Source organism: Equus asinus, chromosome 2 (genome assembly GCF_041296235.1).
Source record: "Equus asinus isolate D_3611 breed Donkey chromosome 2, EquAss-T2T_v2, whole genome shotgun sequence".
In the NCBI taxonomy this organism is placed as follows: domain Eukaryota; kingdom Metazoa; phylum Chordata; class Mammalia; order Perissodactyla; family Equidae; genus Equus; species Equus asinus.
Genome location: NC_091791.1, coordinates 424,749 through 485,696, shown reverse-complemented (window position 1 = coordinate 485,696; position 60,948 = coordinate 424,749). Strand labels below are relative to the sequence as shown.

Genomic DNA, 60,948 nt, shown 5'->3' with positions numbered 1-60,948 from the left:
TTGTCCATGAACTAACGTTCCTCTCCTTGTTTGTTGGATTTGCATGTGGTTCACCATAGCACGTGCATCCCGAATTGCAATTCTTCAGTTACTAGCAAATAAACTCGTTTTGCTGGTAAAATAACTGGCTGTTTTATTTTGAAGGTTGACAAGTACCTCGTGTGTATCACGTCCTTTGGTTATGTAGACATGTGACTACACATACACACATACATACCCCCACATACACAAGTATACACACTACGGAGCACACTGTCATCCCCTGGAGGCTGCCTCACACAGCCACTTTGGACATATTAAGCTCTCCCCCGTCCCACCCCGACACCACAGCAACCACCAGACCGCTCCTCGGACTTCCATCCATGGGCTCCATGGGGTCCCAAGGTGAAGGCGCTCGCCCGCTTATCTGAGGCAGGAGGGAGGCGCCTCCTCCGCTTTCTGGTCGCCGTCCCCACGCCGCCTTTGGAAGGAAAAACGACACGCCTGGCCGGCCTGCCCGATTCTCCCTCCGTCGGGACACTTGCCCACACCGCCTGGCAGAGGGGTACACACACCGACCCCTCCCCGCTTGCCCTCGCCCTCCCGGGGGCGTCCGCTGAGCCCGCAGAACTCCGCCACCATCCTGGGCCCTGGGCTGCGCCTCCAGGGGAAGCCCCAAGCCGGACCCAGGGGGGGCGCGCGGAGCCGGGAGGGGCTGACGCGGAGGCCGGCTCCGCCCCGCATCCCTCGCTCCACCTCTCGTCCTTCTCCCCGCGCCTCCTCCCCGAGCCTCTCGCTCCGCCTCCCGCGCCCCCGCCCCGCGCCCGGCCCGCCTCCCGCCTCCTCGGTGCGCTCCTCACCTCCTAGCTGTGGGGACGCGCGGCGACCGTCCCGGCCGGCGCGATGGAGCCAAGCGGCGGCAGCGTGGAGGCCCCGGGCCGCGGCCCGCGGGTGCTGGTGGTGGGCGGCGGCATCGCGGGGCTGGGCGCGGTGCAGAGACTTTGCCGCCACCCGGCCTCCCCGCACCTTCGGGTCCTGGAGGCCACGGCCCGCGCCGGCGGCCGCATCCGCTCCGAGCGCAGCTTCGGTAACGGCCTCTCCCGGAACTCCTTCGCGGAACCCCTTCCTGGCACTACTTCCCGGAGCCCAACCGGTGCTGCCCGAGCTCTGCCGTCTCCTGGCCCGGCCTGCGCCCGGGTTAACCCTGAGTCAGTCTCTGCCCCACCGCTCTTAACCAGCAGAAGTTCACTGGTCCCCGAAGCTCAGCTGCCCGCAGTTAGCAGGGCCCGCCCCTCCGGGGAAGGGGAGCTGTGGCTGTACACAGTTGCCCCTGCTCCACCCCTGCAGGTAGCTCTCCATTCAGGTCTCCCGGGCCGGGCCGTCTCCCCACGTGTCCTCCTAAGGCAGGCGCAGGCCCCTACTCCTGCTCAGGTGTTCCCTTAGCCCGGATCTTACTAGGCCCCCCTGCCTGAGGGACTGTGGTCCTCAGGGACCAGATGGCCCTGGCGCGGGTTTTCAGAGCGTATTTGGGAAGGGCAGGGCTGAGTGTGGTCCAGAAGGCTCAGGGCTGCCATTTGTGGGGAGAGAATCTCAAGGTGGCATTTCCTGTCCCCTCCCAGGTGGCGTGGTGGAGGTGGGCGCCCACTGGATCCATGGGCCCTCCCAGGGCAACCCTGTCTTCCAGCTGGCTGCCAAGTACGGGCTACTGGGGGAGAAGGAGCTGTCCGAGGAAAACCAGCTGGTGGAGACCGGGGGTCACGTGGGCCTGCCCTCTGTGTCCTTTGCCAGCTCTGGGAGAACTGTGAGCCTTGAGCTGGTGGTGGAGTTGGCCACTCTGTTCCATGGCCTCATAGACCGGGCCCGGGAGTTCCTGCATGCAGCCGAGACTCCAGTCCCCAGTGTCGGGGAGTACCTCAAGCAGGAGGTCAGCCGGCACATGGCCCGCTGGGCAGAGGATGAGGAGACCAAGAAGCTCAAGCTGGCTTTGCTGAACAGCTTCTTCAATGTGGAATGCTGTGTGAGCGGGACCCACAGCATGGACCTGGTGGCCCTTGCGCCCTTCGGAGAGTACACTGTGCTGCCCGGGCTAGACTGCACCTTTCCTGGGTATGTGTGTGATGCTGCACCCAGTCAGCCCACCGTGTGCACGGAGTCCTTCCCTGCACACAGGGGGACCCTCCGTGTGCCCCAGACGCCCCCATCCACTGCAGGCCCCCTACATGCTCACAGGCCTCCTCCATGCACCCAGGTCCTCTCCATGCACCCTGACCACCCTCCATGCACCCCGACCTCCCTCCATGCACCCTGACCCCCCTCCATGCACCCCAGGCCCCCTCCAGGTACCCCAACCTCTCACCATGCACCCCGACCTCCCTCCATGCACCCTGACCCCCTTCCATGCACTCCGACCTCCCTCTACGCATCCAGGCCCCGCCATGCACCTCAGACCCTCTCCATGCATCCCAGGCCCCCTCCATGCACCCCGGAGGTCCATTGATCTCAGGTCAAGCTTTGGGAGGCAGGGGAGAGGTGGGAGGGACTCAGGGCCTTTTGTCTTCCCTGTTTTAGAGAGATTGGTTGGTTGTTTCTCTAGTTTGGCTAATTTTAGAAAAAGAAAAGAATTATTTTCAAGAAAAAGTGATTAAAAGAAGGGAATGCACCTCATAATGCTTTCTTCCTCTCTTGGTTCCGAGGCCTCTTATGTGCTAAGCATGTCAACCTCAGATATGGGAAGGCAGGCCCTCTCCTGTGGCTGGCAGCTGTCCCCTCACTGGCACTGTCTAATGGGCTCTACCGGGTGCCCCCCTGGTGTGGTCACTCCAGGCTCCTGCACAGGGGCAGGCACTTGTGACTCAGGAAGCGCTCGGAACTGGAGTCCGGGCGGTGAGGAGGGGGCCCTGATCACCTTGGGAGCTTCGGTCCATTAGCTCTTTTAATCCTCCTGTTAGCCCTGGAGGCAGGAGGCAGGTGTTCAAATTCCCGTGGTCGACTCAGGAAACCACAGGGGGAGCCCACTCCCTTCTTGCCCTCCTTCCCAGTGCGCCTCCTGCGGCTGAGCACAGCCGGAGGGCCTATTTCAGTGTCTTGTTCTCTGAACAGTGCCAACAACTTTGTCTCTCCCAGGGGCTACCAAGGACTCACAAACCACATAATGGCCTCCCTACCCAGGGACATGATGGTTTTTAACAAGCCCGTGAAGACTATTCACTGGAGTGGGTCCTTCCAGGAAGCCGCGTCCCCCGGGGAGAGGTTTCCAGTGTTGGTGGAGTGCGAGGACGGAGCCCGCTTCCCAGCGCATCACGTCCTGGTCACCGTGCCCTTAGGCAAGTCTATCTTTCGTGTCAGGTTTTCCTCCCGTCCTCATTCCAAGGGCCCCTGGCCTCTGGCTTCCTTCTCCCTCAGTTGGTTCTGGGGCGTTGCTTGGCCACTAAGCTTACATTCTCCTCTAAGTCTGGGAGCACATTGTTCTGTTGTGTTTTGTGGCAGTTGCGTGCTTTGGAATTAAGTTTCACACTAAGAGAAAACCTAGGTCAGTGTCCTGCTCCTTTGGAGGTAATTTATGGAAAGGTGGGGCTGCCTCCGGAGGGTCTCCAAACTGTGCTTTCTTGGAGGCGGGAGAGGGCAAGAGCCCGGTCTCAAGGTTAGGTCCTGGCGGAAATCGAGGAAGGAGTCATGTGTACAAGCCTATTTAACTCTAGATCTGAGACTTTAGACAGAGGTCTTTGAGTAGGGGATGGCACTTTGATGAAAGATGGGGAAGGCTGAAAGCCATGTTATGCCTGTGTTACCTTATTGCCCCTCAGGCAGCCTGGGAATGCATCTGTCCACATCCCCTGCCTGACAAATGAGAATAGCGATAAGTCGCTTAATGGCTCAAGTTCACAAAGCTGGACAGACAGGGACTGCTGTGGAGGGCATGGTGAGCCCTCCATGGACCCCAAGCCTCATGCCATGGAGCCTCATTTCCTGTTGGGCTGTTCATCCTTTTCTGCCTGATACTCGAGATATCTGTGTCGCAAGGAGATTGGCATGAGCTGCGCAGATTTCATCCCATTGTTTGACTTTGGACTAGGTTTATCTTTTTTCCGTACAGATTAATGTTTATGTAGCTTCTAGATAAAGTCTGTATATTTCAGTGCTACCCCAAACTGTCCTGAGCAGTGTGGCCTGCGGAGGGTGGAGGCGGAGGACTCAGGAGCCAGAAACGGTCTCTACAGAGCAGTTTGCGTGGGGTGTTCGCATTGTCCTTGACTGACCATGTGGCCCCGTGGCTTTCATGTCCCTTTACAGTGGTGCTGGTCACCTGAGGCTGAGTTCCGACAGTGGGTCCCTACTGGACAGCGTGTGTTTAGAGGCGTCTGTCTCTGACTCCTCTGACAGGGGTCTGGGCGGGTCCCTGTTGCTGTCGATTCCAGTTTAAGAGATTTATGTGGTGTCAGTTGATCCATTCATGAATTCCAGGTTTCCTTAAAGAGCACCTGGACACCTTCTTTGAGCCTCCACTGCCTGCTGAGAAGGCAGAAGCGATCAGGAAAATCGGCTTTGGGACCAACAATAAAATCTTCTTGGAGTTTGAGGAGCCCTTCTGGGAGCCGGACTGCCAGCACATCCAGGTGGTGTGGGAGGACACATCGCCCCTGGAGGACACTGCCCCTGAGCTGCCGGCCACCTGGTTCAAGAAGCTTATTGGGTTTTTTGTCCTGCCTTCCTTCGGGTATGTATGCCCTCAGGTTTCTCTGAGGAAGCCTCAGGTGTGATCTCTGAGTGGGGGCTGGTTCATGGGCCTTGGTTTGGTTGAGGACCTAGCAGTGTGTCAGTTTACCGCGAGGTGTTTCTGGAGGGTTTCATGGGTGGGGACCCCAAGGGCACCCACAGCACTGGTGACAGACACCTTGGGCCTGACCCCTGTAAGGACAGACAGAAGCTTCCTGTGTGCAACCTGTTGGCATCTGTGGGGCCAAGAATGTGCGGTGGACCAGAAGGTGTGTTCAGTTGTGAGGAGGTATTCACTGAAATTCTCACGAAGCTGGGCTGGTAGGTTGCAGAAGAAATTGGAAACAGGGATGTGTCTATAACCAGGAGACAATACTTGAACCCAATGCAATCATTGGACAGAACATCCTTATAAGTCGTGGACTCACAGACCCATAAATGGAAGGCTAATTATATGGCCCAGCTATTCAGCATGAATAAAGTGGCGTGTGGGCTTGGTGCTGACTCAGACAGCAAGACCACGTGCACCTTAGGGAGGGAGGGACTGATCTTCCCAGCAAGAGTAAGACACAGCGTGTTGTGGTCAGTTGACAGATGTGACTCCAGGTTTCTGTGCAGAGATGTGGCAGGATTGGGACCATGTTGGCTGCCTGGAGGACTCAGGATGAGAAGGGAGGTGCGATGGGCTTGCCAGAGCGCTCGTCCCCAGCACCGCGAGAGCAGGATGGCTGGGGCTGTCTCGCCTGCTCCTTCAGCCCGTGGATGGGGCCCCATGTGTCTCCTTTGCACTGAAGGTAGAGCTGGCATCCAGGGGTTTGGAGACATGCCTAGGGTGTCGGGTGGGCAGTGGAGCGGTGACCGGGTGTGCTCGGCCACCTGCTCCAGGCCCAGCTCTGCAACCTCTGCTCTGTGCACAGGATGTTGGTGGAGACGACGGTCCCGGGAACACTGGGCACCCTTGTGGGACACTGTGGCCCGGGGCAGTGGCTCTCACACTTTTTGGTCTCAGGACCCTCTTTTATAGTCTTAAAAATTATTGAGGATCCCACAAAGCTTTTGTTTATGTGCATTGTATCTGTACATTCACCACGTTAGAAATTAAAACTGAGAAATTTAAAGACATTTATTCTTTAAAATGATAGTAAACCTATTCTGTGTTGGCATAAATAACATTTGTAGTGAAAAATAACTATGTTTCTAAAACAAAATACACTGAGGAGAGTGGCAGTGTCGTGACTTTCTGCAGAGCTCTGTGACGTCTGGCTTTGGGGAAGACGGCTGCATTCTCACGGCTGCTCCTGCATTCTGGTCGAAGTACATGAAGTGTATGTGTGGTTGGGAAAAGGAGTAGTATTTAAATACTGTAGTTTTCGGATAATTGTGGGTATTGTTTGATATTTCACCAAAACTCAAGAAGTGGTAGTTTCTTAAAGGTGGAATGTGGAGTCTGAGCCACATCAGTGCGTGTCGGAACGTGGTTACACGCAGATCCCTCTGTCCATCTCACACTTTGAGTAGATCTCTTGCCCATCCGTATTTTGGTCACTTGGAAAATAATGGTTCATGCAGTCTTCCAAATGTTGATACAGTTCATTGTACAATATCAAAAAATTACATTAATAATACCACCACTGATCTCGGAAAAGTCTCTCAGTATTGGGACCCCATCGAGCTGCTGGTGGCTGATAACAGGTTTTCTGAAATTCTCACTTTTGCTGGAGAGCTTAAATTGTGTCACGAGCAATGAGTCCTCGTGGTAGTTTTCCATACGATGGACACACTTTGGTCATTTTCGAGACAGTGTCTGCCAGACCCGGAGCCGGAACCCCGCAGCCCGGCCGGCCGTTGTCTTTCCAGGGAGATGGGGTCTGAGCGGCCATTCGCAGAGGAGCTTCCTGCCCCTTCTTATCCCATCACATGGAATGTCGGTTAACAACCTAATGCTCCCTCAGGGACCTTCTCAACCGATGCTGGCATCTTTACTGCATGTCTGTGGCGGGAAGAACACCGTGTTTGCTGTATGGTTTGTGTCGTGGCCTCGATTCTGCTGACGGACAGCAGCTCACCCGTCAGTACAAATGCTGACAAGTGGACACGGCAAATGTCCTCTTGGTGTTAGGAAGAGGGTTCTGTCCTCGCAGATCCCCTGGGTCTCGGGGCCCACACTTGCAGAACTGCTGACCTGGGTGGTGTTGGGAGCTCCCTGCATGTCACTGGGTCTTTACCCAGAGACCCGGGTGACTGTGGGAGAGCTGGGCGGGAACGTGGCCGTTGCAGTGGTGTTCTCTCCACGCAGGTCTTCCCACGTCCTCTGCGGGTTCATCGCTGGGCTCGAGTCCGAGTTCATGGAGACTCTGTCGGATGAGGAGCTGCTTCGGTCTCTGACCCAAGTGCTTCGCAGGGTGACAGGTACTGAGCACGTGTGGCCACGGCACCACCTCGTGCTCCTTGCTGGCCAATCTCGAAACAGGAACCCAACCTTTCCTAGCAGAGAAGAGCTGAGTTTGGCTCTGAACCTCCGGGGACTTTCCTTCCTTATATTGGGGGTCGCTGAGAGTTCTTGTCTTTGGGGAACTGAAATGGCTTTGCTAACACTTTGAAATTCTCTTTTCTAAACTCTGCCACCAAAATAGATGTGGCTTTTCTGAGAGCTTCACAGATGAAGCAACTTCTGCTCAGGAGAGCACAGTGGCACCCTGGGTCATGCGTGGTCACTCAGCACTCAGCCCCCAGGTGGTGCTCCCTGTTGGGGAGGCTGCCTCTCAGGGTGTTCCCAGTCGAGTGGAGGGGACGAGAGCCTCTTATTCATACCCTCCATGGCTTGGTTTTCTTCCCGGTAGCTCTTTTTATTTTAAACTGCTCAGACTTTATGATGAAAGACCAGTTGCAGACATGGACAGGAGGACTGGTTAACATGTGGCCTCTCTGTGGTTCAGGAAACCCGCAGCTCCCGGCACCCAGGAGCGTGCTGAGGTCACGCTGGCACAGTGCCCCATACACCAGGGGCTCCTACAGCTATGTGGCCGTGGGCAGTACCGGGGACGACATTGACCTGCTGGCTCAGCCCCTCCCTATGGACGGCAAGGAGGCCCAGGTATGGTGATTCTTGAGAATAATTGTAAAATATTATTCTTTTCAGAATTATACATACACATAGCTTAAAGCGTCGGAGCTTTCTACAGTGCTGGCTAAGAAAATAAAACGAGTCACAGTGGCTGCTGGAGGGCACCCCCAGCGCCTGCTGCCTGCTCTTCAGCTGGGTCTGGTCTCTGCACTGACCATGACTCTGAAGGACACTGCTGTGCTACCACTTTTTACAAACAGCTACTTTTGGAAAACTCAGATGTACAGAGAAGTGGGCGGAGCCGCTGGCTGAGGTCCAGCTTCATGGCTGCCTCCCCACGTCTCTCCCGCACCTGTGGTTATGAGCACGTCCACAGGGGACTGCGCTTTATCTGCACGTGGGTCAGTGAACGTCTCTGAAAGATAAAGGACACCCTCTTAAGATGTGTAACTAGAGTCCTGTCATCACGCTTAAAATTCACAACTTGGCTAAAGAGGAACATATTCCCAACCCGTGGCGCTCAGTCTCCAGGGGCTCTTTTGGTTGGCTTGTTCGATGACATCCCTCCCTGGGCTTTCAGGTGAGGCGTCACCGATCGACTCCTCACTGTGGCAGCTGAGGTTTGAACGTTCTCCCGCCTCTCCCCACCAGCTTGCCCATCTCTCGTCCTCCCTGGGTGGCAGGGGATGACTTTGGGGAGGCCGCTGGGCAGTGTGCACAAAGTCTTTGCTCCAGGGCCATCCACACCGGAGCTGCCAGCGGCCAGGGTTTTTTCTGCCTGTTTGTAGATGTGAGTGTGGGTGTGTCTGTGAGTGTGAACCAGTGTGTCTGTGTGGGTGTGTGCGGGGCTCAGTGTTCTGTGTGCTTCTCTGTCTGGGCTCCACTGGTTGTCTCTGTCATCTCTCCTGCCCCTTCCTGTGCACAGGTGTCTGAGCTTCAGCTTCTGGGGGTGCAGCTGGAGCTTGCCCTGCACCTTTCACGCCTGCCAGGCCCTCAACCAGGACCTTCTTCCGCCACCACTGTCCTGGCACTCCCTGTGCCTTGCTCCTGCTCTGGACCCTGCTCTCTGTTTGATGTCATCTCTTGGTTTGCTGCCTTGCTTTGTGAGAGCGTTTATTCCAAAAGCTTCCTTAGAAAGGGGTGCATGGGAGATAAATTCTTAGAGAAAGTTTGCATGCGTGAAAATGGCCTTTTTTCTACCCAAAGTGCAACTTCAGGTGTTCCAATCCTGATTGCTATGTAACTAACCGCCCCAAAACCCAGTGGTGGAAACAACTCCTTTGTTATGCTGACAGATTCTGTAGGTGGGCACAGTGGGATGGCTTGTTTCTGCCCCGTGACACCTGGGGTCTCAGCGGGGAAGACTTGACCACTGGCAGTGACTCGGGGCTGGGGCCGGGTCACCTGAGGTGGCTTCTCTCACGTGGCTGGCCCTGGGCTGGGTGCCTCAAGGGCTGCGCTTGGCTGGGAAGTTGACTGGAGCACCTGCCTTGGCTTCTCTGTGTGGCTAGCTTCCTCAGACCATAGTGGCCTCAGTGCGGTTGCGCTGCTCGTTGCCGCCTGGGGCTTCGGCGCGGACGTCCCAGTGGGGTGAGAAGCCACACTGCCGCCTATCTCCGAGCTAGAGACTCAGCAAGTGCCACTTCTGCCACACTCCACTGGCCGAAGCCGTCACAAGCCTGCCAGACGCAAGGGGGACGCAGACCCCACCTTTCTGTGGGAGCAGTGTCCAAGAATGAGTGCCACGTGAAAGCCCCACATTGCGTCTAAGATCCTGGTTTGAGTCCCGTCCCTCCGGTGAAGACGTTCTTCAGGGTTGTGGTGGGGAAGTGCACAGCCATTCAGGTCCCTTTCCTCCTTGTGTCATCAATGTTCATATCCCTTGGAAGCTCAGGAGAGCGTCAGACCCCAGGCTAGCTGTTGCTCCCTGGGTCCGCTCTCACTGTGTGCCTCACGCTCCAGCACACGGTCCCTCTTCTCACATCTCCCCTGGGCCATGGCTTCCCTGGGAGCCAAGCACTTGGTCGGCGGGAAATTCTCTTGGATTATGTTATCTTCTGTTGTCTTTTTTTCTTTTCTCTTTTTCTGGGATTTCTGTTGTTTGGATGTTGGACTGCTGGATTGGTCCTCGAGTGTTCGTATATTTTCCCTCCCAATTTCCATCTCTTGATTTTCGCTCTGCATTTTGGGTGATGTTCTCCACATTGTCTCCCAAACCGTCTGCAGAGTCTTCCACTTTCGGTCGTGTTTAATCCAGGGGTGCTGCTGTCTGCCGCATCCTCGCTGTCATGCTGCTTTCTGTGGTGCCCGCAGCCAGGCCTGCTCTTGTTTCCTGACCACATCAGGGTGTGGGATTAAGGGAAGAACAAAGCCACACCCACCATCAGCTCTGTAGCCACAAGGGAAAGGTGTATGCCTTGCACTCGACCCTTGGCGCCCGTTCTAACCCTGCCCGTCTTTGCAGCTCCAGATCCTGTTTGCAGGAGAAGCCACACATCGGACGTTTTACTCCACCACGCACGGCGCTCTGCTGTCTGGCTGGAGGGAGGCTGACCGGCTCATCGCTCTGTGGGACCCACAGGTGCAACCACCTGGGACCAAGCTCTGAGCCCTCCCCCTCGAGCTCTGAGCCCAACTCTGCTCCTCCTGTGCCAGGGGGAGGCCGCACCACCCTTTTCCTGACAGACAGTGTTCAGCCTGGCTTGAGATGTGGGGATGTTCACGTAAGCAGGGATCAGCTCTCTCCTGTCTCACGTCTGTCACTGGAGTCCGGCTAGGGCCGAGCTGGAGCTGGGCGCACAGTCTTCCTGGAGAAGGGAGACCTGGGACACTGACGCTGGCAGTGTGCACATAAAGTATTTTAAATCCTCCTGTGTCCAGAGTCATGCTTATGCCTCAGCGCTACAGCACCTGTCCCTTCTGTCTTCATCTTTGCCCAAGTCATCACAGGGCCCTATGTCCCCATGTGCGTGGCCCACCTCCCCTGGGTGCTGTGGCTGCCCTGCGCCCTGGGCATCTTCCAGTGTCCCCGAGTTCTCATTGCTGATGCCTGGACTGCAGCGTAGCTGACAGACCTCCCGTTGTCATTGACAGACGCTTCGTCAGCACCTGCTGTGTGGTGGGATGGGCGAGGGCCAGTGGGTGGGGACACGTGTATGCAGAGCAGCAATTGTCCTGACCTGGGGGCCAGGGCTTTCTGGGGGAAGTGAACAGTGAGGCCTTGAGTGCAGAGGAGCTGGTGGCTGGGTGTGGTGGGGTGAGCGTATCAGGGCGTGCTGGGCGGCGCTGTTGGGGTGAGCTTGTTGGGGCACGCCGGGTGGTTTTGGGGTGAGCGTGTCAGGGTGCCATGGGTGCTATGCTCAGCTGCCCCCATCTTACCTCAGTGCATCCTCAGTGTCCCAGAGAAAGAGTTGCACTGGCCCTGTTTCCCGGCTCAGGAGAGGACAGAATGTCCAGAGGTCAGGTTAGTGATGGCCCAGTCTCACGGCTGACAGGGCAGGGCTGGGGCGTCTTTCCAGAACGGGCCCCGGGGAGGCTGGTGCCACTGCGGGGCAGTGCTCCGGAGAAAGGCGCAGGAGCCGCAGAGGCCGGAGCTCCACGCTGCAGGCAGTGGGGCTGCTGGCCTGGTGCCACCTTGAGGTCAGTGGCTCCTGTCCCTCCTGGTATCTCAGGCTGCAGTCTGCATCCTGTTCCAGGTGGGGGACCCTGGCTCCAGGGTGACTGTGTGCATGCTTGGAGGAAGGGCCTCTGGCCAGGTGGTCTGGGCTCCTCTCCTGCCCCACATGGCAGGCTGTCGCCCATGGTGCCGACACTCGCTCCGCCCCAGCACTCCAGCCCAGCAGCTTCTCATCCTTCCCAGCTCCTTTCAAATCACCCCTCCAAGGGGGCTTCCCTGTCCCTGCCCCAGAGTTCTTAAGGTGTGTCCACTGCTTTGTGTCCCTGGAGTGGTTCTGCTTGGGGCACCTGCTGGTCAGACGGCTGTGAGAGAAATTCAGAATTCAGCATGGTTTTATTTTAGTTTATGGTCCTAGGGCTACGAGAGTGCAGCTTCATCAGGTGCAAAGGGCTGTATTGTTGACATCCAAGGTGACATCTCTGTATCCAGAGACAAAGGCACTTGGGACCCAGGCTGCCCTCTGGGTGGGAGGGTGGCTCTGCCGGCAGGGGCTGGGGCCTCACTCGTGTCTGACTGGTCAGAAGGCTCAGGTGGCGTCACTCAGCTGGTCTTGCTGGTCTCGTGTCGGAGGGACTTGTCCCTCATCCCCAGGAACGTTGAGCACTGAGGATCAGGAGGTCCAAGACCAGTGAGACCACAGTAATGATAGTTTTGTGCTAAGAATCCAAACATTCTTGAATTCTAGGAGCTTGTTTCAAGAATTCCATTAGAGTAGCACTCTCATAACCTGATGTGCAGTGGCGTAGCTGCTTAAACGCCTGTTTAAAGTTAAAATTGGACGTCTATCCAGAGAATGGGGGCAGTGAGAATTTCAGACTCATTGTAACAGTAGGTTTAATTTAGCAGAACTGCAGGGTATTTGGAACTGCAGGGTATTTGGAAAGGGTTTGTTTGTTACATTGAAACCTGGAGAACTTGAAAAAAGAAGAGGATGTCATGTTTATAAGATAAATTTAAAATATTTGAAAATTTTAACCAGGTCTGTAAAAAGTGACCAAACAGTGACGGGGGGCTGCTAAGTTTTGTTATACTTAGGATATGCTTAAGGAAGAAGTAGGTTTTTTTAATCTAATGAATGTTAATGTATCTGAATTCCTTAAAAAATCCCGGTGAACTCCGGGCCCCTGAGAACTCCCTGGACTGCGCAGGTCCCTGGTCGGCTCGTAGCCCCGCCCCCGAGTTGTGCCCCCGCCCACTAGGCTCCCAGCCCCACCCTCCACGGCGCCAGGCTCCGCCCCCAACCAGGGGCACCGCCCCCTAGGCTCCGCCCACCGCCCCAGGCAGCGTCGTGCTCACGCTCAGGCCGCGACCTGGAACGCCCGAGAGTCGGAACGGCTGGGCCGGGTCGCGGGCTGGTCGGAGAGGTCCGTCACGGGAGCGTTCCCCCGCGCTGCGCTGCGCTCGGGAAGCGGCGCCATGAGGCTGATCCCGCGCGCGCTGTGCGGCGCCGCCCGGGCCGCCTGGCGGGAGAGCTTCCCCCTGGGCGGCCACGCCGTGGCGCGCTGGTTCCCCGGTCACATGGCCAAGGGTGAGTCCGCGGGGCGCGGGCCGCTGGTCTCGGTCTGGGGCCTGTCCCGTCCGGGCCGCCCGCCGCCGCCCCTTCCAGAAGCCGCCCGTCCCTGACTGTTCCTGCGGGGCTTCAGCCTCGGCCGGGGGCGCAGCTGCTGTCGCCCCCTCATCCGCGCGGTGTCCCCCTCGCCAGCCTTGGGGCCCTTCCTGCTCGCTCGCCCGCGCGGGCCCGGGAGGGCGCGGGGACGACGGGCCGGGGCGGGGTCGCCGCGGGAAGGGCCGCTCTGCGCTCTTGGCTGCAGCGTCGCCGCCACACCGCTGGGAGCCCAGTGGGTTGTCCGTCGCGTTCCCTCCCTTGTAGCCGAGACCGCGATCCAAGCGGGTGTTACAGACTCCCGCGCAGGCGTCCGGCGGTGGAGACGGGAGCTGGCTGTCCCCGTGGCCTGTGCCGCCTCGGGTGGGCCTCCCGCGTCTCTGCACTGACCCGCCGGGGGGTACCAGCTCTCGTGGCTCAGAGCCCCTCGCTCAGGTGCTTTTTCAGGTTGTGCGTGGTGCTGTGTCATTTTTGACGGTTCAACCTAAATCCTTTACTTCTCTAAGGTCATGGACCCCGTCCCTTAGTTGTCCCTCTTCTGTTTTCCAGGGCTGAAGAAGATGCAGAGCAGCCTAAAGCTGGTCGACTGTATCATCGAGGTCCATGATGCCCGGATATCCTTTGGTGGTTGTGGTGTGGGATTTATTGTAAGAAATATGTACTTGGGTTTTGCCCCTGTTCCTGCGACAGAGCTCCTGGAACCCTTGGAATTTCTCGAGATGGGAGTGAAAAAGGTGTCTTTTGTTATGTTAATGAGATGACTTTTTGGAAAGGCCCCAGGTCAGTAAGGGTAGGGGCTGCTTGCCACAGGAACGGACCCTGATATCCGGACCCTGATATCCGAGGGTTGGAACTTTCAGTTTTACCCCCTGACCTCTGGGAGGGGATGGGGCTGGAGTCTGAATTGATAGCCAGTGGCCATGATTTAATCAATCGTACCTGTGTAATGAAACCTCCGTTAAAACCCAAAAGGATGGGGTTCGAAGAGCTTCCAAAGGGGTGAACAGGTGGAGATTCTGCACATGGAGATTGGGCTGCACCTGGAGAGGGCATGGAGGCTTGGAGCCCTTTCCCACATGCCTTGCCCTATATGCTCTTCCATTTGGCTATTTCTGAGTTATATCCTTTTATAATAAACTGGTAGTCTAGTAAGTAAAATGTTTTTCTGAGTTTTGTGTGCTGCTCTAGCAAATTAATTGAATTTGAGGAGAGGGTCATGGGGACCCCCAATTTATAGCTAGTTGGTCTGAACGCACAGGTGATCACCTGGACCTGGGATTGGTGTCTGAAGTGGGATGGGAGGTAGTCTTGGGGGACTGAGCCCTTCACCTGTGGGATTCAACTCCATCTCCAGGTTGATAGTGTCAGAATTGAGTTGAATTATAGGTCACCCAGCCTACTGGGATTAGGTGCAGAGTTGTAGTGGTGCAGGGGAAGCCTTTCTTTCTGAATCAGGCAGAGCTCAAGGAGCAGGAATCATTCCTGGCTTGTCACCTTGTTTCCATCCACCTCCTCCATCTGGTCCCAGCTCTGTTCCAGTCAGCCTCCACAGTGGCCAGCAGCCTCACCTGTCGTTGTTGGCATTTAAAGCAGTGGTTCTCAACCCTCATTACACGTTAGAATTCCCTCGGGAGGCTTTTAAAAATGCTGGTGCCTGGGCGCCTTTCCGGACCAGTTAATTGAAATTTCTGTATGGGGTCCAGGCCTGGTGTGTTTTGAAGCTCTGCATTGATATGTAGGTAGCATCGTTCATCTGCCTGGCATGCCCAAGCCTTCAAACCCAGTCCAGCAGTAGGATTTTGTAGGTGGGATAGGAAACCTTGATTTAAGTGTTCCTGCCCACTGGACTTTCCTCCCGTGCTGGAAGTATGATGCGATGGCCGCGCTTGTTAGCAAGTGTGCTTTTCAGACCCTGTTTGTGTTGTATTGAGCTACGTTTAGATTCTCCGTATATGATGAAGGTGTTGGTTTGAAAGTTGTTATCATTTCTAGGATGGAGAATGAAAAGCCATTTTCATGATTTCAAAAGCTTGTTGGAACTTCTGCAATAAAGTATTGTTTCTTTTTTTCTTCTTTTTTTTTTTTGCTGAGGTAGATTAGCCCTGAGCTAACATCTGTGCCCATCTTCCTCTACTTTATATGTGGATTGCCGCCACAGCATGGCTTAAGAGTGGTATAGGTCTGTGCCTGGGATCTGAACTCATGAATCTGGGCTGCCAAAGCGGAGCACACACACTTAACCACGATGCCATTGGGCTGGCCCCTCAAGTTTCTTTACTGTAGGCTGAATATATCAATTCACACAACATCTCATGCTGGTTGAAAGTTTACTGGCAATCACACGTCTGATTATTCAAGCGTAATAAAACCTGTAGTTATTATTCAGTGTATGTGATGAGAAGACCTCTCTTCTCTTGGTCTCTAGACTTCTTATCTAGGACGTGGCAGGACAGCGGCCTGTGAGGGAGTCTGGGGGCTTTTGTGTTCTGAATCAGCACAGGATCCGTTAACCTCCGAGGGAAGGGTCTGATTTATGGACGGTGCCTTTGTTGTGTGCCTGGACACAGGGCACGCTGGAGGCCTCGGGAATTTCACAGCTGGGGTGGGACAGGAGACGAAGCACCAGGAAGGCTGAGTGCTCAGAGGATAAAGATAAAGGCCTCCACTCCTGCCTGTGCTAGTGCCACAGGAGGTGGGACCCTACATTGAGCCTCGGGGCTTCCTGGCGGAGGGAAGAAGGGCCTGACAGGGGAGTCAGGAGGCTGAACCCCCATGACGGTCTCCGTGCGGAGCCCTCGTCGCCTCTGTGGTCTCCAGTGGTGGCAGTGGTGGTTTGAGATATGTTGGTTAGGACTTCTTGAGGGATCAGGTCATTCATTTTGAACTCTGGTACCTTGGCAGCTAAACAAGGATTTAGTTATAAAACCTTCTGAGCTTTGTGGTTTTTTTTTGCCACCACCGTTCCTGTTTGAGAAGCCGTGTGAGAGCCGCAGCCCTGCCTGTCCACCTCTTGTCCACAGGAAGCAGCGCGTGGCCTGCAGGGGCACTGAGGCAGTGGGGAGAGGCGCAGGCCTTCCCCCGAGGGAGGGCAGCACTGGGGGGCGGTTTCACAGCATTGAGGCGGAGCTGGCAGCGGACACTTGCTTTGAGACTGGCTTCTTCCTCTGTGCGTCAGTTCCTTCTAGACCTTCTGGCTGAGGAGCTGCTCTGCGTGAGGAGAAAGGCAAACTAAATTACCTGCTGGGAAAGCTCTGAAGGAATTTTCCCCTTAATTCCACCACATCCCACTTTCAGGCCGCAACCCTCTGTTTCAGGAAACCCTCGGGCTTAAGCCTCACTTGCTTGTCCTCAACAAAATGGACTTGGCAGATCTGAAAGAACGGCAGGTGAGGCCCCTCTGCAGACGCCTTCAGCACCAGGGTCGCTGGTGTCTAGAGCCTCACTGGTGCAAACACATGGTGTCAGCACGCCCAGGCAGGCTTGCCTAGCAGACCACACTGTGTTTGCAGAGGGCCGCAGCATGGCTTCTCACACTGGCGCTTCCCTCTAACCTTGAACGTGTGACCCAAATGATCCATATGCATACTCCCAAGGGAAGATGGCTGGGATGTGCCGCCAGAGCCAAGGGCCCCATGTGGTAGCCTCTGGCCCCATGTGGCTGCCAGCACTTGAAATGTGGCTACTGCTGCTGCAAAACTGCCTTTTGCTTTCATTAGTTTAATCTTCAGTGGCCGCATGAGGCTGCTGGCTACACGCCTAGACAGCGCTGGCCTTGAGGTCTCCTGTGATGGCCTCATTTGTCCCCAGCTGTCCCTGCTGACCAGATCCACAGCCTCCCAGACCCCTGCCTGTCCTGCGGGCTGCCCTCTGCACACAAAGTGTGATCTGGAAGCTGGAAGACCGGGGGAGGCCCAGAGGAGCTAACGAGGTTCTCCAAAGCCAGGCAGGATTGGGGACACAAGTGACCAAGTACAGGCTGTCCCCTCGTGCTTGGAGGTGAAAGGACATGAGGATCCTGGAAGTGTTTCTCTCTGCTCTGCTTGCTCTGCTGTCACACCCTCGCAGAGAGGGCGTCAGAGTCTTGTGCTGCCGCCAGTTTTGCTCAGGTTGTCAGTGCTGAGGGCTTTTCCTTGTGTTGCCCCAGTGAGGGTGCATTTCAGGTTTCCCACTCAACTGTGGTATGTCTGAGTTACTTAAACCCCAACCACAAGCCTCCGCCACAGGTTCTAGGGAACAGACGGCACTAAGGCTGGGAGACTTTGTTCACTGGGATCGCAGCAGAACGCCCCTCCCCCGCCACCCGCGCCGCCTCATTTGAGTCCCTCCTGCTGTGGGAATGAGGCAGTTCTGTCCTCGGAGAACAAGATGTTCCTGGTTTTCACTGCATTCACAGTCATAGTATTTATTATCACAAACTTTCAATTGATTTTATTAGTTGAGACTTGAGTTATCAGCAGCTGCTCTGCCCTTCAATGCAGATTTTTGTGGCATGGTGGGCACATCGAAGTGGCCTGACACAGGGACTCAGTGGTGTCCCCTGGTTGGGAGGCAGTCAGAGCTTCTCTGAGGTGCTGCTGCGGCCCAGGTTTTCAAGACTGGAGGAGATGGGAGGCCCTCGTGATGGTCCCCCCGAGTCTGCGTCTGCACAGTGGGGACCCATCCCGTGTGAGTTTGCACACTTCAAAGTGTGGCTTCAAACATGCCTTTGTTGTGGTCTGTATCCTAATCTGCATCATCAAAGAAAATAACCAGAATAGGTAACTGAAACAACTGAATCGATGCATGACTGTTCTGTTTGTTGAAGCATCGATCATATTTAGCTGATCGAATAATACAATACTGGTTTTGAAAAGTGTGATTCACATGCTTTCACTTAATGTGAAGACCACTAAATTCATATTAACCTTAGTTTACTTTTGGGCTTTTAAATTATTACAATTACTTTGTAATTGGATTGGTTTCAACCTTAGTTTAAAGTGGAGTTGATTTTGTGAGAACTAGTCAGGATACACAGGAGTGATGAGATTACTAAATGAAGACCAAATCCGTGTAATTTCTGTGCTGGAAGTGGCTTCAGAATAGCCTAGTTCAGCCTCATTTTTCGTGACAGTCCTGGCATCCTGAGAGGGCATGCTGTGTCTCTGCTGAGCCCTCGCCCCTGGTGGCGCCGCACGAGGCCTAAGGACCAGCTTGACCACCCCTGCCCCAGGGCCCTTGCCTCCTGTCCTCGTGCAAGAGCCAGCTATCCTCTCGTGTGCCTGTGCTCAGTGCTCTGTGGCCTGTGCCTGCATCTGCCCCTCCTGCTGCCTGGCTCTTCCTGGTCCCCGGACGAGTGGCTCTGAGCCACGAGCACGCCTGGCAGAGCGGAGCCTTCAGCCTCAGATCTTTGGATTTTTGCAAATCACAACACACATGTTTTCATTTAGTATTTAAAATGAAAATGTCTTTCAGAAAATTATACGACACTTAGAAGGAGAAGGCCTGAAAAATGTTATTTTTACCAACTGTGTGAACGATGAGAATGTCAAGCAGGTGGGCCTCTCTATTTTGTACTATGATGCTTCTGTTTCAATATGTTCAAGGGGTACTATAACTTACTCCGTGCTTTCACAAGGAGCAGAGTTTTGGAGACGACCCACGGATTTTAGGGGGTTTCTGGGGATACTCGTTTCCTGGTGCCGAGAGCACAGTGGGCACGGGGTCAGGCTGTAAAACATTCTGGGCTTAGGAGCAGGAAGAGACTTGGGAGAGTCTGGTGTCTTATTTTTCCCAGTCGTGTGGGGGAATTTCACTGGCTGACGTGCATCTTTGTTGGAAGGTGTTTGCTGTCACGGCTGTCGCCCTCATTTGTGTTAGAGGGTCGAGATGGGGCGCAGATGAACCCCACCATAGGGCAGTGTCAATCCGTGATGTGGACAGAATCCCGATGCTGGAGACTGGCATGTGCCATCTCCAGAAACTGGGGAAGAAGCCAGGTTCCCCTATGAAAGTGCCTGTGTGTGGCTTGTTTGTTGCAGATCATCCCTATGGTCACGGAATTGATTGGGAGCAGCTACCGCTATCACCGAGGAGAGGTTGGTTGGTGGGCCCAGTGCTGGCCGAGGGACAGTCCCTCCTCCTGAGGAGCCCGAGGCTCACCCGCCAAGCAGCAACTGAGCCCCAGGACTACTGGGGCCTCAGCACAAACAGGGGCCTCTCACCTCTGTGCACCGTTGCAGGCACGGAGGAGGGGATGCTGCCTAGCCTGAGGAGCCACCTTGTCCTCCCATTCCCCCAGTAGAAAGGGCCGGCAGCCCTGGCGAGGTGGGCATGGCCTCTGCAGTGAGCCCTGACTCACTTCCTTCCCCTAAGCTGGCCTGGGCTTGTGGGTCCGTTGTGTGGGCCCGGTGGGGGTCTCGGGGGTCTCCTGACTCCCTGCTCTCCCGCCTCTGCAGAGCCTGGAGTACTGCATCATGGTCATCGGGGTCCCCAACGTGGGCAAGTCCTCACTCATCAACTCCCTGCGGAGACAGCACCTCAGGAAAGGTACTGCGGGCACGTGCAGAGGCGGACGCTTCGTCTTCCCTGGCCAGCAGCCCCTCTTAGTGTCGTTCTGAGATGGAACTTCACAGCCCACAGCCCCACAGCTCCTTGGGGTGCCTCTTTCCACCAGAAGGACCCAATTAATGGCCTGACGCTGAGTTGAATGGCAAGACACAGTCATCCTGTTAGACATTTTATGCTTTGTTCGTTCTCTCTCTTAAAATATTGAAAGGTTAAGATATTTAATACGTGGGCGGCTTTACTAAACTTTGGTGATGTCGTCTTTGCATTTGCTTAAGCCCCTTTTGTTCTTGTGCCCAAGCTTTGGGCGGTGGATGGGGTCTGACAGGTCAGGCAGGAGGCCGTCGTGACTCAGGAGAGGGCGTGCTTGTCTTGGCAAGCGGGGGCACCGAAAGGCTTTCCACGCCCGCGTGGGGTCGCGCTGGGAGCCCCACCACCTGCCTGCTTGGTTCATGCTGTTCTCCGACTTGGAGTCTCAGGCACCCACGCCACTTGCTCACTGTGCGTCCGTCCACTCTCTCCTCTTCAGTGTTTGAACGTTTAACACCAAGGCTGTCGGCTTCATTCTCCACGTCAGCATGAGTTCTCTAGTAACAAACCCGTTTCCAGGGCGCAGGCTGCGGGCTGTGAACCACGTGGAACCAGCACGTTGCAGGCGGTGTTTCTGGTGCTCGTTGGAGAGTTGTTACAGTCATCTATTTTTTAAGTTTATTTTTCTTTAATTGTGGCTTTAAAGAGAATCACTGATATTAAGTACATTCAGTGATGTGCAACCATCATCCATCTATTTCCAGACTTTTCCATCATCTCAAACTGAAACTCTGTAAACATAACTGCCGACTCCCCCTGCCCCTGCGAGCCTCCAATCTGCCTTCTGTGTCTGGGTCTGTCACGATGTAGAGTGGAGTCACAGCGTTTGTCCTTGTGTGTAGGCTTATTCCCCTGAGCATCGTGTTCTCCAGGTTCACCCGTGTTGTAGCCTGTGTCAGAATACCCTTCCTTTTTAAGGCTGAGTGACATTCCATTGTATGGATCGACCACATTTCTTGTCTGTTCTTCTGCCAATGGACACATGCGCCCCTTTCCTCGAGCTGATTCTGCAGGGGGGAGAGTCTGCTTGGGACGCACCCTGAGCAGGGTCCCAGAGCAGCCAGTGTTAGAGCACAGGCCAGCAGCTCCGTGGGGAGGTCAGCCCACAGACGGGCCTGTCACGGGCAGTGCTGGGGGGCAGATTCGCAGGGTGTGGGCTGGGCCTCGGGGCGCAGGGTCACGTCTGGGAGGGAGGAAGGCGACTATGCTGGAAGGAGCAGCTCTGGTCTGGCCTTCACGGCCCCCAGCAGGTCTTGGGCCCCTTTCCACACACTAGGAGGTACGTTCTGGTGCCTGGCGTGGAGAGTCCCTGCCGTGAGCTGGTTTGGGGCTGAACACTGAATGCAGGCTCACTGGGGCCTTCGTGGGTTTCCCTGTGTTTCATTGCTAATTCTGTGGCTTGTGTGCCGGCCTTGTGTGTTTAATTCACATCCGACAGCCCCCTTCTGTCCTGCAGGAAAAGCTACCAGGGTGGGCGGCGAGCCTGGGATCACCAGGGCTGTGATGTCCAGAATTCAGGTAGGAGTCCTCAGCTCCTGGGCCCAGAGCTGCACTCACGGACACTGCACTTCCTGATGGCTCGTGAGGTGCCCGCCTCTGTCCGTGCTGTCCCTTCCCTTGCTCTGCGTTCTCACTGAGCACTCACCACAGGCCAGGCACTGCACCAGCTCTGACACCAAACCTATGGGAGGGCACACTTATGCCTCTTTAACAGATGAGGAAACTGAGGCACAGAGGAGTTACATCACTCACCTGAAGTTGCACAGTGGTCAGGGCAGAGCTGAGCTGAGCCTGTTCTCTCAGCCACAGTCCAGCGTCTGCACACATTCCCTTTTCTCCCTGGGAGAAGATGGGGGCCGTGGGCGCCTGTTGCTTTTATTTATTCTCCCAATTAAATGGGGATCAAATGCTATGGGAAGCTAAGCTTGGTAAAAACAGTGACACCCCTTGAGGCAGGTTCCTGGGGCCTCCTTGGAGCCCCAGGAACCCAATATGAGGCTTGAGGGGCTACCCAGCAGAAGGCGCAGTGGGAGGGGCTGCTTTTGGCTTCCTGGGAGCCCAGCCCGACACCCTCTGTGTCCACAGGTGTGTGAGCGGCCGCTGATGTTCCTGCTGGACACCCCTGGGGTGCTGGCGCCCCGGATCGAAAGCGTGGAGACAGGCCTAAAGCTGGCCCTGTGTGGTGAGCGGGCTGCACCCTTAGGGCCCACACCGGGCAGGTGGAGACAGGCCTAGAGCTGGCCCTGTGTGGTGAGCAGGCTGCACTGGGTGGGCTGTGCCTGCCTTTGCCTGGCTGCTGCAGACACTCCCATGGCTGTTGGGAGAGGCTGTCTGAAGCAGCGTCGTACAGTCCTGTCTGACGGCTGACATGTGCCAGGCGTGCTCTGACCCCCCCAACCCTCACAGGTGTTCTTGGAGAGAGTGCCTCTCTTCTCCCAGTTTGCAGAGAGGGCAGAGAGGTCAGGTCAGACAGCCATGGCATGGCTGTCCCTTAGCAGCACCTCTGGCTAAGACCAGGAGGGGCACGCTTGAGGGCACATGCGGGCTGTCTGGGGGTGCTCACCCTGCCTGTCTGTCTGCAGGAACTGTGTTGGACCACCTGGTCGGGGAGGAGACCCTGGCTGACTACCTCCTCTACACCCTCAACCAGCATGAGCTCTTTGGGTGAGTGAGGATGTGGGGCGGGCGGCCCTTCCTCTCTCTCGTCCAGCCTGATGTCGTTAAGAGAAAGCGGCATCGTTGGTATTGAGACCAACAACAGTCTGCACCTCCTGGCTCCTTTACACAGGGAAGGATTCACCCTGAGCTAACATCTGTTGCCAATCTTCCTCTTCTTTTTTTTCTCCCCAAAGCCCCAGTGCATGGTTGTATATCCTAGTTGTAAGTCCTTCTAGTCAACTAACAGACGGGTGATGTGGTTCTGTGACCGGGAAATGAACCCGGGCTGCTGAAGCAGTGAAAGCCCAGAACTTTAACCACCAGGCCATCAGGGCTAGCTCTGTACCTTCTTTACAGTGTACAGTCAGAAACATTTCAACACATGGATACATCTGTGACACTGTTAGGCAGTCAAGAAAACCCCTACATTCCTGGTGCTGCTTTGTAACCCCTCTTTGTACCCTTCCTGCCCCTGCCCTGCACCCCGTAGCCACCTGCTCTGTTGTTCTTTGCAGCTTCTGTGCTGGAGTCGTGCAGTGTGTGCTCCATCATTTGGCTTTGTTCCCTCTGCTTGATTGTCTTCAGACTCTTCTGAGTTGTAAGGTGTGTCACCTTGTCATTCCTGTCACTGGCAAGCAGTATTTTGCATACAGATACATGTGGTTTGTTTGTTCTCACCACTGAGTGTGATGTGGGCTGGCGGTGTTGCATCGATGTCCTTTGTCACTTTGAGGACATCAGTCTGGCTAGAAGTTTATCAGTTTTATTGATTTTCCCCTAAGAACCAGCTTTCGGTCACTTCATCATGGCTTTTCATTGACTTTATCATCTTCCTGTTTCTTATTTCACTGTTTACTGTTCAGTCTTTATTATTTCCCTGTTTCTACTTTGCTCACTTTCTCTCTGTTTTTACTATCATTTATTGAGAGAAAGGTATTGAAATCTCCAACTCTAACTGTGGATTTGTCTATTCTTCCTTGCAGTTCTGTCAGTTTTTGCTTCATGTATTTTGAAGCTTTGTTGGGTGTAGAACATTGGGGAGATTGTATCCTCTTGATGATCTGGTGCCTTTGTCGTATGCAGTGACCTTCATCCTTAGAACACTCTGCTTGGATGTACACCTTGTGTGGTATTTGTATAGCCAGCCTTCTGCTGCTTGGTGTTAATATGGCATATTGTCTTTTATTCTTTTACTTTACTTTTTATTTCTATTCTTCTACTTTGTTTGTGTGGGTATATTTAAAATGTGCTTCTCATAGGCTGCATATAGTTGGGTCTTGTTTCTTATCCAATCTGACAGTTTCTGTCTTTCATTTTAGGTATTTAGATCATTTACATTTAGTGTGATTATTGATGTTAGCTTTACATTCGTCACCCCGCTGTTTGTCCTGTCTATGTTCTTTTTCCTCCCTCTCTGTCTCTCTCTGTCTCTCTGGCTGTCTCTCTCTCTTTGGCCTTTTTTAGATTAGTTGGATACTTTTTATGATTCCACTTTCTCCCCTTTGTTAGCTTGTCATCTCTGACTTTGGGAGGAGGTTGCCCTAGGGTTTATAGAGCTCTTTACAGGATATTATAACACATTGCGTGTAGCGTAAGCTGCTTACAGTAGTATATTTCCATTTTTCTCATCCTGACCCTTGGGCTGTTGTCCTGTCTTACTTTTATGTAGTTTATAAACCCCAGATGCGCTCTTCCTGTTTTCTTTGTGTAGATCCCAGTTTGCATCTGATGATGTCTTCCTTTGTCTGAGTACTTGCTTTAACATTCGTTGTCATGCTGGTGATGAAGTCTGGGATTTGCGTGTCTGGAGGTGTCTTGATCTCGCCTTCAACGAAGGAAGATACCTGCCGTGTGTGTATGCTCCTGGACTGGCAGTCTTGGTCAGCGCTGGATCATCCTCTTCTGCAGTGTCTCGTCTACTGTTCACCCTTCCAGAGTGTGTTTCATGGTGTCCCCTTTGGAGGTTCTGTTTGGGTCATTTTTTTTATATCTTCTGTATCTCTACTTAACTTTGTAACCACATGGAATATTTAATGTCTTTGTCTTGTGATCTAACATCTGGGGCAGTTTCCATTGATTGATTTTCCCTCATGACAAGTCTGTTTTCCTACTGTGCAGGCCTGATAATTTTTGCTTGGATGCTAGGCATTTGGAATTTTGCCTTTTTTGGTAATGGATAATTTTATATTCCTGTAAAAATCCCTGAGTGATGTTCTGGGACAGCTTTTTGGAAACGGATTGGCCCTTTCAGGCCTGTGGGTCTGGATCAGTTCCCACGGAGGCCCCCATCCCGTCCCCAGTGCCCTGTGGGTCATGAGGTTCCATCTGTTCCCGGCTCTGAGCAGTGCTTTCCACTCCCCTCTGTCCTCCTGGGGGGTTCTTTCGGTTCTGTCCTTGGGGAGTTTCCTCTGTCGTGATCCCTCCTCTGCTGAATATCTGAGGGCGGCTCACTGCAGATTTCCAGAATTCTCTTTTTGGACAGCCTGCCCCCTCTGGTTCTCCCACGTGACCTGTAGCCGCCTTGGTCTCCCAGCGCCACTTCTCCAGCCCCCAGTCATCCGGCTCTGCAGGCTCCCTCCTGGCGTCGTGGCCTGAAGCTCTCAGGGTACCGAGTGGGCCACTCCTAGGTCCCTTGTTCACGTTCTTCGTGCCTGACGTATGGTGCCTTGAAAACGTTTGTTTTGTGTATTTTTGGTTGTTTCAGATGGGGTTAAATCCAGTTCTTGTTATCTGTTTTGCATGGAAGTGGAATTTCAAAGGTCACTTTTTGGCTTCATTTTCGTGGGGGTCAGTTTGGATCTCCACGGTTCCGCGGTGTTTCTGCCGGGTGCAGTGGCCACGAGCTGGCAGGTACAGCTCTTGGGGCGTGTGCTAGCGAGTCCTCCTCAGGCCTGTCGCCTCCTGGGACAGCTTCTCACGATTGCCAGGACACAGGGACCTGTGGGGCTGCTGTTCTGGGAAGTCTGATTTAGGACCTGCATTCCTCAGGATTAAGATGTCCCCTGAGAGGGGGCTTGACGCTCACGCGGGGCCTGGGCCTGTGTCTGATGGGTGTGTAGCGTGAGGCCAGTCCGAGCCCCTGGCCTCCGTGTGGGGCCATGAGCAGACCCTGCCACTCTGTCTACCGGTCAGGAGGCTCCAAGTGGAGATGTAAGCGACTTGCTGTGTCCCCTGGCAGGCGCGTTGGTCCAGGTGGCCCCGGCTCCCGAGGTTCAGGGAGGGGCTTGTCTGTAGATGACGTTTGTCTTCTTCAGCCACTCGGCCTCAGACGTGCCTGTGCCGGTGCTGGCCTTTCCCATCAGGCCCAGACCTGTGAGGCCGGGGTCCCTGAGAGTCGCTGGGCAGTTCTCAGCAGCGGTGGGGGTGGAGTTAAACCCTGCCACCACGGGCTACAGAAAATGCTAGTCCGACAGAACTGCCCGTTCTCCAGCCAGCTGGACAGAGTGCGGTGATCCTGGCTGTCCTGACCTGCGTCCTCACAGCAAACTGAGCGTGTCTGCTGTGCTGACTGTGGGCCCCGCTGCTGCTCAGAGACGGGTGGATGATGCTTGTGGACAGCCAAGGGCTCTGGTGGGGTGCTGCCCTCAGGGCAGCTGGCCATGGCCACGCAGGACAGATGTCAGCGACTCTGCAGTGGGGCCCCCTGCCCCACGCCCACGCTGTGGTCACTCACGCCCACATGCAGAGCGGTCATTTGTGGAGCCGGGCCTGACCTCGCAGGGGCCTGGCCCTGGCCCACGCTGGCTGACCGGCGGTCTGTGTGCAGGTACGTGCAGCACTACGGCCTGGGCGAGGCCTGTGATGACATCGTGAGTGTGCTGAAGCGCGTGGCCGTGAAACTGGGGAAGACGCAGAAGGTGAAGGTGCTGACAGGCACAGGTGAGACGCGGGCCGGCTGGCGGGTTAGGACACCGTGGGGACATGCGGCAGCCCTGGGAGCAAAGGTCCTGGAGAGGAAGGGGCTCTGTGTGCAGCTGCAGGTGCCGCTCCAGTGCCCGAGCTCCACAGACACCTGCCCAAGGGTCCTTGGGGGGGGGGGAGGGGTGTGTGCAAACCCTGGGCCTGCCCTGTGTGGAGGCCCCTCCCTCACCAGATCCTCCCCTCACTAGGTGACGTGAATGTCATCCAGCCAAACTACCCCGCGGCAGCCCGTGACTTCCTCCGCACCTTCCGCAGTGGGCTGCTTGGCCCGGTGATGCTGGACCGGGACACTCTGCAGAGCCACCCCTCGGCAGGGGCCCAGGGCCACCGCCCTGCTCAGACGGACCCCTGAACTGGCCCAGCCAGCGAGGGCCTCACTCCTGCCCAGTCCTCGGCACCAGAGATGTGTGGTGTCCAGACCTTCGTGGCCAGAGGTCTGAACTCAGGACTCCCTTTCCAGAAGCTCTGTGCTGGTCACTGTACACCAGGTCTCCGCTCCAGGAAGGAGCCAGCTCTCCTGTTGCGCCATGGCTGGGCTAGCTCCTGGGTACGGGGGACTGTGCCTGGGTGTGAACGTCAGGGTGGCCGATGTCCCTGAGTGGTCCCACAGCCTGGCCAGGCAGGGAGGCTGTCTCATGCTCAGTGTCCCTTAAGGAGAACTGATGTCGTCTCAGAAGGAGTTGAAGCTATAATCTGTAATTTTTAAAATGTAAATTAAAAGACCTGTCTGTGCTGTTGGCCCATTCATTGCACCAGGAGCACCTGGGACTGTCTTAAGGCCCCTTCCCAAGGGAGAACAGGGTGTGGACTGGTTAGTAAGTAGGGCTGGTGTCCACTTCCCCATACAGTGTCGTGGGTCCTGCAAGAAGGAACAGTCTTGTTGTCTGCGGAGTGTTTATTTCACAACACTACTAAATGTGCACACAGAGAGGGACAAGAAGTTCCACATAGCCGTGGCAGCACCTGGGGGCCTCCTGCTCATGGCCCAGCTGCCTACAGGCCGGAGGGTCGCTGGTGTGGTCAGGTGAGACCTCCAGGGCTTCACACCGCCTCTGAGCACCTTTAATGGGACCGTCCCAGAGGCCCCTCCCAGCACTGTCGTAATCAGTGCACCTGACAGTCCAGGGATGTCACCCTCCAACCTGCATTCTGAAGAAGGGCAGAGGAAGGAAAGGTGGTATGTGGGGGCTGCACCTTGTCAGGAGCTCCGGCTCACCTGTGGCCAGTGGTCTCATTGGGCACCTCCCCTCCTGTGACCCCTCGAGGTCCTGTTATCCCGTGTGGTTGCCCCACGGCTGTGCACACGTACCAGCCCCTCCTGAGAGTACCCACCCCAAGTGCTGGAACCCTGACCAGCAGGGCGGGGAGTATTCGGAGATTCATGGTTGTGCCAAATGCCAGACCCGCTCCTGGAGTCGGGCTGCTGCGTGCAGTCAGCTCCCCACTTAGCATGATATTTCCATCTCATCCCGACTGCTGGCGGCCCCCATGGAGCCCAGCAGTGTGTGAGAGTCTGGTCCGGCCACAGCCCAGTATCCAGTGGTGTAGGAGAGGTTGAGTGCAGCCAGGCCGGACCCATGCTCCTGGGCCTTCAGAGCCACCTGGATGCGTCTCTTTGGGCGAGATTCCGACTTCTGCCACCTGCAGATAAAGTGGTAGACTGGTCACACTGCCTCTGGGGCCCTGGGCAGGGCCTGACCACGGCCTGCTGGTCTTTGGTAGCATCGAGCTTGGTCCAGAATGGACAGAGGAGCATCTGGGCTCGCTGTACCCCGAGAATGCTGGCAGCTTAGTGTCCCTCTGGAAAAAAAGGCTTGCTCCAGGGTCTGAGTGATAGCTTGAAGACCCTCACCCTAAGCAGAGGCACATGCCAGCTGTGGAGAGCAGAGGTGGCAGGGCCCCCTGGGTGGGGCTGGGCTTGGCACTGGTGCTCATCAGCTGAGTTGGAAGGCCCCGTGGTCCAGGGGGTGAGGGCAGATTCCGGGATATAGCCCAGTGGCGGGCGAGGCCCCTGCCGAGCACCGAAGGAAGGCGGGATCCTGAGGAGCTGGCCTAGGAAGTGGGCCTACCGTGGGATAAGGGGCATTGGAGCTGGAGGATGTGGTGAAGAGCTGAGGCCCCTGGAAAGCAGGCCTGCCATGGGATAAGGGGCGTTGGAGCCGGAGGACGTGGTGAAGAGCCGAGGCCCCAGGCTGAGCTCGTGGACACAGAACCAGGCTGGCAGCTCAAGGGAAGTGGGCTGCTGGGCACCTGAGAGGCGGAGGGCCGGCCCTAGGCACAGGGGTGTTGGGATCCAAAGACAAACCCTTGTAAGGATCTGCCCGGCTTTCCTTACAGGCTATCTTGGGCGTGGCCTGTCCTCGGAACACCCTTGGAGGTTCAGACAGCCTCCGTGGTGGTGGAGGGAACTCAGCCTCTCACGCTTTCTTCTGTTGAGCCAAGGCGCTTGCTGGCTTCCTCCACAGACCTGCCAGGGGGCTGCTCAGGCGGCTGTGGGTCTAACAAGCTCCTGGCTTCCTTTGTTCGCACCATGCCCTCACCTTCTGAGGGAGGCTGCCCACTGGGAGACGCTGCTGCCTGGGGCAAACCTGTGGGGGCACGGTGGGCTGTGGCCGGAGGGCTCTTCAGTGGGGTGGCAGTTGTTGCACCTGAGTACAGGGGAGGTCTCTGAGCCTGGACGTGAACCTAAAGTTCAATGGAAATGGGAAGCTCTTGAAGTTTAAACAATGTTGTTTTTTTTTTTCAAAATAGGTCTCAAGAAGGGTTAAGTGACTTGTTTCAAGTCGAGCAAAGTGCCTCCAAGGGAGCCCCTGGCAGTGGGTCTCACAGAGCATCTGCCTAGAGAGGAGGATGCGGCCTTGGGACCGAGGGCAGGGGCAGGCTGCGGGCAACCCTTGTGGGCAGGGAGTGCTCTGGGAACCATGCAGAGAACCGCCATGGGCATGCCTGGGCTCTGAAGTCCGCAGACCGTCTCTTCTGGACACACGCTCAGCACCTACAACCCGTGAGGGAAACCTCTCCTCTCTCTTTTCCCTGGGAAACCTCAAGTCCTTTGTTCCACTCTGGCAGCTTCTGTGGGGGAGGCCACCATGGTCCTCAGGGCTGGTGCAGAACCAGCCCAGCCTGACGGCCGCCTCTCCACCTTGTGGTCAGTACTGTCACACCTCTCAGGTGTCCAGGGTGGGGTCAGGGGAGCTAGAGTGGCCTGAACAGCCTGGTTTTGGCACCTCTCTTTGAGCAGCTCTGGAGAGATGGTGGGCAGCTGACCAGGATGGTCCAGAAACCACAAGACCCCTGCCTTTTGATGGGGAGGACCCTAGACCCTAACCTCCAAGTGGAAGTTGGGGCGTGGGTGGCAGGTGCTGGCGAGGGTGGGAGATGGGGAGGCTGGGGAGGGGCTTGGGCAGAGGGTGAACAGAAGGCGCCTCAGGGCCACAGCTAGGAGAGGCTGCAGCTCCTGCCAGGGTGGTGAGAATCGTCCAGGCAGCGCCTCTGGGCTCGAAGGCTGTGGGCAGCAGACGAAGAAGTGTGGGGTGGCCTCTGGGGTGGGCCTGCGGGGAGGGCGCGGGCTGGGGGCTGAAGTGACCCCAAGCCCAGCTGGGCCTAGGGCCGCAGCAGCCCCAGCGCGCCCAGGGCACCGCCCAGCAGCAGGCAGAGGCACAGGCCGCGCGTGGGCTCCGTGCCCGAAGTCCAGGCGCTGTAGCTGTAGACGCCTTGGCCGGTCCCGTTGCCGCCGGGGGACCCGTCCTCGTCGTCGTCCAGGCCGCGCACCCCCGGCCCCGCGGCCCCACTCCAGCGCGAGCCGGCGGCCAGGCCCACCGCCCCCGCCGCCCCAGCCGCCGCCCCTGCTGCCGCCACACGCAGGGAAGAGCCCGCGTACCGGGGCGCCGGCCTCACCCGCACCCTCGGGGCCCCGCGCGCGCCCCCGCGCAGCCCTCCCCGGGCGCTGCCGCGAGCCCCCCCACGGCCGCCCTTGGCTGCGCCGCTGTCGCAGAGGAAGGCGGCCGCCAGCAGCAGAGCCCAGCACGTCGCCGCCGTCCAGTTCATCTTTGTGGGGCAGGACCTGCAGGAAGATGGAGGAAGGGACCTCAGCTTCTGTGAGGACCAGGGGGCCTAGGGCCTGGGGCCAGCGGTTCTGACCCTAGGGACAGGGGCCCCAGGGGCGGGGACAGAAGCTTAGCATTTGGCGGTACCTGGGGGCTCCAGCATCTTGGAGGACTGCTGCTCAGGGCTGGGGTGGGCTGGGAGGAGGGGTTCGAGCGCTTGAGGATTAGGGGCCCAGTCCTGGGGAGGGGGTAGGGTCTCTTCAGTAACTGGAAAGGGGTGGGTGGAGGTGAGAAGGTTCAGCACCTGGGGGTTATTCCGTGCCTGGGCGTGGAGTAGGGGCATGAACGGGGCGGGGTGGGGAGTGAGGCCCTGCCGTAAGGGACTCGGGCCTGGGGAAGGGCTCCTTGGCTGTTTTGCAAGGACCAACCCCGGCCTCCAGGGCGCCGGCGAGGCCACGGGGATGGAGGTTGTGTTTGAAGGACGCAGTCTCAGGGACCGAGGCCTCCCAAGGACCCAGACTGGGGTGTGGAGAAGGGATCAACCGTGTGCTTCGGCCCGGCTCTCCCGGACCCCTGGGAGCGGTGCGCACCGGGCGCGGGGCGAGAGCCGGGGGTCCGGGCCTCACGGGTTGGGGTCACTGTGCAGACCCCGCCCCTGCAGGCCGGGACCCAGGGGATGGTCCTTGCCCGCCCCACCCCTCCCTCGACTCCACCCCTCCCCGACCGCCGGGGACGCGGCCGTTCCGGATGCAGCGATCTGGGCGGCGGCTCGACCCTCCTCCCAGGCCCGCCGGTCTCCCCTCGCGGCTCCTCCATGCCCGGCCCCGCGGATGCCCGCCCCAGCCGCCCGATCCGGGCCTGGATCCCGCCGCTCGGCCTTACCCGCCACGGGCCTCGGTCGGAACCGCGGGCTGGAGTGGCCGCTCCAAGGGCCAGGCGGAGCGGGAAGGGCGGGCTGGGGCGGAGACCCTCCACCCAGCGCAGAGCCTGGATTTTGCGCGAGGCCTCCGCCCTAGGATTAGGGGCGGGCAGACGCGGAGGCTCGTCCCCCGGGAGACGGAAGGGAGGAGATAAAGGCAGGCCCCGCGGAGCGCAGCCCCTCTGCCTTCCCAGCGCCCCCGCCGTCCTCGCTGCGCCCGGTCCTCCTCCCCCCACCCCTCCCTCACCCCCCTCAGTCCCCATCCTATCTCCCGCTTCCACACGCGTCCGCCCGACTCTGTCTCCATCACGCAGTCCGCACCCAACACTTTCCCATCCCCGCCCCCGTGCACGTGGTGCCCCACCACATCTCGCCTCACCCCACCCCTCCCCCTCCATCCCACCTTCCCATACTCCATGGCATTCCTGCCTGCCCCAAACCGTAACCTCTCCCACCCCACCCTCTCCCATTCCTCATCTTCATCCCTACCCCAGGTGGCTGTGTCCCAGACGCAGGGACCACAGGATGCCATGTCAGACCCTGAGCTCCAGATCATGGTGTTCAGGGCTCTGCATTCCAGGTCCAGAGAGGACAGGATGGCTGTCCTGGGCCACAGTAACCGAGGTCCCAGGGCAGCAGCCCCCCCCCTTTTTTTTTTTTTTGAGGAAGATTAGCCCTGAGATAACATCTGCCACCAATCCTCCTCTTTTTGCTGAGGAAGACTGGTCCTGAGCTAACATCCATGCCTATCTTCCTCTGCTTTATGTGTGGGATGCCTGCCACAGCATGGCTTGTCAAGCAGTGTGTAGGTCCGCACCCAGGATCCGAACCTGGGAGCCCTGGACCACCGAAGCAGCAGGCCCTTTTCTGGGCACCTAGCACAGCAGGCCCCCTTTGCAGGTCTGGGAAAGGACGTCTTGGCCCCCGTCCTGCCCTGCAGTGCCCACCGTTCAGGTCCCTCCAGGGGGGGCCCTCCAGATGGCCCCTCCATGGCAAGGTCACCTGTAGCCCCACTGCCCAAGCCAAGCCAGACCCTGCTGAAGTGGACTCTGGGACCCCTTCTTGAAATGGTTTGTCTTGCCACTGGGATCTCTCACCTCCCAACATGGACACTAGGCCATCACCGCAGCCCTCTGCCTGGGGATACCAGGTCCTCTTGATGGTTTTAGGGATGTACGTGGGAAGCTCCCCACCTGCACGAGATTGTTTAATGTGATATGATCTCTCTTAGCTTCCGTCAGATCCTCACCATCCGCTGAGAAACGCCCCCCACACTGGGCAACCTCACTCCTTCTCCGTTTCAAATGCCACATGGGCCACTGGCCTCTCCTGGCCAGGCCGCTGGTCTGCTGCACCCCAGAGTCGGCGGGCACCTCATGATTTCTCAGCTACGGGCCCTTGGCCTTGAGTGCAGGACCTGCTTGGTGACTCCTGTTTTCCAAGAACTTAGCCAGTCACATGGGAGGCCCAGCAAATATTTGATGAATAAATATATTAATATCTTTCTGTCTTCTAACCTTCTGGATAATTTAGAAGGAAACATTCTGGGAATAGAAACCAAGCCTATTCTTTTAAATTATAACTACTGTTAAGAATTGGTGAGGGGCTGGCCCCATGCCTGAGTGGTTAGGTTTGTGCACTCTGCTTTGGCGGCCCAGGGTTTCGCCGGTTCGGGCCCAGACCGGGCACCACTCATCAAGCCATGCTGAGGCAGCGTCCCACAGAGCACAAACAGAAGGACCTACAACTAGAATATACAACTATGTACTGGGGGGCTTCGGGGAGAAGAAGAAGAAGAAGAAAAGAACTGGTGAGAACGCTCCTTGTATCTTAGCCTTTGTAGGGGACAAGTCAACAATGTTTTCCAAACTCCTGGCAAGTAAGGGCTGGAAAAAACTGGTATTTGAAAGAGAGACAGGTCTGCTGGCTCTAGGTCCACCCAGCTCCCTCCCTTCTGAGGCCTGATGGCAATCACAGGAAATAAGTTCACAAGGAGAATGGGAGGGGCCCTCAGGAGATTCGCAGGAGGGTGCTGGCTCATCAGGCACAGGAGGAATCCCCCTGGAACAGAGGGGCAGTGGCTAGGGAGAGAGCTGCACAGCCTCGGGAATTGGGAATATGATGATGGGTGGTTGGGAGAGATGAGGGCAGAAATGCGGGGGGGTCAGCCAAGATTTGCATTCTCTGGTTGAGCCCCTCCCTGGTCCCACACACAGAAGAGCCCCCAGCAAGCTGCTCACCCCAAGGAAACAAGGAAGTTTCTCTGAAGAAATCAGGGTAAGCCGGGCTGCCTTAACACTTGGTTGGGGCCTGTGGTGGACCGCTGCTGCTTCTGCCACTCAGCATCCATTTCCCCTTGTTCTGGTCAAGGAATCTGTGCGTGTCCTCTGGGGAGCTAGCCCTCTCTTATTTTTGGTCCATGAGGTCAGGCTGTGACCGCCCCCTCTCCTGGCCCTGTGAGGGGACGTGATGTGCCGTGTGGTTCTTTCCAGTGCAGGCCGAGGACCACAGTCTGAGTGGCTGGGAGACAGCTCGCTCTCCTCCTGTGACCCTGAAGGCTTGAGGCTGAGTGTGGAGCCGTCGCACATGTGGAGCTGTCCCACGGAACCCGAGACGAGCCACCCCGATGGGGCAGGACCGAGGGGAACAGAGGTGGGTCCTGACCCAGTTTTGTCTCCTGGATCAGGCAGTGCCAGAGCCGGCATCTCGGACCTTCTTTAGATGCGTGCTGCATCACCTGCAATGAGGCTCCAGCTGGTGGCTGGTTCACTGCCCCTCGTGGTAAAGGGCCCTGCCACACACACACAGAGCTGCCAGGCAGTCTTCCCCCTGCTGCGTTTTAAAGTACGAATGACAAGGGGTGTTTGTCAGAGTTTCAGGGAGAGCGTCTAGGCAGACAAGGAAGACAGAGAAAAGAAAATGGATCAGGGAGTCTGAGGAGTCAGAGGAAAACCTAACACACAAACATGAGGAAAATACTCTAATTCAGACTTGGGAAGACTGGGGGAGACAGTGTATTTATATAAGAACAGGATGCTGTGAAAAAGGAATAGGTAGGCACTAAGAAAGAACTTTTGACAAAATGAGGTTGAAAAAACCCAACAGGAGAATTGTGTTATAAAGTTAAGGAAGTCTCTGCATGAATAGCAGAGACAGCTGGGAGAAAAGGACATCAACCCAGAGGATCGGCTTCTGGGCCCTGAGCGAGCAGAGAGGAAGGAGAGACAGTGACAGCATAGGACGAGTGGGGGACGCAGGCCCCCACTGACTTTGTGAGACCCTAAACCTTTTATCCCAAGATATGTGAGGGAGCACAAGACACAATTTAGACTATTTCATGTTTGAACATCAGCATGAAACTCTAAATGAAATATTAGCGCAGTGACCCCAACAGCACCTCCAAAAAGCATCACGTGAGGTCAGCTCAGTTCAGGTGGTTTCCCGTCATGAAATCCATCCATGCACCTTAGTCACTAGTGCCCCAAGGGAGGAAATACTCGTGATCCTCTCAAAACAGGAAGGCAAAGCGTTTGCTTCTTCCTTACTTTGTTAAGTTTTTTAGTTGAAATATATTTGCTATATGACGTTGTATGAATTTAAAGTGTACCACGTGTTGGTTTGATGCATTTGGGTGCTGTGATGTGATTGCCACTGTCAGAGCGTTTGATTCCAGTCAACACTCATTTGTGGGGGCAAGATGCCAAGAAAAGTAGTCATAGACGTGAATTTTTAACTTGATAAAGGCCATATTTCAAAAAGTCTCAGCTGATATTATACTTAACGGAGAGCCTTTAGATGTACTCCTTTCAAAAAATATAAACAAGAAAAGATGGCCTGCCCTCATCACTTCTGTTAACAAGGTATTGGCAGAACAGCTAAGAGGAAGAAAATGCTGCATTGAGGAGCGGCGGGCCCTGCAGACTGGCAGCCCTGACACTCATTCCCGCACACAGGCGCTGAGCACCCCACATTACTCAGGGAAGCTGATCCACAGCCCTGCCCTCTGAGGAACACAGCCTCCACCCCCCACACAAGAAACCTAACCAGAGCTCTCGGGATCTCGGTAGCCCACCCTCAGACCCAGTCACAGGGGCATTGAGCAGAGAGCCCAGCCAGAGGCTCTGCATGTGCAGAGACAAGGAGTCGCCTCATCTGTCCAGGGAGCTCAGCACACGGGTCTGATTTGATTCCAACACAAAAAGCCCTGCCAGCCCTGGGGCCTGTTCTACAGCCTCAAACGGGCAAGGAGGCTAATTTGCAGCTCCAGTCAAAGCGGAATAGAGGGGCTGGCCCCGTGGCCGAGTGGTTAAGTTCGCGGACTCCACTTCGGCAGCCCAGGGTTTCACCAGTTTGGATCCTGGGCGTGGACGTGGCACTGCTCATCAGGCTACGCTGTGGCAGCATCCCACATAGCCGCACTAGCAGGACCTGTAACTAGGATGTGCAACTCTGCACCGGGGAGCTTTGGGGAGAAGAAAAAGAAGCCAAATAGAGCCTGCAGTCCGACTCGCTGAGGAAACCTAAGCAGAGCCCCAGGACTCTCTGCAGCCCACCACACGCCTCCAATGACAGTAGCACTTGAGGAGGGAACCTGGCCTGCAGCAGCAGTCGTCCTCAAAGCTAGGACTGCGGCGCATCAGCCCAGGGAAATGGTGCACACTTCCACCCAATTTGATCCCAAACAAGAGGCTTGCTGGCCTTGGGCCTACGTGGGGGCCCCACCCAGTCAGGGAAACTAACTGGGTGCCCTGCCCAGCGCAGAAGACAGCCTTCATCCTGCCCCAGCGGGAAACTAAGCAGAGCGCACAGGAAGCCCCGGAGCCCGTCCCACGGTCCTGCTGATGGTGGCGCTTGAAGGGAGCATGCCCGGGGCTTCCCCATCTGCACAGCCAAACTCGTGGCCCTGTCTGACCAGAGAAATCATTGCAGAGTCTCGCCTGATTCAGGTCCCCAAAGCAAGCTGTGCGGTCCTTGGGGCACATTCTGCTGACTCCTCAGGGAGAAAGCTTATTCATAGCCCCACTTACTGCTGTGTGTAGCACCCACTTCCAACCGTGGAGGAAGCCAGACCAAAACCCAAGCAACTGCAGGACTCATCCTACAGCCACACTTGGGGAAGGAGGCAAGCCAGCAGTTGTACCTGACTCTTCTCAGCCAGCGGCAGCCCTGCCAACCTGAGGGCTCGGGCAGTGGCCTCACTCACAATTAGATCCTGACAGCAAGCCCAAGGACATTGCTGGCCGACACATCCAGAACCCCAAGCTGAGTGGACTGGTGAAGAACACAACATAAAAACATGTAAACAGTAACATCAAAAAGCAAAAATGCAATGGGGAGAGGTAAAAGTGTGGAGATTAGGAACGCTATCAAAGTGAAGTTGTTGTCAGTTTAAAGTAGGGCGCTATAACCTTAGAGTATTCTCTGTAAGCCTCACGGTAACCACGAGGGAAAAACAGAGTAGTTACACAAACAGATGTGACACAGAAGTGGAGCATGAGGATACCACAAGTTATCAAGTCACAACAGAAGACAGCAAGAGAGGAAGCAAGGAACAATGGCTCCCCCAAGCAGTCAGAAAATAACTAACAAAATGGCGATAGTAAGTCCTTACCTATCAATCATTACATGATCAATAATTACTTTATATGTAAATAGATTAAATTCTCCAAGGAAAAGACATAAAAGGGCTGAGTGAATGGATTAGAAAACAGTATGCTGCCTACAAGAAACTCACTTTAGCTTCTTTAAAGGCACACAGAGACTGACAGTTAAGGGATGGGAAATGATATTTCAAGCACATGGTAACCAGAAACGTAGGGGAAGCTATACTTATATCAGACAAAATAGACTTTATACTAAAAACAGGAAAAGAGAGATAAAGAAGGTCATTATGTAATGATAAGGGGGTAAAGGCATCAAGAAGATATAACAATTGTAAATATTTATGCACTCAACATAAGAGAACCTAGGGGCCAGCCCTGTGGCTGAGTGGTTAAGTTTGCATGCTCTGCTGCAGCGGCCCAGGGTTTCGCTGGTTCGGATTCTGGGTGTGAACATGGGACCGCTCATCAGGCCACATTGAGGCAGTGTCCCACATGCCACAACTAGAGACACTCACAACTAGAATATACAACTATATACTGGGAGGATTTGGGGGAGATAAAGCAGAAAAAAAAAGATTGGCAGCAGTTGTTAGCTCAGGTGTCAAACTTTAAAAAAAACCCAAACCTAAATATATGAGGCAAAAACTAGCAGAACTAAAAGGAGAAATAAACAGTAATACAATAGTAGTTGGAGATTTTAATATCCCACTCTCAACAATGGATAGATCATCCAGATAGAGAATCGATATGAAAACAGAATTGAGCACCATGATAGACAAAATGAACCTAATAGAAATATACACTACATTCTATCCTGCAACAGCAGAATACACATTCTTGTGCACATATGATACATACGTTATATAGATCATATAGATCATATGTTAAGCCACAAAACAAGTGTTATCAAATTCAAGAAGATTGAAATCATACCAAGTAACTTCTCTGACCACAATGGTATGAAACTCAAAATCAGTAACTGGAGAAAAACTGGAAAACTCACAAATATGTGGAAATGAAAAAACACTTTCCTGGATGACCAATAGACCAAAAATAAAGGGTAAATAAAAAAGTAGCTTGAGACAAACGAAAAAGGAAACACAGCACACCAAAACTTATGGAATGCAGAAAAAGCAGTTCTAAGAGGGAAGCTGATAGCTATCAACTCCGACATCAAGAAAATGAGAGTCCTCAAATAGATCACCTAACTTTACACCTCCAGGAATTAGAAAAAGAAGATCAGATTGAGCCCACAGTTAGAAGAAGGGAGGAAATAATAAAGATTAGGGCAGAAATAAATGAAATGCAGTATAGAAAAATAATTGACAACATTAACAAAACTAGGAGCTGATTCTTTGAAAAGATAAGCAAAATTGACAAACCATTAGCAAGACTAACCAAGACAAAAGAGAGAGGATCCAAACCAACAAAATTATAAGTGAAACAGGAGACTTTACAATTTATACCACAGAAATACAAAGGGTCATAAGAGGATACTATGAAGAATTATATACCAAAAGACTGACCAACACAGAAGAAATGGATAAATTCTCAGAAATATACAACTGACAAAGATTGAATCAGGAATAGAAAATCTGAAAGACCATTACTAGGAAGGAGACTGAATCGGTAATCAAAAATCTCCCAATAAAGAAAAGCCTAGGATCAGATGACTTCACTGGTGAGTTTTACCAAACACTTAGAGAAGAATTAAGGCCAGTGCCTCTCAGACTCTTCCAAAAGACTGAAGAGGATGGAACACTCACAAACTTATTTTGAGAGGCCAGTGTTATCCTGAACCCAAGCCAGAAAAGGACTCTCCAAGAGAAGAAAACTCCAGGCCAATATCTCCGATGAATATAGATGGACAAATTCTCAATAAATACTCACACAACAAATCCAGCAGCATCCTGAAAGATCATTTACCATGATGAATTGGGATTCATCACTGGGATGCAAGGATGGTTCAACATACACAAATCAATAAATATGATACATCACAGTGATAGAAATAAAAAAATCATATCATCTCAATCGACGCAGAAAAAGCATTTGACAACATTCAACATCCTTTCATGACAAAAACTCTGAACAAATTATGTATAGAGAGAATGTACTTCAACACAACAAAGGCCATATATGTGGAACCCACAGCTAACATCATACTCAACGTGAAAGGTTGAAAGCTTTTCCTCTAACATCAGGAACAAGACAAGCGTGCCCACACTCACCACTCCTATTCAACTCGGTCCTGGAAGTCCTAGCCAGAGCAACCAGGAAAGAAAAAGAAATAACAGGTGGCAGAACATGAAGGGCAGAAGTAAAATGGTCTCTATTTGCAGATGACATGATTTTATACATAGAAAATCCTAGAGATTCCACCAAAATAATGTTAGACCTAACAAGAAATTCAGTCAAGTTTCAGGATACAAAATTAATATAGAAAAATTGGTAGTGTTTCTATATGTGAATGACAAACTGCCTGAAAAAGAAATCAATCAAACGATCCCATTTACAATAGCATCAACAACAATAAAATACTTAGGAATAAATTCAAGCAAGGAGGTGAAAGAAGTGTACAATGAAAACTACAAGATATTGATGAAAGAAATCAAAGACACAAATAAATGGAAAGGTATCCGATGGTCATGGGTTGGAAGAATTAACATGGTTAGAATGTCAATACTACAGAAGTCATCTATGGATTCAATGCGATCCCCATCAAGTTTCCAGAGGCATTTCTTACAGAACTAGAAAAAGGAATCCTAAAATTTATATGGAACAACAAAAGACCCCGATTAACTGAAGCAATCCTGAGAAAGAAGAACAAAGCAGGAAGCAAAACACTTCTTGATTTCAAGCTATATTCTAAAGCTAGAGTAATCAAAGCAGTATGGTACTGGCATAAAAATACACCTTTACCACTGGAACAGAATCAAGAGCCCTGAAATTATCGCAGCATATACGGTCAACTAATATTTGACAAAGGAGCCAAGAATACTCAAAGGAGAAGACAGTCTCCTCAATAAATGGTGCTGGGGAAACTGGACAGCCACATGCAAAAGGAAGAAACTGGATCTCTATCATATACCACTCACAAAAATTAACTTGAAATGGATTGAAGACTTAGATGTAAGACCTTAAGCCTACAGCTCCTAGAGGAAATATAGGAAAAAAGCCCCTGAACATGGGGCTTAGCAACAATTTTTCAGATATGACAATTAACCACAAACAACGCAATCAAAAATAAACAAGTCGGACTACATCAAACTAAAAAGCTTCTGTACAGCAAAAGACATGATCAACAAAATGAAAAGACAAGCTACAGAATGGAAGGAAACATTTGTAAATCATCGATCTGATAAGGGGTTAATAGCCAAGATCTATAAAGAGCAGATACAACTCAATAGCAGAAAAACAAATATCCAATTAAAAAATGGATATTTTAATTCAAAGGACTTGAATAGATATTTTTCTAAAGAAGATATTCAAATGGCCGACAGGTGTGTGAAAAGGTGCTTCAACATCACTGGTCATTAGGGAAACGCAAATCAAAACCACAGCAAGTTATCACCTCACACCTGTTAGAGTGACTCGTGTCGGAAAGAGAAGAAGTGTTAGTGAGGCTGCGGAGAAAGGGAATGCTTGTGCGCTGTTAGTAGGAATGTAAATTGGCGCAGCCACTATGGAAAACAGGATGGAGTTTCCTCAGAAAGTTAAAAGTAGACCTACCCTCTGATCCAGCAATTCCACTTCCAGGGGAAATGAAATCACTATGTCAAAGAGACACCTGCACCCCGTGATCAGCGCAGCATTATTCACAACAGCCAAGGCATGGAAATGACCTTAGTGTTCATCAAGAGATGAATGGATGCAGAGAACACACGCACACACGGCAATACCATTCAGCCATAAAAAGATGGAAATCTTGCCATTGCAACAAAATAGATGGACCTGAGGGCATTACGCTAAGTGAAATAAGTCAGAAAGAGAAAGACATATACTGTAAAACCTCAGTTATATGTGGAATCTAAAAAACACCTCATGCTCATAGAAAAAGAGATCACATTAGAGGTTCCCAGAGTCATGGGGTAAGAGGTGGGGAATTGTGTGAAGGTGATCAAAAGGTACGAACTTCCAGTTGTGAGATAAAAAGTACTGGGGATGTGACATACAACATGGTGACTATAGCCGCCACTGGAGTATGTTATAGAGGAAAGTTGCTAAGAGAGTAGATCCTGTGTTGTCATCACAAGGAAAGACAATATAGTTTTTTCTTCTTTTCTTGTATCTCTAAGAGATATTGATACAATAAGATAAACTTATTGTGGTAATCCTTTCACAAGGTAAGTCAAGTCATTATGCCGCACACCTTACACTGAGACAGTGCTTATGTCAATTACATCTCAACAAAACTGGAAGGAAGAATACATAAACATACTCAAATATAAAAGAAGAAGTTTTCCATAATTGTGGCTCTCACAACTGGATGGGGCTGGAGGGCTGAGGCAGGTGGCTTTGACTGTTGAGCAAGGTTTGAGGAGGACCCCCGGGCAGCTTCCCACGTCCGCTCAGCATGAGCTCGGCAGTTCCAGCAACGCCTCTGTGCTCCAGGGGAGGCACCAGCTGTCGCTGCACATTTGGATGTCCCTGCAAATGTTAATGAGTTGGAGCTTCGTGCAGATTGAGAATCAAAGAGAACTCTTTCCTGCCACGGCAAAGTTTCTTGGGTGAAGGATGAAGGTGCCCTTTTTAGAGAGGAAAGAAAGCAAGCAAGCCACACCTCCTTTCTACAGGTCAGTGAATGGAAGGCTGGGTCACATCCTCTCCCACCCTGCCTGTGGTGCCAGGACCATGAAACGTCACAGACACAGGGAAGCAGCCACCTTGTGTTTTCCCAGACCTCACACCAAGACGAGTTGGGTCGGAGGATCAGGATGTGGGACAGGCGTCCACAGCGGGGTATCAGGAGACTCCAGTCAGAACGAACCAGGCCGTGTGCACACCGGGCAAGTCTGACTCTTGGATCTCTCCTGAACATGCACCCCAGACTCTGAGAGGGGAGGTGGCCAGCAGCGCCCTGCGGCTGCAGGGTCCAGCGTTGCTCCAGGTGTCAGGTGCTGGGGAAAACTCATCAGCAGGATGCTGGAGGGGAGGGGGTTGAGTGGGCCCCACTGGATCTCCTGCTCTTCCCCTCGCCCCTGGCTCTCCCCGGCCTCCCGGCCCCCCTGCAATCCTGACAGCATCCACCCTTCGGGCCTCAGGCGCTCGGTTGAAGGGCCACATGGAACACAGGGCAGCTCCCTGGGGAGGCACATCGTGCATACACCCATCCCATTAGCACCTTCCTGCTCTGGGCTATTGCAGCACACTCTCCAAGTCCTATCTTGAAGTTAGCTGGTTGACACCTGCAAATTCCACCTGGGCCTTTCCCTTCCTTTGCCGGACGCAGGAAGCACCCTCCTGAGGGCCACTTTGACGTCCTTGTTCCGCAGAGAGTAGATGAGGGGGTTCAGGGTGGGGCTGACTGCTGTGTATAGCAAGGCAACCACTTTGCCGTTTTCCATGGAGGAGCCAGAGCCCGGGAGGATGAAGGTGTAGACGACGGTGGAGTAGCACAAGGTGACCACCAGGAGGTGCGAGGAGCAGGTGGAGAAGGCCCGCCGCCGGCCTGCAGCCGAGCGGACGCGCAGGATGCTGGCGATGATGCAGCCGTAGGACGCCAGGGTGAGCAGGAAGTTGACCACGCCAAAGTAGACGTCTGCGATGACGATCATGATGTCATTCAGGGTCGTTGGGCTGCAGGAGAGCAGCAGCAGCGTGGGGACTTCACACAGAAAGTGACGGATCTGATTAGGGCCACAGAAACTCAGCCTTGTCATCAGGCCAGTGAGCACAGAGGTGCTGAATGCACTGACCGTCCACACGCCGCCCGCCAGCAGGGCGCACACGGGCCAGCTCATCAGCCTGCGGTAGTGCAGCGGGCGGCAGATGGCCACGTAGCGGTCATAGGCCATGAGCATGAGCAGCAGGAGCTCGGCCCCCAGAAACCACATCAGGAAGAAGAGCTGGGTCATGCAGCCCCCATAGGAGATGGTGCCACCCTTCTCCACCAGGTTCTCCAGCAATCTGGGGAGAACAGTCGACGTGCAGACAGTGTCCAGGACGGCCAGGTTGGTGAGGAAGAAGCACATCGGGGTGTGGAGGCCCGGGTGCAGGCTGATGGCCACGACAGTGAGCGTGTTTCCTGCGAGAGCCCCTAGGTACAGGGGGAGGAACAAGGCCAAGAAGAGGCCCCGCAGCCCAGGGGCCTGTGAGAAGCTCTGCAGGACAAACTCCTCCATGGCCATGCAGTTGTCTGCGGCCATCGTGAGGCTGGGTGTCTGGACACAGCTGCCCGGCAGAGGGAGGCACGGGGCGGCGGACGGCCTCTGCGGGGGTGCTGGCTCTCCGCACCTTGCTGCAGGAGCACAAAATCAGGGGTCAGCGAGGGTCCTGCTCCCAGGGAGACAGTCAGAGAACAGCGTCCACCCCAGAGCCCTGGGCCCTCCCAGCCATGCAGGCACCTCCCCCCTGAGACAACCTGGTTGTTGCTGGGTCAGCACCACCCCGTAAATCACACAGAAGGGTCAGCGTGACCTGTCCTCACTGACTGTGAACGTTTCCTGTGGCACCCAGTGGGGAGGAGCTGCTTGCTGTGCTCGGTCTTGCCTCAGAGTGTGGAGGGCCCCGTCGGCAAGCCAGAAGGACCCAGGTTCCCAAAGGAAACCCAATCATCACGGGGCTGGGCATCAGGGACAGGAGGGCATTTTCACTGTGGGGGCTGCGAGGTGGGCACTCAGGGGGCACAGTGTGTTGGAGGTAGGGGAGCCTGGGCACCAGAGGGCTCGGGTGCTCCTGGGAAGGTCGCCCTCGGCTGCCAGAGTCGGCTGTGGATCGGCCCGGCCACAGTCCTTTAGTGGAAGCCACAGCTGCCTTCCCCTTCCCCCCACCTCTGCAGAGAGGGCAGACCCCGAGAGAGGGGCAGGGGTGCAGATCAGCCGACCTCCTGGTTCTAACCCGTCCCCTGCCTGGGCTGGGCAGCAAGCTTGTCTCCTCAACGGGGTCAGGCCGGGCCAGGGGCCAGGGTTCAGGGAGGAAAGGCAGAGTCCCAGCTCAGTGCAGCCCTGTGGCCTCAGCTGACACACCCATCAGCCCCCAGGACAGGGCTTCCCGAGCGCTGGTCACTGCTGGCACCGCCCAGTGCCACACGCACCCCTTCTCAGCAGTCGGCCGGACCTGTCCTGTGCAAGCGTGAATCCCACAGACCCTCAGCTGCAGCATCTGAGCCACTGGGCCCCCCTCACACACCCCAGGTGCCTGTGTCTGCTGCCCAGCGAGGCTTGCAGCAGATTCACTGGAACCCGCGCTGCGGGCTCCCCGCTGGGGAGGGGCCTCAGGCTGTGGCGTCCCTGAAAGCCTCCGACCTACTTAGAGACCAGGCCACGCTGCTTGGGTCTCCCTCGCTCTGATCTGCGCAGACAGGAGGCAGCCCAGCAGACGCGCGGAGCTCCCTGGGGGCTCTGCCACCTCAAACTGAAGCCGCAAAGGCCACGAGCAAAGCGAGTTGAATGTCATTTTTCCACAATAAAACAGCTCAGGGCACAAGCAAATGTCCATTCAGAACCAGCAAAGGGAAAATTAGGGCAGGCAGTCCAAAAGGCAGGGGCGAGGCCGTGACGGACAGCTGCTCACTGGGAATGAAGGGGCTGCTCGCTCGGCTCCCGGCTACATGTGAGATGCTCACATCTTCACAGAAAGACGGGAAGTTCTTCCTCTGGTGGAAACGAGACACTGTGTGAGGCTGCAGCCGTCTCTCCCAGGTCAGTGGCTCCTTTGTGTGCTGAGGACCTTTAAGCGGAGTCCGTCCCCCTGGGTGGACCTGAGGTGCTGGGGAGCTCAAAGGCCCCCCAGGCCCGGCTCTCAGGGATCAATTACCCCCACCTGGAGGTAAACAGGGGCCCTGTGGGCACAGAAGGGCCAGGGTGCCTGTGGCCCCAGGGGTCAGGATCCCAGGTAGCCGCCTCCATGTGAACGCATGAGCTGACAGCTCCTCTGCCAAGGGTCTCTCCCCCGGCAGATCTCAGAGGAGAGCTGAGTGCGCCAATCCCTGCAGGAAGGACGCGATTCGTTTGAAACAGACTTCAGTTTTTAGAACAGCTGTTAGATTTCCGTAAATTTGGAGAAGACGGCATGGAGAGTCCCTGAGGCCCCACACCCAGTTTCCCAACTTTCGACATGGGACAGAGTGTGATGTGCTGGTTGTCATTAATGAACCAATATTGATATGTTTGTCGGCTAAAGTCCATGGTTTGTGCAGATTGCCTTTGTTTTCACCCAGCGTCCCTTCTCTGTCCGGGCTCCCGTCTGGACTCCACGGGACAGTCAGGGTCCTCTAGCTGGCGGTTTCTCAGACTTCCCGTGGTTGTGTCTACCCTGCCAGCTTTGTGGAGAGCTGGTCAGGTGTTCTGCAGAGTGGCCCTCATGGGGATTGTCCGCTGTTTTTCCCACGATCACACCAGGGGGTGGGTTTTGGGAGACACACTACAGAGGTGCGCTGCCGTCCTCATCTCGTCCTATCAGGAGACACATGGTCCCCCTGACTTTCGCCGCTGATGTTGGCCTGATGAGGTGGGTTTTTCCACCACCAGTTTCAAGTGCTGAGCCCGATGCTGGGCGCCTCAGGGTCAGGGGACACAGCGTCCTGCCCTTGAGGACAGAGAGTCTGAGAGAATCAGCACTGGCAGTCCCCACCCCAACCCGAGCCTCAGCGGGGCCCCTGGCAGTGGGTGACGAGGCGCGGAGAGCTCACTTTAGCTGACACCTTCCCCTGCGGGGTCAAAGGCCCACAACGGATGGACAGGGCACCTGCTGGGGCTCTGTTTCCAACGTGCCCAGCATGTAGAGCTGAGAAAACATCACGCACAAGGAGAGTCTCACCGTTTATCTTAGTGACCAAGTTCAGAATGTGACACATAGAAATTAGTCTTAGAAATTGCAAGGGAACCAACAGAGGGGCCGTGGTTAATTTACAGTGGTCCTTAACTTCACAGAAGAAACAGCCACTGGTCCCAAGCCTCCAACTCAATCAGTCAGCACGTATTTTTAACCTCTGACCAATAATCCTCTGTCTCATGGGACAGTCAACGCAGTAGTGTCAGCAGCTCAAGACTGGAACAATTCTTCTGATTTATTCAGACTCGATGTAACTTCAGCTGTGTCTGATTTTCCTGATTGACACACGGTTTTCTGAAAGGGATGACGTTGATTCATATAAATAACCAGTGGTCAAGGGGCCCTGCAACCCTAGTTTATCTCAAGGCCCGTGACACGTAGCCATATGTGTAACGCAGGAGCCTCAGTATCTGTGCGAATCATTGGTTAATAACAACCAGCGAGCACCTGCCACACGGGTAGACTGGCCTCAGGGCTGTGAGGATGCTCACAACAGTGCAGGAGTCTCTCTCCTCTGGGGGTTTCCAGATCCACAGGGCAGCAGGCGGCCCACCAGCGAGGCTCAGCACGATGCTGACGGACCCGACAACACACTTCCTGACTTCAAACTTCCTGCAGAGCTACAGTAATCAAGACAGTGTGGCACTGGCAAAAGGACAGACATATGGATCAATGGAACATAACCAAGAGTCCAGAAATAAACCCACATAACTATGGCCAACTGACTTTGACAAAGCTACCAAGACAATTCAGTGAGGAAGGAATAGTCTTTTCAACAAGTGGTGTTGGGACAACTGGACATACACATGGAAAATAATGAAGTTGGACCCACACCTCACACCATGTACAAGAAGTAACTAAAAAGGGTCAAAAACCAAAGAACTAAAACCATAAAACCCTTAGAAGAAAATGTAGGGGTATATCATCATGACTTCAGAGTTGGCAATGGTTTCTTTGATGTAACACGAAAAGGACTGGCAAATAAAAGAAAAATAGATTAATTGGACTTCAAAATTTAAAACCTTCAGTGTTTAAGGACACTACAAAAAATTGAAAAGACAGGCAACCAAATAGGAGAAAATATTTGCAAATCATACATTTGATAAGAGACTTATATCTAGAATTTAAAAAAGACTATTACGATTGAATAATATAAACATGAACAACTCGATTATAAAACAAGGTGAAGGATCTGAATAGAAATTTCTCCAAAGAAGATACATAAGCAGCCAATAAGTATATGAAAAGAGCCAAGCTCTTTTGTGGGGGAGAAACGCCAAGAAATGTAGTCATAGAAGTGAATTTTTTTTTTAAAGATTGGCACCTGAGCTACCAACTGTTGCCAATCTTCTTTTTTTTCCTTTTCCCCAAAGGCCCCCAGTACATAGTTGTATATTATAGTTGTGAGTGCCTCTGGTTGTGCTATGTGGGGACGCCGCCTCAACGTGGCCTGATGAGCAGTGCCGTGTCCCTGCCTGGGATCTGAACTGTTGAAACCCCGGGCCGCCGAAGTGGAGCATGCAAACTTTAACCACTCGGCCACAGGGCAAGCCCCAGAAGTGAATTTTTAACTTGATAAAGGCCATATTTTAAAAAGCCTCAGACGACGTTATACTTAATGGAAAGCCTTTAGATGTACTCCCTTCAAAAATATGAACAAGAAAAGATGGCCTGCTTTCACTGCTTCTGTTAACAAGATATTGGCAGAACGGCTAAGAGGAAGAAAATGCTGCATCGAAGAGTGGCAGACTCTGCAGACTGGCAGCCCTGACAGTCATGCCTGCCCACAGACGCTGAGCACGTGACACTGACTTCTCACCTGCCACCCAAAGCTGGAGGATACAGAGAGGGTGCTTGGGAGAGGTTTAGCTCCTGAAAAAGAGGGCTACGCAGAACGTGCGTGATCTTCTCCTAGGCTGTGGACTCAGTGCCAGGCGTTGCCGCTGCCCCGTGAAGACCGCAGGGTGCTGAATACGCAGGCTGAGTGGGTGGAAGAAGGGAAGATCCAGGCCAGACGCACCACTAGGCTGCTCCACGGCCCCTGCACCGCCATTGCCTGACTCTTCCCCTGTTTGTGTAGCGACTGCTACCTGGAGGCTCTGACTTGCAGCCACATGTGTATCTTAGACTTGATAAAATAAAATTTCTGTACCCGAACAAGAAATAGCTAGAAAACATGTAATAAAATGCCATTCACAGTAGCAACCAACACTATAAGTAACCTTCCACAATGCAAAAGATCTCTATGGCAAAAAAATTATTAAAGAACATGAAGCTGCATAAACGGAGGAGTAAACAAGGGTAGTACTTGTATTGTGAACTTAATATTGTGAAGGTGACAATTTTGTGTGAAAATTCTCCACAAATTATCCCATAAATTCAAAGACATTCCAATAAAAATGTCTGCGGAAGTTTTAAAGGAACCTGCTCTAGGCTGAATTGTGAATTGTATTTCCCTCCTCCTCATTGATATGTTGAAGTCCTGACCCCCAGGACCTCAGGATGTGGCTGTATTTGGAGATGGGGTCTTTACCAAGGAAATTAGGGTAAAATGAAGTCATTGGGGTGCGCCCTAATCCAATCTGACTGGTGTCTTTATAAGAGCCAGGCACACACACAGGGACAAGCGTGGGAAGACGCAGGGAGAAGACGGCATTTACACGCCAAGGAGAGAGGCCTCAGGAGGAACCAAGCCTGTGACGCCTCGTCTCAGACTTCCAGCCTCCAGGACTGTGAGAGGATGAATGCCTGTTGTTTAAGCTCCTGGCCTGGCAACTTTGTCATGGCAGCCCTAGTGGACTAATACAGAACCCGAGGGATCTGAGGCCATATGGAAAAATAAAGGTCTAGCATAACTAATTTTGAAAAAGAAGACCAAAGACATGGGACTCACCCTGTCAGATATGAAGATGGTGTGGAAAAGCCACAGTGATAAAACTACCCAGTCTTGGCGAGGAACAGAGACACCAGCACAAGAGAAGAAGGGCATCGCCAACAGACTGTGGGAGCTTGTTCATGTCTACAGGAAGAAAACAAGTTGAGAATTTTGATGGAGAATGGGAAACTGTAAGAAGAACCAAAAGGAAATGTAGAACTAAAAAAAATACGTTTAAGAACACAGCAGATTAGCTATGACTAGAGAGAATTCGTAACCTGGAAGATCAGAAGAAAATATCCAGAAGAAAGCACAGAGAGGAAAAAAATCATACAGCACACAGAACAGGCTGATAGAAGGCAGAGGGGACACTACAAAAAGATCTTGACATCCACGTACTATTGGAACCAAAAGGCGAGGAGAGAAAGAATGAGGCAGACGCAGTGTTTACGGAAACAATGGTGGTAATTTTCAAAAACTGATGAGAGGAAGCAAGTCACGAATTCTAGAAGCATTACAGACTCCGAGCATGACAAACCCAAAGAGAAACATACCCTGGAAACCAAACACAAGAAGAAGACGTTAAAAGCTTCCAGAAGTGTGGGAAATGCAATTACCTAAAAAGAGTAAAAATAAAACAAACAGCTGACTTCTCAACAGAAACAGGCAGCAGCTGGCAAAGCAGAAATGTGGTTTGCAGAGTTCCAGCTCCAGCATCACAGAGCTGACAATAGAAGGGTGGTTAGAAGGTAAGAGACGACAGATTAATAACCAGCGCAGATAGAAATATATATTATGCAAATAAATACTAATGAAAGGGAAGCTGATGTAGCTGTATTGTCAGAGAAAGTAGACTTTAAGCCTTACAGATTATGGCAAAAAGCATTACTGGACACAAAGAGCAACACTTCATAATGATAAAAGGTTAAACTGACCAAGATGATAATTCTAAATTTCATGTACCTAATGACATAACCTCAAAATAAAGCAAAATAGTAAGAAAGAGAAGATTTGCAGGGCAAAATCATTTACATGAATTTAAACCTCTCACACACAAAGCACAGGACACATCTATTGATAACGCATGCATATCTCCAGGGACATATACTAAACCTATTACTTGGGTGGCTGTGATGAAGGGAATGGGATGGGAATGTGGGAAAAAAAGATGAAATCAAGTGAGAGAAGTGCTCGCCCTGACCAATGGCGATGGCCCAATAAGAAGGGAAGTGCTGCATTAGCCTAATTTCTGTCCCCAAGCACCAGAGAAGAGAGAAAAGGCAGAAAAGCCAGGAATGGTTTGCCATCTATTCGTTAGACCCATCAGGTTTTAGATAAAGAAAAATTCTTGTTTCTGAGGAAAGGTGGCAAATGTGTGGCCAATGGCGCTGCCTGGACTCCTCTGGAGCCCTTAGTCCACTGTCCAGCTGGCTGGGGTTGGTCGCAGGGTCTGCTCTGACAAGCTGGGACCTCAGGCAAAGGAGGCCATCCCAGTGGGCTCTGGGACAAGGTACACAGGGCCCAGGAGGGCCAGGAAGAGGGTCTGGCCACCGCAGAACCTGAGCAGACCCCAGGTGGTTGGGGAAGGACAGTGCAGAAGGACCCTCCTATGAGTTTGAGACCAAGTTCTTCCTGGGCTGAGGGCGCTGCTGGGAGCTGAGGAGCTGTCCCCGGCTCTGGTGCTGATGCTGCCTGGGAGAGGCTGGAGCCTTTGGCATTTCCACTGCTCGCCCAGATGCTCTCAGGGCCACTCTGTGCTTTTGGCAGCTCCTTCCTAGGTGAGGTGAGGTGGGGAAGAGGGGAAGTTGCCCCTGCACTGGCGGGAGGGAGCCATGGCCTGCCTGGTGGTGGGCCAGCGACTGAGCAGATGAGAGGGGAGGGATCCAGAAGTTCTTCCTCCTGCAGCTGGTGCTCAGGAGGGGCCAGGGGCCCGGAGGAGTCTGGCCAGAGCCTCCCTGATGTCACGGTTCCGCAGGCAGTAGATGATGGGGTTGAGCAGGGGGGTCACAACCGAGTAGACCACAGACACCAGCTTGTTGAGGTCGAAGGAGCTGATGGCGTGAGGGCGGGCGTACATGAAGATGGTGGTGGTGTAGAAGATGGCCACCACCACCAGGTGGGAGGCACAGGTGGAGAAGGCCTTCCTGCGGCTGGCCGCCCCGGGGATCCTCAGCACTGTGGCCAGGATGTGGCCATAGGACACCATGGTCACCAGCAGGGAGGTTGAGAGCACAGCCAGGGCTGCTGCGAAGTCCACGACTTCGATGGCGGTGGTGTCGGTGCAGGAGAGCTGCAGCAGGGGCGAGATGTCACAGAAGAAGTGGTTGAGGACGTTAGGGCCACAGAACTTGAGGTGGGAGATGAGAGCCGTGGACACAAAGGAGGCCAGGAAGCCACCCAGCCAGGCAGTGAGGGCCAGGTGCAGGCACAGCCTTGCGTCCATGATGGCTGGGTAGTGCAGTGGGCGACAGATGGCCAGGTACCGGTCACAGGCCATAGTGGCCAGGAGGAAGCACTCAGAGGAGCCGAGTGAGAGGAAGAGGAACAGCTGGGTCAGGCATCCTGAGAAGGAGATGGTCCTTGCCCATGCCAGGAGGCCAGCCAGCAACTTGGGGACGGTGACTGAGGTGTAGAGGGTCTCCAGCACTGACAGGTTGGCCAGGAAGAAGTACATGGGCGTGTGCAGTTGGCGGCTGGCTCGGACTGTCACCACGATGACCAGGTTCTCCAGGACGGTCACCACGTAGACGATGAGGAATGACCCGAACAGCAGCCCTCGCAGGTGGCACAGCTCCGGGAAGCCCAGCAGAATGAACTCCGTCACCAAGGTCTCAGTGGAGTTGCTCATGGCCCTCCCTGGCAGAGAGGTCACTTGTGGGCACCCTGAAAGGCAGAGACATGAGTGTGATGTGTGATGGTCCAGGCCCGCTGCCTCACTGGGCAGCAGGGCCGGGTCGTGAGAGCTGGGTGGGTGGACTGTGCCCTCCTCAAAGGGGTCTCAGAGGTGCCGCAGGGCTTCCTTGTGGTCCCCCCCTCAGTCCAACACATGGTTCCTCAGAGCTGACGACAGCAAGGGGGCTGTGGGCTCACACCCACCAGTCTGTGCAGATACTCGTCTCACCTGCACACTCATAGACACTCAGGTGCACACTCTTCTGTGCCCAGCACACAGGTGCATGGCCAGGCGTGTGCTTAGCGCACCCCCTCATCCACCGAGGTGCACATGCACACACAGGTACACGCGTACACACACAGGTGCATGCACACACACCCAGGCGTGCACACACAGAAGTCCATGCACACACACAGGTGCACACATGCATACACACAGGTGCATGCACACACACCCAGGCGTGCACACACAGAAGTCCATGCACACACACAGGTGCACACATGCATACACACAGGTGCATGCACACACACCCAGGCGTGCACACACAGAAGTCCATGCACACACACAGGTGCACACATGCATACACACAGGTGCATGCACACACACCCAGGCGTGCACACACAGAAGTCCATGCACACACACAGGTGCACACATGCACACACACAGGTGCATGCACACACACCCAGGCGTGCACACACAGAAGTCCATGCACACACACAGGTGCACACATGCACACACACAGGTGCATGCACACACACCCAGGCGTGCACACACAGAAGTCCATGCACACACACAGGTGCACACATGCACACACACAGGTGCATGCACACACACCCAGGCGTGCACACACAGAAGTCCATGCACACACACAGGTGCACACATGCACACACACAGGTGCATGCGCACACACCCAGGCGTGCACACACAGAAGTCCATGCACACACACAGGTGCACACATGCACACACACAGGTGCATGCGCACACACCCAGGCGTGCACACACAGAAGTCCATGCACACACACAGGTGCACACATGCACACACACAGGTGCATGCGCACACACCCAGGCGTGCACACACAGAAGTCCATGCACACACACAGGTGCACACATGCACACACACAGGTGCATGCGCACACACCCAGGCGTGCACACACAGAAGTCCATGCACACACACAGGTGCACACATGCATACACACAGGTGCATGCACACACACCCAGGTGCAGGCACACAGCATGAGAGAAGACCCACTCTGCCCGGTGTCCCTTCCCCTGCTGTGTCCTGGCACTTTCCTGGCCTCACCCCTGTGGGCCCCCAGGGTTCTGCTCCTCCAGCTCTCTCTGGCCAGGGCCTCTCACCCCTCGGGAAGGACACCACTTCTGTCAGCTGTCCAGGGGTGAGCAAAGCGTGGGCCAGGGGTCTGCAGAGGGGGCGGAAGCTCATCCCCGCCTTTTTATGTCCCCACGTGGACCTGGCCGAGATCCAGCCTTGGTCTTTGCCTGTGTTTTCTGAGCAGCAAAGTGGCCTTTGGCGGATGGGCGGCAGCGGTCTACGCAGAGCCTCTGAGGGGCCGCGCTGTTTGGACTCTCATGCCAGGACATCCCTGGAGTTGGGTGTCTGAGGGGTGGCGGGTCTCAGGAGGCGGTGGGGCCTCAGGGCCTCCCCTCACGCCGCCGTCGGGTCTGCGGAGCGCGGCAGGGGTCGCGCTGCAGGCGGAGGGAGATCCCCGCGGACGGTGTGGTTTGTCCGGTCGACTGGGATTTGCCCCCTCCTCTGGCGGCGCCGGGCTGAGCTGACGGCTGCTCCGGGCTCGCCCGGGAGGGGAACTCGCTGGGTGAGCCGGGGCTCCGGAGACCCCGCCGCCTGAGACGCGCTCAGCCCTGCGGGGAGGGGGCTGCGGGGATGCTCAGAGCTGGTGGGGCACAGGCCGGGGTGCGCAGGGCACTGAGGCCCGTCCCCCAAATCCCTGGCGAAGCGAGACCTGTCAGCAACGCAGGGGAGGAGGCTGGGCCTGCGAAGGGTGTGCAGAGCCTGGGTCGGTGGCCAGCTTGGATCCCCAGCTGAGGGCGCGGGCTGAGGGCTCGGGAGCCCGTGCCCGGCTTCTGTGCCGCCCAGCCTGGCTGCGGGTTTTGGGAGACCCCGGAAGGTGCGGTCCTCGTGGCCTCCCCAGGTCCTTTGCCTCAAGACTCAGGTCCAGGGAGCCGAACCTCCCCTCGCAGAAGGTGTGAGGCCTCGGCCGGTCTCTGCATCTCTCTGAGCCGGGGTCTGTGGGGAGCACAGCGCGTCTCGCCGGGTGCCGCTGCCTCTGGACCCAGGTGGCTTTTATCGGGCTCGTTAGTGGCCTTGTCCCCACCCCCGTCTTCTGCTCCGAGTCTGGAGGGCTCTAATCGCAAACTGTCACCCCTGCGGGGCTCAGAGCACTTGGTGGAGGCGCACTGCAGGGTCCGTGGAGGGAAGGTGTCGCCGGCGCCCCGCTCTGGGGCTCCCCACTGTCTCCTCAGCCACAAACAGCGCGCTGCCTGTCACCGGCCCTCCGGGAGCGCTGGCCCCTCCGGGCCTCAAAGCCCCTCCCCTGGGGTCCAAGGGCGGGGCGGGGGGGGGGTGGTGAATGCTGCCCGGTAGCTTCGTGGCCCTCCCGCTTCATTCTGTGTCTTTCCATGGACGGCGTTTATTATCCATTCAGTTATAAAATGACGTGCTGAACACTTGTAAACCTTCTCTCAGCACAAGAGAATCGCTGACGAATGCCCTCAGCTCCTTCCCTCTCCGGCCCGCCGCTCAGAGGGCCGCCCGCGGGCTCCCTGCTTCTCACAGCGTTTTAAGCGTAGACAAGGGCTGCTCAGCGCGGCTGTTTCAGACCTTGCGGCAGAGGCGTCTGCTCTGAGCCGTCTTCTGGGTCTCCTTTGTGTTACTGCGACGCTTGCTCTCCGCAGCTGGCTGCGTTTATTCTGACCCTGTGTCACGTTCCCTGGAGCGACCACCTCACACTTCCTGGTTCGTTCTGGGTGCTGGCCAGCGTTCCTCTTGGAGCCACCTCTAGGCTCAGGAATGTCGGGTTGAACTCGACAAGAAAATGCCCAATTCTTTCCCCAAAGCGGCTCCACAGTTTACACTCCCACCGTTCAGCCGCGTCATCCCAGCGGGAGCTGTGGGGATTCTCAGTCTTTGCCCATCTAGCGGGTAAAAGCAGGCCTCCTGCGGTGCATTTGCTTTTCCTCTTCTCTAATCCGTTGGAATCCACGTGGTCTCTGCTTCTCTGGGCTGCCTGTGTGTCTTCCCCCATGGCCCGCTCTTTTCCTTAGGATTTGCAGGACTTCTCTCACGTCCTTCCTGAGTTTCCTTATTGATGTGATTTACACAGTAAAGTGCACAGACCTTGCTGTTAGGTCTGATGAGTTTTGACAAATGCACATGGCACGGAGCTGACACCTCCTCAAGACACAAAATCCTTTCACTTCAGAACCCCCCAGCCGCCTCTTCCCGGATGACCCCTGGTCCCCCACTTCGAGGCAGCCACAGTTCGGCCTCTTTTCTTTGTAGATCAGTTTTGTTTTTCTGAATGTGAGGTAAATGGGACCACAGGGCATCCCCTCTTGTCTCCAGCTCCTGCTCAGCATGATTTTGAGGCAGGTCCAGGGGGTCGTCTCCATTATATCCACAGACTATGGATTATCTGGACGTGTGTTATTTAATTTCCAAATATTTGGAGATTTTCCAGAGATATTTCTCTGTTATCGATTTCCGTTTTAACTTCATTGTGATCAGAAAATATGCTTTGTGTAACTTTGAATCTTTTAAAATTTGAGATTTATTTTGACCTAGAATATGGGTCTACATTGGTAAATGACCTGTGTCCACCCAGAAAGACTGCGCATTCACTGTCGATGTGGGGTGTCGATCAGGTCAGGCTGGTTGACAGTGGTGTTGAATCTCCTATATCTTTGCAGATTTTGTCTCCTTGTTCTGAAATCTATGGCTGTGATTGTGGATTTGAGGTTCTGTTGGTTTTTGTTTCCTGCATTTTCGGGCTGTTATTAGGTGCATACAGGTTTAGGGTTGTTTTGTCCTCCTAAAGAATTGATCTCTTTATTGTTTTGAAATGATTTCCTTTGTCCCTAATATTTGTTGCTCTGAAATCTACTTTGTCTGATATTACTTAATTCTAGCTTTCTTTGGGTAGTGTGAGCATTGTTTATCTTTTACCATTCTTTTACTTTAAATCTGTGTGCGTCTTTCTGTTTAACTTCTGTTTCTTGTAGGCAGCATTTAGTTGGGTCTTGCCTTTGCATCCAACCTGACAGCCTCTCCCTTTTGTGTGAGGTATTCATCCATTTACATTTAATGTGATTAGTGATGTGGTTAAGTTTAAATCTACCATATTGCTCTTGGTTCGCTATTTACCTGTCTGGTTTGTGTTTCTTTTGTTATCTTTTTCAACTCTCATTGTGATTACTTTTTATCACCTTTGCTCACTTGCTATCTTTGACTCTTTGTTTTGTTACTGTAGCGGTTGTTTAGGGTTAGCATACATCTTCAACCTGTCACAGTCCACCTTCAGGTGATACTTGCTCACTTCGTGTGTAAGAACCATACAAGAGCGTGCCTCCACCCCTCTCCTCCTAGCTTTCACGCTATTGTTGTCAACCACTTTATTGTCACATGTTATAAATCTCATAATACATTGTTATTTTTGTTTGTACAATTATCTTTAAAAGAGATTTTAAAAAATAAGAAAAATACTGTCTGTTTATCTATGAAATTTCCATTCACTGTGCTCTTCATTTGTTTGTGTAGATTTGTATTTCCATTGGAATCATTTTCTTTCTCCTTGAAAGATTTCCTTTAATGTTTCATGCAGTGCTGATCTGCTGGTAATATGTTCTTTCAATTTTTGTTTGTATAAAAAAGCCTTATTTTCTTTTTGTCTTTGAAACATATTTTCCTTCTGTATACGATTCTAGGTTTACAGGTTTTCTTTTCAGTACTTAACAGACGTTGCTTCAGTGTCTTCTCACTTGTGCTGTTTTTGGTGAGATACCTGCTGTCATATTTCTCTTGATTCCTCTTTATGTAGTGCTGTTCTGGATGCTGGTGTTTGACTGCGATGTGCCTTGGTGTGGCTCTCTCTGTGTTTCTCGTGTTGGGCTCATTGAGCAACTTGGATTTATGCGATTGATTATAGTTTTCACCAAAGTTGGAAAAATTTTGGCCATTGTTCCTTTGAATATCTTTTCTGTCTCCACTTTCTTGGGGATTCAATTACATGTCCAGGCACACCTTGGAGATATTATGGGTTCAATTCCAGATCACTAAAGTGAATAGCACAATAAAGTGAGTCACACAACTTTTTGGTATCCCAATGCATATCAAAGCTAAGTTCACACTATGCTGTAGTCTATTTAGTGCACGATAGCATTATGTCTAAAAAGACAATGCATGTACCTTGATTAAAAATACTCTATTGCTAAAAAATGCTAACCATCATCCAAGCCTTCAACGTGTCATAAATTTTTCACTGATGGAGGGTCTTGCCTCAGTGTTGATGGCTGTTGATTGATCATGAAGGTGGTTGCTGAAAATTCAGGTGGCTGTAGAAATTTAAAGATTGCCGCATCGACTGACTGTTCCTTTCATTGAACGATTTCTCTGTAGCATGCGATGCTGTTTGATAGCATTTTACCCACTGCAGAACATCTTTCAAAATTGGAGTCAATCCTCTCAAATCCTGCCACTGCTTTATGGACTAAGTTTATGCAATATTCTAAATCCCTTGTTGTCATTTCATCAGCCTTCACAACATCTTCACGAGGAGTAGATTCCATCTCAAGAAACTGCTTTCTGCGCCCTCCTCCGTAAGAAGCAGCTCCTCATTCATTAAAGTTTTATCATGAGATCACAACAATTCAGTCACACCTTCAGGCTCCACTTCTAATTCTAGTTCTCTTGCTATTTCCACCACATCTGCAGTTTCTTCCTCCACTGAAGTCTTGAGCCCCTCAAAGTCATCCCTGAGAGTTGGAATCAACTTCCGGCAAACTCCTGTTAATGTTGACATCTTGGCCTCTTCCCATGAATCACGATTGTTCCTAATGGCACCTAGAACGATGAATCCTTTCCAGAAGGTTTTCAGTTTACTTTGTCCACATCCATCAGAGGAATCACTGTCTGTGGCAGCTACAGCCTCACAAAATGTACTTCTTGCATAATAAAACCTGAAGTTGGAAGTCTCTTCTTGATCCATGGACTGCAGAATGGATGCTGTGTTAGCAGGCGTGAAAACAGCATTAATCTGGTTGTACATCTCCATCAGAGCTCTTGGGGGACCAGGTGCGTTGTCAATGAGCAGTAAGATTTTGAAAGGAATCTTTTTTCTCAGCAGTAGGTCTCAACAGTGGGCTTAAAAGATTCAGTAAACCATGTTGTAAACAGATGTGCTGTCATCCAGATGTTGTTGTTCCATTTATAGAGCACGGGCAGAGCAGATTTAGCATAATTCTTAAGGGCCCTGGGATTTTCAGAATGGTAAATGAACACTGGCTTCAACTGAAAGTCACCAGCTGCATGAGCCCCTAACAAGAGAGTCAGCCTGCCCTTTGAAGCTTTGAAGCCAGGCATTGACTTCTCCTCTCCAGCTCTGAAAGTCCTAGATGGCATCTTCTTCCAATAGAAGGTTGTTTCGTCTACACTGAAAGTCTGTTGCTTAGTGCAGCCACCTTAATTACTTCTGTCAGCTGATCTTCTGGATAACTTACTGCAGCTTCGCCGGCAGCACTTGCTGTCTCACCCTGCGCTTTCATATTATGGAAATGGTGTCTGTCCTTACCTTCATGAACCAACCTCTACCAGCTTCAACTTTTCCTTCTGCAGCCTTTTCACCTCTCTCAGGCTTCACAGAGCTGAAGAGTTAGGGCCTTGCCCTGGATTAGGCTTTTGCTTAAGGGAATGTTGTGGCTGTTTGACCTTCTATCCACATCACTAAAACTCGCTCCATATCAGCAATAAGGCTGTTTCGCTTTCTTATCATTGGTGTGTTCACTGGAGTACCACTTTTAATTTCCCTCAAGAACTTTTCTTTGCATTCACAACTTGGCTAACTGGCACAAGAGGCCTAGTTTTTGGCCCAGCTCTACTTTCGACATGCCTTCCTCACTAAGCTCAATCATTTCCAGCTTTTGATTTAAAGCGAGAGATGTGTGAATTTTCTTTTCACCTGAACACTTAGAGGCCACTGTAGGATTATTAACTGGCCTAATTTCAATATTTTTTGTCTCAGGGAATAGAGAGGCCTGGGTAGAGGGAGAGAGATGGGCGAACGGCCGGTCAGTGGAGCAGTCAGAAGACACACAACATTCATCGATTAAGTTCACCCTCTTTTGGGCATGGTTTGAGAAATAATTACAACGATAACCTCAAAGATCACTGATCACAGATCCCCATAACAAATGTAATAATAATGAAAAGGTTTGAAATATTGTGAGAATGACCAAAAAGGTGACACAGAGAAACCAAGTGAGCAAATGCTGTTGGAAAAATGGCACCGAAAGTCTTGCTCAACACACAGTTGCCACAAACGTTCCATTAGTGAAAATCACAATATCCACGAAGCGCAATCACAGGAAGGAGCCGGGCCATAAATCTGCCTGTTTTCCCACAGCTCTGTTAACTCAAGAATTACCCTCCCTTCTCTTTGTTCTGTGCTTTGATGGTTTCTGTTGCTGTCTTGCATTTCTCTCGCCTTTTCTACAATCTCTAATCTGCTGCCGACCCCATCCAGTGCATTTTCCGTCTCAGACAGCATAGTTTCTGTGTTTAGAAGTTTGATTTGAGTCTTTTAAAATGTCTTCCACGTCTCCACTTCACTGTGTGAATATGCAGAATACAATGTAACAACTATTTTAAAGTCCCTGTCTACCAGTTCTAACGTCCATGTCAGTTCTGAGTTGGTTTTGATGGATCGATTATTCTCCTTGTGATGAGTCGTGTTTTCCTGCTTTTTGCATGACTGATGACTGTGCCTGGTTGCCAGACGTGGTGCATCTTACTTTTCGGTGGATGGACATGTTTGTATTTCTGTAAATGTCCTCGACCTCCGTCCTGGGGCAGGAAGTCACGTAGCGGCAGCTGGTCCTCTCAGGTCCTCCTTGTGAGGCGTCTGGAGCCGGGCTCGTCCAGGCTGGGTGACCCCAGCCGAGACAGGCCCTCTCTCTGCTCTGCCAGCTCCCTGCATCGTGAGGTCATCCCGTCTGGCTGGTGGAGCAGGTGCTGCCTGGCACTGGTGAGTCCCTGGCACAGTATTTTCTTGTCCTTTTGGGTGATTCTTTCCTAGAACCCAGATAGTTTTCTCACCTGCGTGGGCTGGTCAATACTCTGATCAACTCTAAGGGCAGCCTCTGCCGACCTCTGGGACCCTCTCTGTTCAGATCTGCCCAGCCCCGTATTTTGTCCTGAAACTCGAGCTGCCATGGTCTCCGGAACTCTCACGGGCTCCAGCTGCTTCTGCCTGGTCCCCTCCCTGTGTTGCAGCTCAAGAACTCTCCCAAGGCGATCAGCTGGGGCAGTTGTAGGCTTCTCTCCTTCACGTCCATCTCTCAGGGTCACTGACCTTCATTGCCTCATGTCCAGTGTCTGGACAACCACTTTTTCTTATATTTCGTCTGTTTCCCTTCAGGTGGGAGGATAAGTCCAGCCCCTGTATTCCATCCTGGCCAGAAGTGGGCGTCTCTAAGTTCCGTGGTCTCCAGTACTTACAGCGGCCTCGGTATCCCTGACCCCTGATCTGTGTCCTCCCTCGGTGAGACCACACTCCACGCCTGGCTCCCAAACCCTGCACTGAGGCCCAGAACTGCAGCCAGTGCGCCGGGAGTTCATGCTGCCCATTTCCCTTCTCTCCAGGATAGAGTCCTGCATTGCCTCTTGTCCAACATCCGAAAACAGGCGTTAAAAGTCCTTTTATAGTATTACATTTTATAATTATAGTGTAGTATTTATATAATTATGGTACAGCATTACATATCATTATAATCACATTATTTTATATATTTTATCTAATTTTGTCATTGTGGTGGAGTGCTACCCTGTGCCAGCTAGTTTTTTGCGGCTGGAAGCCTCCGTACACAGTCTCAGTATTAATTGTGTGTCTCCTGTATGTTGCAACATCTCATGTTGGTTCTCAACCTTTATTTTTCATTTTCTTTAAGGTATCTTTTGATGAACAGATGTTCTTAAATATTTTCACGTTCTTTTTATTAAGGTATAATTTAAATAAAGTGAAACCCACTCTTTTTAGTGTATAGTTCTTCAAATTTTGAGAAATGTATATAATTGTGTAACCACCACCACAATAAAAGTATAGAGCAGTTCCATCACTCCACAA

General features: G+C 53.4%; 5 protein-coding genes and 1 long non-coding RNA gene across 17 annotated transcripts; 3 read left to right on the top strand and 3 right to left on the bottom strand.

The window, feature by feature from the left end:
• The first annotated feature begins 669 nt into the window (after positions 1-669).
• PAOX (polyamine oxidase) lies at positions 670-10,632 on the top strand. The gene is made up of 7 exons (XM_014856886.3): positions 670-1,066; positions 1,599-2,085; positions 3,103-3,302; positions 4,441-4,693; positions 6,989-7,101; positions 7,629-7,786; positions 10,221-10,632. The coding sequence occupies exons 1-7, from the start codon at positions 883-885 to the stop codon at positions 10,362-10,364; spliced, it is 1,539 nt and encodes a 512-aa protein (XP_014712372.1). The 5' UTR covers positions 670-882; the 3' UTR covers positions 10,365-10,632.
• A 2,050-nt stretch (positions 10,633-12,682) lies between these two features.
• MTG1 (mitochondrial ribosome associated GTPase 1) lies at positions 12,683-26,980 on the top strand. 12 transcript variants are annotated; one of them, XM_070520325.1, is made up of 11 exons: positions 12,690-12,960; positions 13,585-13,651; positions 16,319-16,421; positions 18,487-18,567; positions 19,053-19,109; positions 19,470-19,560; positions 21,107-21,186; positions 21,754-21,850; positions 22,251-22,332; positions 26,093-26,205; positions 26,436-26,980. In XM_070520325.1, the coding sequence occupies exons 1-11, from the start codon at positions 12,849-12,851 to the stop codon at positions 26,597-26,599; spliced, it is 1,047 nt and encodes a 348-aa protein (XP_070376426.1). In that variant the 5' UTR covers positions 12,690-12,848; the 3' UTR covers positions 26,600-26,980. The 12 variants fall into 12 exon arrangements, with proteins under 12 accessions (XP_070376415.1, XP_070376426.1, XP_014712374.2 ...); XM_014856888.3 differs by having other exon boundaries at positions 12,691-12,960; positions 13,585-13,649; positions 16,317-16,421; positions 21,125-21,186; XM_070520307.1 differs by having other exon boundaries at positions 12,951-13,470; positions 13,585-13,649; positions 16,317-16,421; positions 21,125-21,186.
• A 1,987-nt stretch (positions 26,981-28,967) lies between these two features.
• SPRN (shadow of prion protein) lies at positions 28,968-31,309 on the bottom strand. Its single transcript, XM_044748170.2, has 2 exons — positions 31,176-31,309; positions 28,968-30,310 (listed from the first exon to the last, which is right to left on the bottom strand). Exon 2 carries the CDS (start codon positions 30,292-30,294, stop codon positions 29,851-29,853), a length of 444 nt encoding a protein of 147 aa, XP_044604105.2. The 5' UTR covers positions 30,295-30,310; positions 31,176-31,309; the 3' UTR covers positions 28,968-29,850.
• On the top strand, positions 30,248-33,840 carry LOC139046601 (uncharacterized). The gene is made up of 3 exons (XR_011506850.1): positions 30,248-30,344; positions 33,429-33,489; positions 33,705-33,840. It is a non-coding gene; the product is annotated as an uncharacterized lncRNA (long non-coding RNA).
• Positions 33,841-42,072: 8,232 nt separating this feature from the next.
• LOC123283271 (olfactory receptor 13A1-like) lies at positions 42,073-43,300 on the bottom strand. The gene has a single exon (XM_070520334.1). The coding sequence runs from the start codon at positions 43,181-43,183 to the stop codon at positions 42,209-42,211; it is 975 nt and encodes a 324-aa protein (XP_070376435.1). The 5' UTR covers positions 43,184-43,300; the 3' UTR covers positions 42,073-42,208.
• A 7,296-nt stretch (positions 43,301-50,596) lies between these two features.
• Positions 50,597-51,532, bottom strand: LOC106841096 (olfactory receptor 226-like). Its single transcript, XM_070504500.1, has one exon. The coding sequence runs from the start codon at positions 51,530-51,532 to the stop codon at positions 50,597-50,599; it is 936 nt and encodes a 311-aa protein (XP_070360601.1).
• Between the last annotated feature and the right edge of the window lie 9,416 nt (positions 51,533-60,948).

Coding starts and splice junctions, on each gene's coding strand:
- PAOX (XM_014856886.3), top strand. CDS start 883: ATGGAGCCAAGCGGCGGCAGCGTGGAGGCCCCGGGCCGCGGCCCGCGG. Junction 2,086..3,102: donor CTAGACTGCACCTTTCCTGG/GTATGTGTGTGA, acceptor TGTCTCTCCCAG/GGGCTACCAAGGACTCACAA. Junction 7,102..7,628: donor AGTGCTTCGCAGGGTGACAG/GTACTGAGCACG, acceptor TCTGTGGTTCAG/GAAACCCGCAGCTCCCGGCA.
- MTG1 (XM_070520325.1), top strand. CDS start 12,849: ATGAGGCTGATCCCGCGCGCGCTGTGCGGCGCCGCCCGGGCCGCCTGG. Junction 13,652..16,318: donor GAGGTCCATGATGCCCGGAT/ATCCTTTGGTGG, acceptor ATTCCACCACAT/CCCACTTTCAGGCCGCAACC. Junction 26,206..26,435: donor GAAGGTGCTGACAGGCACAG/GTGAGACGCGGG, acceptor TCCCCTCACTAG/GTGACGTGAATGTCATCCAG.
- SPRN (XM_044748170.2), bottom strand. CDS start 30,294: ATGAACTGGACGGCGGCGACGTGCTGGGCTCTGCTGCTGGCGGCCGCC.
- LOC123283271 (XM_070520334.1), bottom strand. CDS start 43,183: ATGGCCGCAGACAACTGCATGGCCATGGAGGAGTTTGTCCTGCAGAGC.
- LOC106841096 (XM_070504500.1), bottom strand. CDS start 51,532: ATGAGCAACTCCACTGAGACCTTGGTGACGGAGTTCATTCTGCTGGGC.